The 69395-nt window shown below is 40.9% G+C and overlaps 2 protein-coding genes across 2 annotated transcripts; one reads left to right on the top strand and one right to left on the bottom strand.

Annotated features, from left to right (window-relative positions):
• Positions 1-20809: 20809 nt before the first annotated feature.
• Positions 20810-41158, bottom strand: sgcb (sarcoglycan, beta (dystrophin-associated glycoprotein)). Its single transcript, XM_060916037.1, has 6 exons — positions 41107-41158; positions 27310-27519; positions 26639-26824; positions 24294-24485; positions 22320-22451; positions 20810-22104 (listed from the first exon to the last, which is right to left on the bottom strand). The coding sequence occupies exons 1-6, from the start codon at positions 41119-41121 to the stop codon at positions 21898-21900; spliced, it is 942 nt and encodes a 313-aa protein (XP_060772020.1). The 5' UTR covers positions 41122-41158; the 3' UTR covers positions 20810-21897.
• Positions 41159-46207: 5049 nt separating this feature from the next.
• On the top strand, positions 46208-65666 carry spata18 (spermatogenesis associated 18). Its single transcript, XM_060916036.1, has 12 exons — positions 46208-46294; positions 49937-50042; positions 50265-50380; positions 50546-50664; positions 50835-50930; positions 58703-58837; positions 58993-59224; positions 59505-59663; positions 61511-61686; positions 64747-64870; positions 65308-65373; positions 65610-65666. Exons 1-12 carry the CDS (start codon positions 46208-46210, stop codon positions 65664-65666), a joined length of 1473 nt encoding a protein of 490 aa, XP_060772019.1.
• The last annotated feature ends 3729 nt before the right edge of the window (positions 65667-69395 follow it).

Genomic DNA, 69395 nt, shown 5'->3' with positions numbered 1-69395 from the left:
AAGGTTTTATCAGTTTCTAAAATCAAGATTATGTTGTGATTTACTCAAACACATGTACATTGATGTATAAAATTAGTCTTTTTTTTTTAAATATAGTTAAATAGTTTAGGAAATATTAAAGACCCCTCAAACATTGACTTGAAACCCATCAATCCCAAAATGTACAGATAGCTTGGATCTGAGGGATGAGATGCTCCTGTCAGATTCTTCTACTTCCTGTAGATACCCTGTGTTCAGCAGGAAATGGATCTTCCTCCATAATTAACTCAGAAGCTTCTCTATTGATCACTTTCCTGCGAAGTGAAAGACCCAGAGGACTAACTGAACCCATCCATTGCTCTCGTCTTCTGCTGAAACAACAATCTTCTCCGTTCCAGCCTTTGACGGGCCAGAGAGCTGTCTCTGAGATATTCTCTAGTATCGTCTTTTCCTAAAGAAGCTGAAGATGTAGGAGGGCTGCATTGGGATACATCCTGAAGTGCAGGGTCCATAACTAGACGCTTTCTTGTTTGCAAAGCAACACTTTCATTGGACGAGGCACCCAAACTGGATAACTTTGATTCTAGTGTGGTCTCAGACTCTGATGCTGTACTAGTGCTTGATCCTTGTGTATTTGCATATTTCCTCTCACCAGATGACGAACTTGTCTGTCTGAATGCCTCTTCTACTTGAATAAATACTTGATCTGGCTGCCCATAAGCATCTAGGTTTGATGAGAACGGAGACCTCTTTGGCTCGGGAAGTTGGTTTAACCTACTAATTTCTGTGGTCACTTTCACTGCAGATAGGGTATCTTGTGTCCATGAAAGGGACTGTGCTGTATTTTGATCATATTGGTCTAAATTTGTAAAAGTGAGAGACTTTTTTGTCCTTGTGCTTATCTGTTGCAGTACCTGATCTCCAGTAGTTGCTGGTGTTACGTTTGTCCTTAATTCTGTTCCTACATCCATATTTTCCCACTTTTGGGATGAGATAGATGGAGACAGAGTCTGGGTATGAGGTTCAGTCTGTCTGAATTGAATATATCTGTTAAGCCTTGGTACTCTATCTAATTGGCCAAAGGAATCAGTTTCCTTTGTAGTAAGTTTGAACTCCTCCTCAGATGGAAAACTTTGTTGGCTTTCCAAATTTGAGCGACTTAAAAACTGTGATGGAACTGGAGATGACCCATGAGGTTCTGATTGCATGGTCTGAATATGCCTTTTCACTTTTGGTAGTTGATCAAAAGAAAAATCTAATGATCCAAATAAGTTATCTGCAGCATTTCTGGATTTATCATTTGCTGCCGTTTTGTACTGATACTCGGATTGTGTAAACAGAAGAGCTTTCTTTAGCTTTGGTATATTATCAAGAGATACTCCATCAAACAAAGTTTCTTTTCTGCTTGAATTAGCATCATGATTGATTGAGGAGCTTGATGTTTTCCATTCTTTTTTGGTCATTAGCTCAGTTGGAGATTGTGACTGACTCGAGGGACAAGATTCAGATTGTGCAAACTGAATGTATCTATTCACTCTTGGTAGTGAATTATAATTTATTCCTTGTTGACCAACGAAATTGTCTTCAGTTACAGGAGATTTGACATCAACCATGGATAAATTTGTTCTCCGTAATTCTCTTTTTTTGGCTATGTCAACTGTGACTCCATGGGTGCTTGAAGACTTTGTTGGAATTGAATAATGTGTGAAGTGAATATATCTCCTCACCTTGGGCAGTTCAATAACAGATGCATCAATTTTCTTAAAGAATGTGTCTTCATTATTTGACTTGCTATCAACAGCCGAAGAACTAGATCTCCCTAATTCTGGTTTTGTCAGAACTGGTGTAACCATTTGTCTGGGTAAAGGCAGAGATGAAGGCTGAGTAGAATGCTGTGAGAACTGAATGTACCTTCTCACTTTTGGTATCTCGGAGGATGCACCATTTGGTCCAAAGGAATGGTGTTCACCAGCAGCTGGTTGGATATAATCTTTGGGTGCCAAATCCTTAATCTTTAATTCGGTAATAGCATGTCCTGTTTTTTCTGTCCTGTTGGTTAAAGAGTGCAACAATGGAGGCTGTAAGTGACATTCAGCTGGTGTGAACTGAATGTATCTTTTCATCTTTGGCAGTCCGTTAAGTGATGAACCTGTTTGTCCAAAGAAATCATCTCTTTTAATAGTGTGAATTATTTTATCCTCAGTTCTTGTAGATTGCGTTTTTGTCAGTTGCTCTGGTGTGACACGTTCTGTAATTACAGGCAGTGAGGATGACCGAGCTGAAGATTGAAGCTCAAATTGTGTGAACTGAAGGTATCGCTTCAATTTTGGTAGTCCATGGAGAGATGTGCCTGTTTGCGCAAATAAATTGTTTCCCTTAACAGATGGACTTACTTCAGCCTCAGATCTTTTAGACTGCGTTTTTGTTGAGAACTCTGGTGTGACATATGCTGTAATTACAGATGTTGAGGGAGATTGAGCTGAAAGTTGAGGTTCAGACTTTATGAACTGAAGGTATCTTTTTACTTTTGGGACTTCATCAAAAGATATACCCATTTGTCCAAAGAATGAAGGGATTGACTGATGTGAAGCTTCAGCTTCAAACCGTGTAAAGTGAAGAGCTCTGTTCACCTTTGGTATATTATCAAGAGATACATGGATTACTTCAAAGAAATTAGTTTTGCTCTGGCTTGATTTTGTATAAATTATGGAGCTTGATGTTCCTTTTGTCGTGGCCACAAGTGTCACTGGTTGTTTGAGTGAGGACTGAGGTTGTGGTGAAAGTTCTGTGAATTGAATTCTTCTCCTTACTTTTGGTATTCCATCAAAGAACACCCCAATTTGTCCAAAGAAATTGTGTTCATCAGCAACTGGATTGCAATCTTTAGATGGTGAATTATTTCTCTTCACTTCTGTGTCTGTTTGCATGGTTGGTATGGTCTCATTTAAGGGAAAGTACGGCGAAAGAATTTCAGAAAGGTCCTCCGATTGTGTGAATTGAATGTACTTCTTTATTTTTGGCACGCCACCTAGAGAGGTAGCTATTTGTCCAAAGAAATAATCTCCAACATTGTGATATTTGGCATGATCTTTACCAGTTACCAGAGATGTTTTCATTTCATGTGGTGTTTGTTCATCACTGGGTGGATATTTTTTCTTTGAGGGATGGTATGGTGATAAAGTTTGGTAATGAGATTCTGATTGTGAGAATAGAATGTGTCTCTTTACTTTTGGCACACCATCAAATGATCTAGGTATTTGGCCAAAGACACTGTCTTCCTTAATGGTTGGAGTGAGCTCCTGCACAGTTTGAGCCTTAGATTGCATGAACTGGACATATCTCTGTACCTTTGGTATTGCAGGTAGTGATGCACTTTGTCCTTCAAAGAAAATACTGATTGTGTCAGATGGGGGTTCTGTTTTTGGCACTGCCCGAGGCCTAGCCACTGGTTTAATTGACGTTGAACGACTTGAGCGTTGTGGTTCAGATGGCGAAAACTGAACATACTGTTTTACTTTTGGTACATCATCAAAGGACATGTGCATTTGCCCAAAGAGACCGTCTTCCTTCATGGCTGGACTGAGTTTATGAATAGATGGTGGCTCAGGTTGCATGAACTGGACATATCTCTGTACCTTTGGTGTTGCAAGTAGTGATGCGCTTTGTCCTTCAAAGAAAATACTGATCGTGTCAGATGGGGGTTCCGTTTTTGGCACTGCCCGAGGCCTAGCCACTGGTTTAATTGACGTTGAACGACTTGAGCGTTGTGGTTCAGATGGTGAAAACTGAATATACTGTTTTACTTTTGGTACATCATCAAAGGACATGCGCATTTGCCCAAAGAAACCCTCTTCCTTCATGGCTGGACTGAGTTTATGAATAGATGGCGGCTCAGATTGCATGAGCTGGACATATCTCTGTACCTTTGGTATTGCAGGTAGTGATGCGCTTTGTCCTTCAAAGAAAATACTGATCGTGTCAGATGGGGGTTCCGTTTTTGGCAGTGCCTGAGGCCTAGCCACTGGTTTAATTGACGTTGAACGACTTGAGCGTTGTGGTTCAGATGGTGAAAACTGAACATACTGTTTTACTTTTGGTACATCATCAAAGGACATGCGCATTTGCCCAAAGAAACCCTCTTCCTTCATGGCTGGACTGAGTTTATGAATAGATGGCGGCTCAGATTGCATGAACTGGACATATCTCTGTACCTTTGGTATTGCAGGTAGTGATGCGCTTTGTCCTTCAAAGAAAATACTGATCGTGTCAGATGGGGGTTCCGTTTTTGGCAGTGCCTGAGGCCTAGCCACTGGTTTAATTGACGTTGAACGACTTGAGCGTTGTGGTTCAGATGGTGAAAACTGAACATACTGTTTTACTTTTGGTACATCATCAAAGGACATGCGCATTTGCCCAAAGAAACCCTCTTCCTTCATGGCTGGACTGAGTTTATGAATAGATGGCGGCTCAGATTGCATGAACTGGACATATCTCTGTACCTTTGGTATTGCAGGTAGTGATGCGCTTTGTCCTTCAAAGAAAATACTGATCGTGTCAGATGGGGGTTCCGTTTTTGGCACTGCCTGAGGCCTAGCCACTGGTTTAATTGACGTTGAACGACTTGAGCGTTGTGGTTCAGATGGTGAAAACTGAACATACTGTTTTACTTTTGGTACATCATCAAAGGACATGCGCATTTGCCCAAAGAAACCCTCTTCCTTCATGGCTGGACTGAGTTTATGAATAGATGGCGGCTCAGATTGCATGAACTGGACATATCTCTGTACCTTTGGTATTGCAGGTAGTGATGCGCTTTGTCCTTCAAAGAAAATACTGATCGTGTCAGATGGGGGTTCCGTTTTTGGCAGTGCCTGAGGCCTAGTCACTGGTTTAATTGACGTTGAACGACTTGAGCGTTGTGGTTCAGATGGTGAAAACTGGACATACTGTTTTACTTTTGGCATTTCGTCAAAGGACATGTGCATTTGCCCAAAGAAACCCTCTTCCTTAATGGTGAGACTGGGCTCATGAATAGATGGAGGTTCAGATTGCATGAACTGGACATATCTCTGTACCTTTGGTATTGCAGGTAGTGATGCGCTTTGTCCTTCAAAGAAAATACTGATCGTGTCAGATGGGGGTTCTGTTTTTGGCAGTGCCTGAGGCCTAGTCACTGGTTTAACTGACGTTGAACGACTTGAGCGTTGTGGTTCAGATGGTGAAAACTGGACATACTGTTTTACTTTTGGCATTTCGTCAAAGGACATGTGCATTTGCCCAAAGAAACCCTCTTCCTTAATGGTGAGACTGGGCTCATGAATAGATGGAGGTTCAGATTGCATGAACTGGACATATCTCTGTACCTTTGGTATTGCAGGTAGTGATGTGCTTTGTCCTTCAAAGAAAATACTGATTGTGTCAGATGGGGGTTCTGTTTTTGGCACTGCCCGAGGCCTAGCCACTGGTTTAATTGACGTTGAACGACTTGAGCGTTGTGGTTCAGATGGTGAAAACTGGACATACTGTTTTAATTTTGGCATTTCGTCAAAGGACATGTGCATTTGCCCAAAGAAACCCTCTTCCTTAATGGTGAGACTGGGCTCATGAATAGATGGAGGTTCAGATTGCATGAACTGGACATATCTCTGTACCTTTGGTATTGCAGGTAGTGATGCGCTTTGTCCTTCAAAGAAAATACTGATTGTGTCAGATGGGGGTTCCCTTTTTGGCACTGCCCGAGGCCTAGCCACTGGTTTAATTGATGTTGAACGACTTGAGCGTTGTGGTTCAGATGGTGAAAACTGAACATACTGTTTTACTTTTGGTACATCATCAAAGGACATGCGCATTTGCCCAAAGAAACCGTCTTCCTTCATGGCTGGACTGAATTCATGAATAGATGGCAGCTCAAGTTGCATGAACTGGACATATCTCTGTACCTTTGGTATTGCAGGTAGTGATACACTTTGTCCTTCAAAGAAAATACTGATTGTGTCAGATGGGGGTTCCATTTTTGGCACTGCCTGAGGCCTAGCCACTGATTTAATTGATGTTGAATGACTTGAGCGTTGTGATTCAGATGGTGAAAACTGAACATATCGTTTTACTTTTGGTAGGTTATCTAAAGATGCCTCTATCTCACCAAAGAAACTATCTTCTTTGGTGATGACACTGGCATCATCCTCAGAAGAGAGAGTGCATTCCTTTGATTCAAATTTTACAAGTTCATGAGGGATAGTTTCTTCTTTAGTGGAACTAGATGGCGCTTGTATTGATGGATATGATGAACTTTGTGAAAAACAAAGATATCTCTTTACACGTGGTATTGGATCCAATGTTTGATCAATTGTTCCAAAGATTCCATCATCAAAAGATGAATTCGCATGGGGCCTCTCTGATTGAGAGATTCTGTTCATTACAGGTGTAGACTCCTGTTGATGTGGAAGTTTAGGTGCAGAGATGGAGAACAGAAGAGAATTTTTGAGCTTTGGCAGTCTATCAAAGGCATGTCCTATTGTTGCAAAGAAATTCTCATCATTTGTGCTGGGGTTGACTTTTTCTGAAGGTGTCATTGACTCTTTTTTGAAAGATAAGCCGAAGAAACCCCCAGTATCTTTACTGTTTGTGGTTGCTGCTTTGGGTTCTGGCTTGAGTGCTTTATTTGTTTCAGACCCACCTCTGTTAAACAGCAGTGCACTTAGCCCACTAAGACCTTTAAACTTCCCCCTCTTGTTCTCTTTAATGTGTTTGTCCTCTATATCAGTACTGCTTGAGGAGTTGTCGTAGTCAATATTGAAAAGCTTGTCTGAGCTTATGACTGGTGTAGCATCAGTGCTAGGAATCTGATGTTCTAATCTTATCTCAAGTCTCCTGGGGTATTCTTCGTGTTTGTCTGCAACTTCTTCACTATAGCTACTGGTACGTGCTTTGTCTTCCCCGATCTGGTAGGTGGTCTTTTGACTGGTCCTGTAAACAGGATGCACATGGTATTGTGTAGGTTCATTTTCATAATCACTGCTAGTATTTGAGGAATGAAAGCATTCTTTGTACTCTGTAAATGGCTCATCATCAAAACTGTCCCCTCGAATATAAGTTATGTGCATGTCTGTTGGGTCCAGGGTAATAGTGTCTTGTCTGAATTGAGCACCTGTGCCTGTTTGCTGGTGTTCGGTTAGGATATCTTTTTCAAGAGGGGAAAGTCTGTTTTCATCATAGGTGATGTCATTTTCTGAATTGGAAGTTTGTGTTTCTGAGTCTTCTTCAGCCTCTGGGTTGACTGTGTATTCTGTGGGTCCTCCTTCACTCTCTCCACTTTCACTTGAGTTACAGGAGCTTGATCTATCAGATGGCTCATCTACAGACATTTCTTTTTGAATTCGTGGATAACCAAGAGCAGCAACATGTGAAACACGACTACTTGATCTCGGTGAACCTTCAGTGAATGAAAAACTCTCTCCACTGTCATTCCATAAATCTGGGTCCAGTTCATCCACACACTCTTCCTTCAATTCAGACATCTTCAAAAGAAATGGATCAGTAATAAATCCTGGTATTGTTGCCTGATAGTCTGTACTAGATTGTTCATCATCTTCATATATGCTGACTGTAGGGGAATCTACACTTTGCTCATTTGACTCTCTTATCTCATAAGACATCTGTGCTTCTTGTTCACTTGAGAGAGAAGATGCAGATGAAATACTTCTCTCCTTGAATTCTGTGGTATCTTCTGGGTCTGGGATATATTCAAACTGCATTCTTTTGCTACTTTCAGCATTTGGGCTGTCTGTGAAACTTGGGCTACTCATTTCTTTGTTTTCCTCTTGTAGTGGCACTTCTTTGTGCACCTCAATATTCTTTGTCAAGGATTCCTTTTTCTCTCCATTCTGATGTAATACTGCAACATCTGTATAGCTCCCAGATGGACTTTCTTCTACAGTGACATAATATGGAACACTCCCTTGTTGATGTATTTCTGTAACCCCCCCAAATGTCACTCTTGGACCTTCATGCACTTCTTGTTCCTGGTCATCTGTATCTGAATAGCCTTCATTCACATATGGCCCCTGTTGAGGTGAGGACGTCCGTGAGTCTGAAGGTGATGGAGTAGAATTCCTCTTATTTCGTATTTGTTTGTAACATTTTTCCAGAAATGGTCTTAATACAACGCCAAGGACAAAGGCCACAATGAATGTGATGAGGACAGACAGGCAGACAGCTAATACAAACCGAGATTGTTGCACTGCTCGTACAGCTGGCACATTCCTCTCTATATTGTGATTATCCTTTCTGTCAAGCTCAACCGATCCAATTTGTGCTTCTCGTCGCAGTCTTCGGTCATGAGCTCTTTTACGAACACGTAGATTGAAAACTGACACATGCTCTTCCTGGTATCCTGAGACGCATACATAAAGTCCTGCATCATGCTCCGTGGTGTTGCTGATGTGGAGGAATTGTTGGCTGTCAGAGATTTGGCCGTGGGGTGTCCACCAACGAGTGTGCATGAAATCTGAAGAAAATAAACAAATTTCATAATTATGACCTATATACATACTATGATGACTGTTAGTATGTAGTACTTATGCACATTAGATGATTGCATGGAATATGGCCATATGCAAAACAACTGAATTAGTACCTTGGTTGGCAGTGTTACAGGAAAGAATTAATTCCATCCCCTCATCCACAGTCACCTCTTTTTCGACACTAGGTGTGTTGTATACAGGTTGTGGACAGGCAAGATCTGATTCCTCCAGATCCAACAGGTCCTTTCCAGAATGATGAGAGGGAGAGAAACACACCACTGTCCATGTGGGATTACCCAGTTCACTGTCAAAGCTGAGCCACCGTCTTATTGTCTTTAAGTTACAGTCACACCTCCACCTATTTCCAGAAATATCCACCAACGCATTCAAGTTCCGTAGAGACAGGTAGGCTGGCACAGGTATGGTGGCCAGCAGGTTAGAGCTCACATCAAGGACCTAGGTGATATCACAGACGCTTTAACTTTTAATGTCATCCACAAAATATTTAAAATGTATTAAGATGTGGAATGTTACCTTTAGTTTCTGTAGGTCTTTAAAAGCTTTTGGGTGGATGGTGTTGATGAGGTTATGCTGAAGTTGAAGCTCAGTCAAATGAGTACAACCAGTCAAGTCAGTAGGGCCAATCTCCGTGATTCTGTTGTGGGACAGCTGGAGTACTTTTAGGAATTTAATATTGCCCAGTCCTGAGATGGAGAAGCAAGATTGAGTGTTACATAGACATCTGACTTTTTTTTTTTCTTCCCCCTCCATGGTTACCATACCTTGGTGACTCCATGGCCAGAGTGCATGTCTATGACATACAGTTAGGTCCATATATATATTTGGACACTGACACAAATTTTGTTTTTTGTTTTTTACCTGTTTACTGAAACATATTCAAGTTATAGTTATATAATGGACATAAAGTCCAGACTTTCAGCTTTCATTTGAGGGTCTCCACATTAAAATTGGATGAAGGGTTTAGGAGTTTCAGCTCCTTAACATGTGCCACCCTGTTTTTAAAGGGACCAAAAGTAATTGGACAGTTGACTCAAAGGCTATTTCATGGGCAGGTGTGGGCAATTCCTTCGTTATGTCATTCTCAATTAAGCAGATAAAAGGCCTGGAGTTGATTTGAGGTGTGGTGCTTGCATTTGGAAGATTTTGCTGTGAAGAAAACATACGGTCAAAGGAGCTCTCCATGCAGGTGAAACAAGCCATCCTTAAGCTGCGAAAACAGAAAAAACCCATCCGAGAAATTGCTACAATATTAAGAGTGGCAAAATCTACAGTTTGGTACATCCTGAGAAAGAAAGAAAGAAAGCACTGGTGAACTTATCAATGCAAAAAGACCTGGACGCCCACAGAAGACAACAGTGGTGGATGATCGCAGAATAATTTCCATGGTGAAGAGAAACCCCTTCACAATAGCCAACCAAGTGAACAACACTCTCCAGGAGGTAGGCGTATCAATATCCAAATCTACCATAAAGAGAAGACTGTATGAAAGTAAATACAGAGGGTTCACTGCATGGTGCAAGCCACTCATAAGCCTCAAGAATAAAAAGGCTAGATTGGACTTTGCTAAAAAACATCTAAACAAGCCAGCACAGTTCTGGAAGAACATTCTTTGGACAGATGAAACCAAGATCAACTTCGACCAGAATGATGTAAAGAAAAAAGTATGGCGAAGGTGTGGTACAGCTCATGATCCAAAGCATACCACATCATCTGTAAAACACGGCGGAGGCAGTGTGATGGCTTGGGCATGCATGGCTGCCAGTGGCACTGGGTCACTAGTGTTTATTGATGATGTGGCACAGGACAGAAGCAACCGGATGAATTCTGAGGTATTCAGAGACATACTGTGTGCTCAAATCCAGGCAAATGCAGCCAAACTGATTGGTTGGCGTTTCATAATACAGATGGACAATGACCCAAAACATAAAGCCAAAGCAACCCAGGAGTTTATTAAAGCAAAGAAGTAGAATATTCTTGAATGGCCAAGTCAGTCACCTGATCTCAACCCAATTGAGCATGCATTTCACTTGTTAAAGACTAAACTTCAGACAGAAAGGCCCACAAACAGACAGCAACTGAAAACCGCTGCAGTAAAGGCCTGGCAGAGCATTAAAAAGGAGGAAACACAGCGTCTGGTGATGTCCATGAGTTCAAGACTTCAGGCAGTCATTGCCAACAAAGGGTTTTCAAAATGAACATTTTATTTACAATTATTTAATTTGTCCAATTACTTTTGAGGCCCTGAAATGAAGGGATTGTGTTTAAAAAAATGCTTTAGTTCCTCACATTTTTATGCAATCATTTTGTTCAACTCACTGAATTAAAGCTGAAAGTCTGAACTTCAACTGCATCTGAATTTTGTTCAAAATTCATTGTGGTAATGTACAGAACCAAAATTAGAAAAATGTTGTCTCTGTCCAAATATTTATGGACCTAACTGGATGTCCAAGTTATGCATTTAAAGTCTTTGTCTTGGGCAAGGTTCATGATGCTTTATTTATTTTAGATAAAAGCATAAAAATCAAAATACCTAACATATATCTATGAGTGAAAAGATCATCAGGGTGCCATGCAGAGTTAAGATCCTCAGATTCTCCTCTTGTTATAGCTTTACTCTGGTCATGTCACCACTTATGGTTTTAACCAGTGTTTAGGTTGTTTTTTGGCAAGGCTACTTGTGTAGTGATGGATCAAAAACTACATGTCCATTATAAAACAAACTTGCCATGTTTTACCACTGTCTGTCCATTACCATGGGTACAGATTTTGCTAATACACATTTAGGTATCAATACATCCTGCCTCCTGCCTTTTACAGTCAGAAAGATTTCTATAATTATCCATTGCAGGATTTGATGGTCAGATAAAAGCTTATTTAAGCGTGTACCACCACTATTTATTTCTTCAAGTTTTTAATTAAACCTGAAATTAAATTTAAATTATACAGTGAGAGGAAATAAAAAAGAAAATTAGGTGGCACTATATTGGAAGAATATTTGCTTTGGGACTTTTATATCACAGTCTTGTGCGCTGGCTCTAGCTGATGGAATCCACAATTGGTGGATATACACTACATCCAGGGGTATCATTGCTACAGATGACCTTGCATTTAAAAACTCCTCCTTTGTTTCTGAGATTGAAGGCATGTTGTGACACCTAGGACTTGTAAGGGTAATAAAGCCTTATTAAAACTTTTCTTGATTACCACTTGCTTTCCCCACCCATTTTTATGAGTTGGAAGCTAGTAATGTTAAGGTAATTTTAATGGATCGAAATAGTACATTAAGGAAACATAAACATCAGGTCAGAGGATTGTGTAGTGAAATGCACTGCACAACCCCAATTCCAAAAAAGTTGGGACACTATAAACTGTAAATAAAAACAGAATGTGAAGATTTGCAAGTCATGGAAACCCTATATTTCATTGAAAATAGTACAGAGACAACATATCAAATGTTGAAACTGAGATTTTATTTTTTAAAATATATTATGCTCATTTTGAATTTGAGGTCGGCAACACTTTTCAAAAAAGTTGGGACAGGGGAATGTTGACCCCTGTGTTACATCACCTCTACTTTTAACAACACTGTATACGTTTAGGAACTGAGGAGACCAATTGCTGTAGTTTTGAAAGAGAAATGTCCCATTCTTGCCTGATGTACAATTTCAGTTGCTCAACAGTTCGGCGTCTCCTTTGTCATTTTTTGCGCTTCATAATGTGCCAAATGTTTTAAATGGGAGACAGGTCTGGGCTGCATGCAGGCCGGTTTAGCACCCGGACTCTTTACTACGGAGCCATGCAGTTTTAATATGCGCAGAAAGCAGTTTGGCATCGACTTGCTGAAAGAAGGAAGGCCTTCCCTGAAAAAGAATTTTTGTCTGGATGGCAGCATATTGCTCTGAAACGTGTTTATATCATTCAGCATTAATGATGCCTTCCCAGATGTACAAGCTCCCCATGTCATGTGCACTAATGCACCTTCATACCATCACAGATGCTGGCTTTTGAACTGTGCACTTATAAGCCGGATGGTCCCTTTCCTCTTTACCCTGGAGGACATGGTGTCCATGATTTCTAAAAATAATTTCTACTTTTGATTCGTCAGACCTCGGGGCAATTTTCCACTTCGCCTCAGTCCATCGTAAAAGAGCTCGGGCCCAGAGAAGATGGTGGTGTTTCTGGATATTGTTTATATCTGATTTTAACTTGCATTTGTGGAGGCAGTAATGAACTGTTTTCACAGACTATGATTTTTTGAAGTGTCCCTGAGCCCATACAGTGATTTCCACTACAGACACGTCTGCTTGTAATGCAGTGTCGCCTGAGGGCCTGAAGATCACGGGCATCCAACGTCAGTTTTCAGCCTTGTCTCTTGCGTACAGAGATTTCTCCAGATTCTCTGAATCTTTTAATGATATTATGTACCATAGATGATGTGATCCCCAAATTATGTGCAGTTTTACATTGAGGAACGTTATTCTTAAATTGTTACACTCTTTGCTCACACAGTCTTTCACAGAGCAGTGAACCCCTCCCCGTCTTTACTTCTGAGAGACTCCGCCTCTCTGGGATGCTCTTTTTATACCCAATCAAGTTACTGACCTGTTGCCAATTAAACAAATTGGTTTTTTAACATTACACAACTTTTTCAGTTTTTTTTTTTTGTTACCCCGTCCCAACTTTTTTGAAACGTGTTGCTGACATCACATTCAAAATGAGCATATATTTTTCAAAAAACAGTAAAATTTCTCAGTTTCAACATTTGATATGTTGTCTTTTTGTACTATTTTCAATGAAATATAGGGTTTCCGTGATTTTTTTCAAATCTTTGTTCTCTTTTTATTTGTTTTACACAGTCTCCCAACTTTTTGGAATTGGGGTTGTACTTACAGTATATGGTAACAATTTATAATTATACTGTACAAGAGTAATGTAAGTGTTTTTGCATTGTCATTATTCCAAATAGTCACCTATTCTTTTGTTAATGCAGATAGTTGCTACTGTGTCCTCATTTATACATTTACATAATGAGGTAGTTTCTGATACATTGGTCTTCATGTAGGGAATGTAATGTTTTGGCCGTCAGTGCATTAAAAAAAAAAAAAGAGTGAACAAAGTATTGTGCTGCTTTTGAGAGCTGTGTTGACTGCTGAGAAGAATTGACAACTGGTCAGGGGTTTACTGGAGAAAAGTAGAATGTCTTGTACACAGACTCAAAAACTGCTAAAAGATACTCTTACGCTTGTCTTCTCACAGCTCAAACACGCGGTCTCTGGGCACAGACACTGTAGTGGTGGTAGGATCGTTTTGGCAACTTCCTGTCATTGAGACAGTTGTTGAGGGGGGAAAATACCTGCTTTTATGGGCAATTCTTCAGCAGCGGTGCCAAAATTATTAAGATTGATAAGTTAAGGCAGCTCAGTGATCTTGCTAAAGTATGGAATCCAAGGCAAAATGTACTGAAGACCATCGTTTAAAAATCATCACCCCAATTATACCAATGTCACTTCAGAAAAATCTTGGTTTGAATTTTAAGAAATGAAAGTTCAGTTTTTCCTGACTTTTCTTTCCTCATAAAGGATTTTGTGTTCAGAGTTAAACATAGAAAAACTAGCTATGTGCTTTTTTTTTTAAGGGTCAAACGATACTCTGTACAGTGTGAAATTTTTATTTATTAATACCATTATTCTGAGTACTGCAACTAAAAATATTACCACATTTTTCTGTGAATTGTAATTCTGTTGCCGAAGAACTACCCGGAAGTCTTTTTAACGTGTCCGAGTTGTGAAAGCTGACCTTGGTTTTGCCAATAGCGACAGAAAGGAACCGAAGTCCCTTGGCATTAATTAAGAGGACTGTGGAAAGACGGAGCTGTCTCACCAGACGCACTAAGTCAAACCTTTGCTGAAAATAGAAAATGAGCCCTGTTACTATTTGTTGTGGGGGGAAAAAAGGGTAATGCCTCTCTGCCATTTAAAACAAAAATAGTAAAATAGTGGTTATATTTAATAATCCTTGTTATTGATGTAGTAATGAATGATTGATTGATTGATTGATTGATTGATTGATTGATTGATACAATGGTGAATGGTGCCAAATTGTATGCTTCTTTAGCAAGCACAGTCTACTACTTTATTGCTCCATTTAACCCCTTAAACTTCCCCAGCCCATTGGATGCTCTAGATTATATTTCTCACATTTATACTATAACTACAGTGGGGCAAAAAAGTATTTAGTCAGCCACCAATTGTGCAAGTTCTCCCACTTAAAAAGATGAGAGAGGCCTGTAATTTTCATCATAGGTACACTTCAACTATGAGAGACAGAATGGGGGGAAAGAATCCAGGAAATCACATTGTAGGATTTTTAATGAATTAATTGGTAAATTCCTTGGTAAAATAAGTATTTGGTCACCTACAAACAAGCAAGATTTCTGGCTCTCACAGACTTGTAACTTCTTCTTTAAGAGGCTCCTCTGTCCTCCACTCGTTACCTGTATTAATGGCACCTGTTTGAACTCGTTATCAGTATAAAAGACACCTGTCCACAACCTCAAACAGTCACACTCCAAACTCCACTATGGCCAAGACCAAAGAGCTGTCAAAGGACACCAGAAACAAAATTGTAGACCTGCACCAGGCTGGGAAGACTGAATCTGCAATAGGTAAGCAGCTTGGTGTGAAGAAATCAACTGTGGGAGCAATTATTAGAAAATGGAAGACATACAAGACCACTGATAATCTCCCTCGATCTGGGGCTCCACGCAAGATCTCACCCCGTGGGGTCAAAATGATCACAAGAACGGTGAGCAAAAATCCCAGAACCACACGGTGGGACCTAGTGAATGACCTGCAGAGAGCTGGGACCAAAGTAACAAAGGCTACCATCAGTAACACACTACGCCGCCAGGGACTCAAATCCTGCAGTGCCAGACGTGTCCCCCTGCTTAAGCCAGTACATGTCCAGGCCCATCTGAAGTTTGTTAGAGAGCATTTGGATGATCCAGAAGAGGATTGGGAGAATGTCATATGGTCAGATGAAACCAAAATAGAACTTTTTGATAAAAACTCAACTTGTCATGTTTGGAGGAGAAAGAATACCATACCTACTGTGAAGCATGGGGATGGAAACATAATGCTTTGGGGCTGTTTTTTCTGCAAAGGGACCAGGACAACTGATCCGTGTAAAGGAAAGAATGAATGGGGCCATGTATCGTGAGATTTTGAGTGAAAACCTCCTTCCATCAGCAAGGGCATTGAAGATGAAACGTGGCTGGGTCTTTCAGCATGACAATGATCCCAAACACACCGCCCGGGCAACGAAGGAGTGGCTTCGTAAGAAGCATTTCAAGGTCCTGGAGTGGCCTAGCCAGTCTCCAGATCTCAACCCCATAGAAAATCTTTGGAGGGAGTTGAAAGTCCGTGTTGCCCAGCGACAGCCCCAAAACATCACTGCTCTAGAGGAGATCTGCATGGAGGAATGGGCCAAAATACCAGCAACAGTGTGTGAAAACCTTGTGAAGACTTACAGAAAATGTTTGACCTCTGTCATTACCAACAAAGGGTATATAACAAAGTATTGAGATGAACTTTTGTTATTGACCAAATGCTTATTTTCCACCATAATTTGCAAATAAATTATTTAAAAATCAGACAATGTGATTTTCTGGATTTTTTTTTTCTTATTTTGTCTCTCATAGTTGAGGTATACCTATGATGAAAATTACAGGCCTCTCTCATCTTTTTAAGTGGGAGAACTTGCACGATTGGTGACTGACTAAATACTTTTTTGCCCCACTGTATATATGTAACTTGTCTAATAGTTTCATGGTTGTTACTGAATAATTCATAGTAGCTTCCAGAAGTTAATTTGGAGTTGGAACACCACCACATAAAGGAAACATTTATGACCCTTAATACCAAGTTAAAACCTGGTTGTTACTGAAAATATGCCTATTATGATGAATAATGAAATAATAACCTGAGGCTTTAAGTACAGTTGTACCAGCCATTCAGTGGTTGTGATAATTTGGTTCATGTGTGGTAAAATCTAGCATTAGATAGATGGCGTTTTCCTAGTATATAATGACTTCAATCAACTCCTAAACTGATTATTCTCATATGGTAATGTTGGTAGTCTTTAGTCTACTATTTAAATGACAATTAGAGATGCTCTCCAGCAATGCTAATAAACATTCAGTAGTTATTTTCAATACAAGCCCATCTTTGCCTATACCTGAAAAGGAAAAGTTGTTCCTTATTCCACTGTGCCTGGGACACACCTATGTGAATGCACATATGCCAGGTAGATTGTGACCAATACAATGGCAAAGATAACCATGGAATGTGATGAGACATTTTTTCTTTACAACCCCTAATAAAATACTGAAATGATTGGCCGTGCCCAGCCCTTTAACACTACTAGGGGTGTTTTTCATTGGTTAAATGTTGCCAGGGATTCATAAATGTCCATAGTGTTATAGAAGATTGCCATGTTAAACAGTGATTTATAGTAGAATGGAATTTGTGCTTGTTTGCGTGAATGACAGAAGCACTAGAGTATTATGCCTCAGTCTGAAATAACCCTGGGGAACCTGGGGGAAGCCATGGCCTAATGGTTTGAGAAGCAGCTTTGGGACCAAAAGGTTGCTGGTTCGATTCCCTGGACCAGTAGGATTGGCTGAAGTGCCCTTGAGCAAGGCACCTAACCCTTAAGTGCTCTGGCAAGAGTGGTGTCTGATTAGCCCAAAAAAAGCTGATGAAGTGATCAGTTTGAAACCACAACCACCCCAGCTAAGCTATGAAGTACATGTACAACATATGCATGATTTTTTTAAAGGTCATACTAATATATAAACACCTTGTCTTTAACTTATCAAAACTGCCTTGCAACAGCTGTTTCTCTGTCTGAATCAAATATTTAAAAAGGTCATAATACACATTCAGTGCTGTTGAATTTTGACTGCGCAGATGATTCATTTCCAGGAACAGCAGCTCTGACTGACTGTGGCTCTGTCTGCAAGGCAAATCACATGTTTACATCCATGTACTTGTTCTAATACGTTATAGTTTCTATAGAAACAGCTAACTCATAGGGACATACTGTTTATAGAGTGATGAACAATCTAAGTAGTAATAATAAATGGATTAAAACACTTTTTTTTAACAAGGCAAAATTGTTGATAGGGTGACTCTTTCTGTAAGATGTCGTTAACTGAACATTTCTGAAGGGAGTCTCCAGTGTTATGTTTTTATGGCACACGAAAATCTTCAGGACTTTGCATTTTCTGGTTTCCTGGTAACATGACAATAAAACAAAAATGCAGCTTAAGTTTAAGAGAAAGGAAAAAAAGGGAAGTTGGTGAAGAGACTGTTTATAGCGGCTATAGTGGAAGTGATAAAGTATGGCGTTTATTAAATAGTAAAATGTAATTGTTGGTAAATTGCTTTGGTAGAAGAGGAATAAACCATTTTGAGCCATGCGCTTATCAGAAAATAATCAACTTTTAGTTTTAACGACCCTCTGCATCACATTGAGTCATATCTCCCCACCTGTCCTTGATTATTTTACTATGAGTACACCTCGTCATTATATTCCTTACTTCATGACTGTGTATTATGATGACATCACTGTTGCCACAGTGGCACTGATTTTTGGAGGTCATAAGTGAGCTTTCTGAAATAGTCTGGGTGTGCTCCTGTGTGTGAATGGGTGATGTTCTCACCTCTTGGCAGACATTTTAGCTGGTTTCTGTCAACAGATAGCGACTGGAGATCAGGTGCCCAGGACACACATCTCTGTTTTCTTCTAGTCAGGGTCCTAGTGTCTACAACACCTTGGATCCCCGAACACAAGGATAGACTCTCCAGTGAATTATTTCCCACCCACAAATGCTGAAGCCCTCGCAAATGCATGTGGCCTGACCCAAGAGGAGCCAGTGAATGCAAGGCATTATGTGATAGATCCAGGGCAGCGGCAGTTGCTGGGATATGTGAAGGGGCCTTGGATAGGCCCAGTGAGGCACAGTTGACAAGTAAAGTCTTTTCACAGACGCAGGAGGCTGGACAGGCAGGGATGGGGGAGAGGGTGTGCACCCCCCACAGCTGGAAGACCAGGACTGCAATACAGTGCACAACGCTGGGCACGAACATCACGGCAAGCCCTATACAATACAGAGATGAATGTTTTGTACCAACAGCTACGGCATACAGGTGGTATAAACGCTGTGATTTCAGCGTGTGTTCAATATTGAAAAAAATATATAATGTAGACATAGACATCTTTGTAATCCCTATGATGTGAAGCTTTGCTGCGAAATATTTTGTCAGTGTAAATTTGCCCTAAACGTTTGAGAAAACTAAGAATCTGTGGATGACAACAAAATGCAAAAAAAGATAAATGACAAATCAAAGTTCTTTTTAAATAACCCTTTGTAGAATTACAATATAAATGAAATTTGATGACACTGACAGGTCCTGTGCATATTTAGGCTTTTGAGATTTTTTTTTTAAAAGTGTGAAGTTGAAAATATTTTACCTACCTCATATAGCTTTCAAAGCCACTTCAGAGGGAACGCTATAATACCTTCTCAGAATGTATCATCCAAACACTTACTTGTGACTGTGAAATTCTTTGACTTTGACTCGAACCCACCTAAGATCAAAGTCTGCACTGTATTGCTGAAGCACATGAACATGGACACGCACGCGCACACACAGATGCTGTTGTAAATAACTTGCACTCAATCACATGTGCAAGTTAATTTCTTACTATGGTTTTGCACCACCAAAGCTGCTTATTATTATTATTATTATTAAAGACTCCATAAAGAAACCTAACCCAAAGTCATAGTACACATTTCACCATGTTTATTAAAATACTCATTTATTTACTCAATGCAAACATTTTAATGAATTTTTTTTTATCCATTTTAAACTGCACCTGCTTGTAACACGAGTTAATGACCATTAGTGAAAATGCAGCATGGTCATCACTTGTACACTTCTTAAAAAGAAAACAATTATTCAAATAAATACTGCACATGAAAACTACGATCCAAGCAAAAGTGTTATATTGCACAAAATATCAAGTCAAATAGCCATACATTTTTCTAATTTTTAAAAGCACAAGTTAATATCTTATCTCATCATCTGTAGCCGCTTTATCCTGTTCTACAGGGTCGCAGGCAAGCTGGAGCCTATCCCAGCTGACTACGGGCGAAAGGCGGGGTACACCCTGGACAAGTCGCCAGGTCATCACAGGGCTGACACATAGACACAGACAACCATTCACACTCACATTCACACCTACGGTCAATTTAGAGTCACCAGTTAACCTAACCTGCATGTCTTTGGACTGTGGGGGAAACCGGAGCACCCGGAGGAAACCCACGTGGACACGGGGAGAACATGCAAACTCCACACAGAAAGGCCCTCGCCGGCCCCGGGGCTCGAACCCAGGACCTTCTTGCTGTGAGGCGACAGCGCTAACCACTACACCACCGTGCCGCCCACAAGTTAATATATGACTGACAAAATTATTTTTAGCTTCAGGCTGAAGTGCATCCATACCCATTTTTTTGTAGCAGACGTTGTTTTTAAAATCAAATGACACTGTTAAATAAAGCAAACCTAAGTGGGCACTTACACACCAGCCACCTGCTGTTTGATGCAGTTCTCTAATCAGCCGATCCCTTGACAGCAGCACAATGTATGAAATCATGCAGATACAAATCAAGAGCTTCAGTTAATGTTCACTTCAAACATCCGAATGAAAAAAAATTGTGAGCTCAAAGCATGACTTTCTTTCACTGTGGCATGGGTGTTGGTGCCAGATGGACTGGTTTGAGTATTTCAGAAACTGCTGATATCCTAGAATTTTCCACACACAACAGTCTCTAGAGTTTACACAGAATGGTGCGAAAAACAGAAAAACATTGAGTGACAGTTCTGTGGGTGGAAACAAACACCTTGTTGATAAGAGAGCTCAGAGGAAAATGGCCAGATTGGTTCAAGCTGGGCGGCACGGTGGTGTAGTGGTTAGCGCTGTCGCCTCACAGCAAGAAGGTCCGGGTTCGAGCCCCGTGGCCGGCGAGGGCCTTTCTGTGCGGAGTTTGCATGTTCTCCCCGTGTCCGCGTGGGTTTCCTCCGGTTTCCCCCACAGTCCAAAGACATGCAGGTTAGGTTAACTGGTGACTCTAAATTGACCGTAGGTGTGAATGTGAGTGTGAATGGTTGTCTGTGTCTATGTGTCAGCCCTGTGATGACCTGGCGACTTGTCCAGGGTCTACCCCGCCTTTCGCTTTTCGCAGGCAAGCTGGGATAGGCTCCAGCTTGCCTGCGACCCTGTAGAAGGATAAAGCGGCTAGAAATAATGAGATGAGATGAGATGGTTCAAGCTGCCAGGAAGGATATAGCAACTCATATAATCACTCTTTACAACCGTGGTGAGCAGAAAAGCATCTCAGCACGCAACAGCAGAACACCACACCGGGTTCCGCTCCTGCAGCCAAGAACAAGAATCTTAGAATCAAGAATTTGTTCCTATTAAAGTGGCCGGTGAATGTAGAAGGTAAATAGTAATGCTGCTGTACTATAATATCAACCGTATGACTGGTGGTAAGTAACTTATGAGTACATGGTTAAGTGATGTGGCAAATAGATCATCCCTTTCACACACAGTATAGACTGTGCTTCTACATGGCTAATACATTTCAGCTTCCTGAACTAGCGAACTGAGATTTGTTTTAAAGTGAATCTTGGCCATATACAGCTGCCAACATACGAGTACATTTATATAGAAATATATAAAACATGAGAAATAGCATAAATATCTCAGAACCCCAGCCCTGACACGAATGTCTGGATTTTCCATAACAGATTCTCTCAGTTTAGTTTGATGATGCACCATATTCCAGAGAAATAATGGGTTTCGTAAACTATTGTTACCAAAAACAAACAAAGACCTATAATACTGCTGCAACAAACCTTCATAAACAACATAATGCAGTACAGAAAGCTAAAAAACAATCAGCTTTAAAAACAATAAAAATGCCAACGTGATTCAATGATAAATGAAAGGCAGCTCTTTGGCCAAGTCATTACATAATAAAAACAAGTGTGGTTGTGTAGGGTGGAGCTGAAGGGGTTTAAGGTTATGAGCAATTATAAAAGTGAATGTGTATAATGATCAAGACTTAAACACAGCAGAAGCAGAACGAGTGTTTTTAGGTTTTATATGTAACTATGTCTGTAGACAAATCTCTCTATAAAAATGATATGATTTAGTGTTGAAATAGCAGAGCTGTTATCAATTCTCAAAAACACACACACACAGGTGTGTTAGTGTGTGCAAGTCTTGTGGATTTCCCCTCCTCTCAGTGTGCCGCTCTACAGGGGTTGTCCGTAGTCTGGCAGCCCATGTTGGGATATTTGACCTGCACTCTGAACAGGGTCCCATCTGCACACATACAGAGCTTGTACCTCTCCAGGCCTTCGTTGAAGTACAGCTCACCCCCCAGGGAGGTGTTCGGGATGCGCGATGGACTAAACATCACAGAGCCATTCAGAACAATGCTGTTCTCCTGTGTATGACATGGTGAACATGGATTACTTCCTGAGGTTGAGGAGTCACAGAATTCAATCGTGAATTAATTGATCACTGAAAATCATGGTCACCAAAACCACTCAGAGTCTAGGTTTCATTCAGAAACATGCGTCACTGTCAAGTTATTTTAATCTCTACTGTTACACAAAAGTATGACAGATAAGCAGCTCTGAAGCAGAAGACGCTACTTACAGCTTTGAGCTCAATATCACCACCCATCCTCAACTCAACTGTCTTGCCCATGATGAAGACGCCCTCGTTTCCACGAATGATGGCCTTGTGGTCACCTTTGATCATGAGATCAGACGATGCGTTGCTAGTGATCTGTAAAAATCACATTTTCATCTTTAATATTCCCTTGATATCAATGAACTATGCTGTGTTTGTTCACCAGATGCTCAGATTATGGATTTTGAGTTATACCTGCTGCATTACACGACCAAGCCTCCGTATGCAGGAAATACAAACCAAATTGATATTGGACCAAGGGAAGTTACTGTAAATTAGACATGAACTCATGTGTGCGCAACCCAAAATGGTCCATTTTCCAGGCAGAAAGCCTTCAAAATGTCCATGGTGTTTCAGCTAGGTCTAAAGTGTATTTTTGGACCGGAATGACACTATTTTTACTATGGATTTGAAAAACAGCTATAGGTAATTTAATTTGATTCTTCACTGCCAAGTGTGCCAATTATGTCAGAATATTAGTCACTGATACTTTTTTTAACATGGGAACAACTTTAATCTGTACAAAATGTTACCAACAAAGCTAGAACTGTTGTTGATGCACGATAGTCAGTCATAAAATGTGTTTTTATTCTTTCTAACCTCTGAACATGCAGTGTTGAAAACAGAGACCAGGACTCAGAATCAGTCAGTGCATGTACAATGAATGGCCGCTGTCGAGTGTTGACTCATTTCCGGTTCTGGACAGTAACTACACGGTAGTCATTTAAAACGAGTCCCTGTTTCAAGTCCTCTAGAACCAGCCTCAGTCCAACACAGGCTACATCCACACGACAACGGCAACGAGATTTTTTTTTTTTTTAAATATCGCGTCCACATGGGCAACGGATCAGTAAAATATCAGGTTCATATGGCAACGCAACGCTTGCTGAAAACGATGCAATACACATGCCACACCTTTACGTGCGCTGTAAGACGGGGAGACACCAGAACAATAGAAGTAGATGCATGCGCACAATGACTATCCCTGTCACTGTCACACGCACACACTTTCTCACTCCCTATCCTATGGATATAGTCCCTTTAAATCACGTGCTCGTTTTTTGAATGGAGACGCGGAAAGAGGAATGAATGGGGGTAGATGGAGAGAGAGAGGAATGAACGGGGGTAGATGGAAGCCGGTACGCCAACATTCTGGAATTCTTTAATGGTCCGGAATAAATTGAATGCTACACGTTGATGGATTACTTTGTTCTTCTACACCCTTTTTGAGGAATGTATTGTCGGACTTAAACCAACATCTGAAGAGGTGAGATCGCTCCTTTTTTTTCCCTATTTTTGCTGGCGGGATTGACTCTGCCCTAAGGGCTATTCTCTCTCTCTCTCTCTCTTACTTTGCACCATTACACAATAAATATTCACAGTGAAAATATTTTGTAAGCGCGTTTCATGAACCAAGTTATAGGATTTGTTGACAACTCGCATCGAGTTCGTTACACTTCTACCCGGCGTGAAGCACATGTGGTTGTGACGTCATCGTAAACAAATCCGTTCTACTCATCCAGACGACTTCGCAACGGCTCTGTTGCCAGATTTTTTCACTCTGGAACCCGTTCTCAAAAGATTTCGTTTTGGGGCACCCAAAACGCCGGTGCCGTGTGGACGCCAGGCCGAAACGATAAACAATTTTATCAGATTCACCTGAATCCGTTGCCGTGTGGACAGGGCCACAGTCGTGGATGATGTTAAAAGTGGTAACTGTATCCCCATAGGGCGCTTATTGAGGTGATTGTTCATTGATAGTTACTGGATCAGCCAGTGAAAAGGGTGTAAAAAAATATTGTGTACTTTTCAACGCTGTTTCTACGCATTCTGTAAACAGAGCATCTGATACAAAAAATTCCATATCATCACTCACACACACACGTTGTTTGTTTATATTGTGGAGATGAAATGAAAATGTGATAGAACACCACTCACCCTTTCAGTGGAGGCTTTCTTCACATTGAGCACATTGACTTGTTTGGGCAAGTGGAACTCGTGGTTATCAAAGTCTGTGCTAAAGAAGGTGGTTTGCGTCCGTGGGTCAGTGAAGGAAACGCCCAGGTCACTGGTGATAGACGTCTTGTCTCTCTCAACACTTAGCCTGGTGTTCCCTTGTTGAAATACCACCTAAATCCACAAATTCATACAAAGAAGCACAAACGAACATACACAGATGGCTTAAGTTAAAAACAAAACTGGGGGGGGTCTAGTAGCACTTAACTAGTGCTAACTTCCAAAAGCTTTAGGAGTTACAGTAGTGCTTGAAAGTTTGTGAACCCTTTAGAATTTTCTATATTTCTACATGAATATAAGCTAAAACATCATCAGAGTTTCACACAAGTCCTAAAAGTAGATAAAGAGAACCCGGTTAAACAAATGAGACTAAAATATTATACTTGGGCATTTATTTATTGAGGAAAATGATCCAATATTACATATCTGTGAGTGGCAAAAAGTATGTGAGCCTTTGCTTTCAGTATCTGGTGTGACCCCCTTTTGCAGCAATAACTGCAACTAAACGTTTCCGGTAACTGTTGATCAGTCCTGCACACCGGCTTGGAGGAATTTTAGCCCATTCTTCCATACAGAACAGCTTCAACTCTGAGATGTTGGTGGGTTTCCTCACATGAACTGCTCACTTCAGGTCCTTCCACAACATTTCAATTGGATTAAGGTCAAGACTTTGACTTGGCCATTCCAAAACATTAACTTTATTCTTCTTTAACCATTCTTTGGTAGAACGACTGTGTGCTTAGGGTTGTTGTCTTGCTGCATGACCCACCTTCTTTTGAGATTCAGTTCATGGACAGATGTCCTGACATTTTCCTTTAGAATTCGCTGGTCTCATTATCTCTAGCCGCTTTATCCTGTTCTACAGGTTCGCAGGCAAGCTGGAGCCCATCTCAGCTGACTACAGGCGAAAGGCGGGGTACACCCTGGACAAGTCGCCAGGTCATCACAGGGCTGACACACAGACACAGACAACCATTCACACTCACATTCACACCTACAGTCAATTTAGAGTCACCAGTTAACGTAACCTGCATGTCTTTGGACTGTGGGGGAAACCGGAGCACCCGGAGGAAACCCATGTGGACACGGGGATAACATGCAAACTCCGCACAGAAAGGCCCTCGCCAGCCATGGGGCTCGAACCCGGACCTTCTTGCTGTGAGGCGACAGCGCTAACCACTACACCACTGTGCCACCGAATTCGCTGGTATAATTCAGAATTCATTGTTCCATCAATGATGGCAAGCTGTCCTGGCCCAGATGCAGCAAAATGGGCCCAAACCATGACACTACCACCGTGTTTCACAGATGGGATAAGGTTCTTATGCTGGAATGCAGTGTTTTCCTTTCTCCAAACATAACGCTTCTCATTTAAACCAAAAAGTTCTATTTTGGTCTCATCCATCCAAAAAACATTTTTCCAATAGCCTTCTGGCTTGTCCACATGATCTTTAGCAAACTGCAGACGAGCAGCAATGTTCTTTCTGGAGACCAGTGGCTTTCTCCTTGCAACCCTGCCATTGTTGTTCAGTGTTCTCCTGATGGTGGACTCATGAACATTAGCCAATATGAGAGAGGTCTTCAGTTGCTTAGAAGTTACCCTGGCGTTCTTTGTGACCTCACCGACTATTACACGCCTTGCTCTTGGAGTGATCTTTGTTGATCGACCACTCCTGGGGAGGGTAACAATGGTCTTGAATTTCCTCCATTTGTACACAATCTGTCTGACTGTGGATTGGTGGAGTCCAAACTCTTTAGAGATGGTTTTGTAACCTTTTCCAGCCTGATGAGCATCAACAACGCTTTTTCTGAGGTCCTCAGAAATCTCCTTTGTTCGTGCCATGATACACTTCCACAAACATGTGTTGTGAAGATCAGACTTTGATAGATCCCTGTTCTTTAAATAAAACAGGGTGCCCACTCACACCTGATTGTCATCCCATTGATTGAAAACACCTGACTCTAATCTCACCTTCAAATTAACTGCTAATCCTAGAGGTTCACATACTTTTGCCACTCACAGATATGTAATATTGGCTCATTTTCCTCAATAAATAAATGACCAAGTATAATATTTTTGTCTCATTTGTTTAACTGGGTTCTCTTTATCTACTTTTAGGACTTGTGTGAAAATCTGATGATGTTTTAGGTCATATTTATGCAGAAATATAGAAAATTCTAAAGGGTTCACAAACTTTCAAGCACCACTGTATATGTGACTTGCTCAGGTTCAAAGACTAATCACTGGTAGTCTTATCCACACTCACTGGGTTGTTGTTGCCAGTGATGACAAGGTCCTGGTCCTTCCTGCCTCCTACAGTGCTCTTGTGCAGTGGGTGAACCACCCCCATGTCAGCTTTCTGCTTAAAGCGCAGCAGTCCGCTCTCATGGAACTCCATACTGTCGCAGCCATTAGGGCCGATCCGAATAACTGTCCAAATCACCAGCGTTATCTGGCACACAGTGAGAAAGCACAAGAGCAACCATTAATATTTCAATAAGGACACTTGTTCATTCATGCCATTACCCAGTCAGTCATTCATGTGCAGGCAGCACAATGCACAAAATGATGCAGATACAGATAAAGAGCTTGAGATACTGTTCACAGGAAACTTCGAAATGGAGGAAAAATGTGATCTCAGTGATGGGGCATGGTTGCTGGTTTCAGACAGGCTGGTGTGTGTATTTCAGAAACTGCTCCTCTCATTTAGAGTTTATACAGAATAGTGTAAAAAAGCCAAAACCAGCACCATTTAGCTCCCAGACATACATTCCTCATGATGATGCTTGAAGCGGAAATTAACTAAAGCGCTGCATGATGATGCTCACTGCACTGCTGCCATATGATTGGGAAGTGTCAGAATGTGAAAAGTGTAAGTACAGGAACACATTTCAAAAATGACAAGTGAACACAAATGTTCTCTTCAGATTCACTCACAATAAGGTTGATGAGCGCAAGCAGGAAGAGCAGGACTATGATGCACACAGCAACGTTGCCTTTTCGACCCCTCAGCCCTGTCTTGTGCAGTCTCTCCTCTTCTATGGGCACATATCCAGCCTTGAAGTTACTGTTGTGTTCCTTACTAACAGTCCTTCGCTCAATGGCTTTCTCCCGCATTGACTTCTTCACCGGACCATTTGAGCTCTCCTATAGAGGGGGAAAGGGAGGACGGTTACTTTAGACACACTTACAATACTCATACATTTATATTACATCCTTATGCAATTACTCTACCAGCCAAAGGTTTGGACACACCTGCTTATACAACCCCCGATTCCAAAAAAGTTGGGACAAAGTACAAATTGTAAATAAAAACGGAATGCAATAATTTACAAATCTGAAAAACTGATATTGTATTCACAATAGAACATAGACAACATATCAAATGTCGAAAGTGAGACATTTTGAAATTTCATGCCAAATATTGGCTCATTTGAAAGTTCATGACAGCAACACATCTCAAAAAAGTTGGGACAGGGGCAATAAGAGGCTGGAAAAGTTAAAAGGTACAAAAAAGGAACAGCTGGAGGACCAAATTGCAACTCATTAGGTCAATTGGCAATAGGTCATTAACATGACTGGGTATAAAAAGAGCATCTTGGAGTGGCAACGGCTCTCAGAAGTAAAGATGGGAAGAGGATCACCAATCCCCCTAATTCTGCACGGACAAATAGTGGAGCAATATCAGAAAGGAGTTCAACAGTGTAAAATTGCAAAGAGCTTGAACATATCATCATCTACAGTGCATAATATCATCAAAAGATTCAGAGAACCTGGAAGAATCTCTGTGTGTAAGGGTCAAGGCCGGAAAACCATACTGGGTGCCCGTGATCTTCGGGCCCTTAGACGGCACTGCATCACATACAGGCATGCTTCTGTATTGGAAATCACAAAATGGGCTCAGGAATATTTCCAGAGAACATTGTTTGTGAACACAATTCACCGTGCCATCCGCCGGTGCCAGCTAAAACTCTATAGTTCAAAGAAGAAGCCGTATCTAAACATGATCCAGAAGCACAGACGTCTTCTCTGGGCCAAGGCTCATTTAAAATGGACTGTGGCAAAGTGGAAAACTGTTCTGTGGTCAGACGAATCAAAATGTGAAGTTCTTTATGGAAATCAGGGACGCCGTGTCATTCGGACTAAAGAGGAGAAGGACGACCCAAGTTGTTATCAGCGCTCAGTTCAGAAGCCTGCATCTCTGATGGTATGGGGTTGCATTAGTGCGTGTGGCATGGGCAGCTTACACATCTGGAAAGACACCATCAATGCTGAAAGGTATATCCAGGTTCTAGAGCAACATATGCTCCCGTCCAGACGACGTCTCTTTCAGGGAAGACCTTGCATTTTCCAACATGACAATGCCAAACCACATACTGCATCAATTACAGCATCATGGCTGCGTAGAAGAAGGGTCCGGGTACTGAACTGGCCAGCCTGCAGTCCAGATCTTTCACCCATAGAAAACATTTGGCGCATCATAAAATGGAAGATACGACAAAAAATACCTAAGACAGTTGAGCAACTAGAATCCTACATTAGACAAGAATTCCTATCCCTAAACTTGAGCAACTTGTCTCCTCAGTCCCCAGACGTTTACAGACTGTTGTAAAGAGAAAAGGGGATGTCTCACAGTGGTAAACATGGCCTTGTCCCAACTTTGAGATGTGTTGTCATGAAATTTAAAATCACCTAATTTTTCTCTTTAAAAGATACATTTTCTCAGTTGAAACATTTGATATGTCATCTATGTTCTATTCTGAATAAAATATGGAATTTTGAAACTTCCACATCATTGCATTCCGTTTTTATTTACAATTTGTTCTTTGTCCCAACTTTTTTGGAATCGAGGTTGTAGAAGGGTTTGAATATTGTCTACTCATTAACAAGATGAAATACACACTGTGGTCAAAAGTATGTGAATACCCATAAATTCACATTCGATAAAAGTGGAAATTAATACAGAGGCGCTCCCGCCTTTCCTGTTATAATAACCTCCACTCTTCTGGGAAGGCTTTCCACTAGATTTTGCAGCGTGGCTGTGGAGATTTGTGAGGAGGTCTTGGATGCAACTGGTGTTCCAGTTCATCCCAAAGGTGTTCAGTGGGGTTGAGGTCAGGGCTCTGTGTAGGTCACTGGAGTTCTTCCACTCCAACCTTGATAAATCATGTCTTCATGAAGATTGCTTTGTGCACAGGGGCACTGTCATGCTGGAACAGGTTTGGGCCTCTTAGTTCCAGTGAAGGAAGACAATAAAGCTGTAGCATAAAAAGACATTCTATACAATCGTGTGCTTCCAACTTTGTAACAACGGTTTTAGTCTAGGACCAGGCTTAGAAATGCATGCACATCATTTAGGAGAGGATAACTCCACTGTTCTAGGCTAATTTGACCCCAAGGAATAACTTGGGATGTGTGCCAAAATCAGAGGCTCCAACCAAGCTCAATGAAAAAGAGGGAGATCTCCTTACACTCACCCCAGAAAATAGGCAGAATTTTTTAAACCTTGAATGACATACACAAAGCTACAGGAAGATGCTAAATGATACACATACCGGTACAATTGATTTAAAATGTACAAACACACAAGATTTCTGTATCAAAATCGTCTTCTTCTTCTTTTGGCTGCTCCCAATTAGGGGTCGCCACAGCGGATCTTTCGTCTCCATTGCTCCCTGTCTTCGGCATCCTTCTCTACCACACCTGCCACTTTCATGTCCTCTCTCACCACATCCATGTATCTCCTCTTTGGCCTGCCTCGTTTTTGTTTGCCTGGCAGCTCCATCCTCAACATTCTCCTTCCAACATGCTCTGCATCTCTTCTCAGGATGTGCCCATTCCATCTCAGTCTCATCTCTCTTAGCTTAATTCCCAAGGTCTCCACATGTGCTGTCCCTCTGATGTGCTCGTTCCTTATCCTGTCCAACCTCCCATCGCAAACCTTAACATCCTCAACTCCGCCACCTCCAACTTTGCCTCCTGTCTCTTCGTTAAGGGTACGGTCTCCAATCCATACATCACAGCTGGTCTCACTACTGTCTTATACATCTTACCTTTCACTTTTGCTGGGACTTTCCGATCACAAATGACTCCCGAAATCCTTCTCCAACTGCTCCACCCTGCCTGCACTCTCTTTCTCACCTCACTATCGCAGCCCTCATTTTTCTGCACAGTTGACCCCAGGTCAAGATTTCTGTATCAAAATAACATCTATTTATTCAAATTTTGTTATCTGTCAGTTGGGTGAAGTACAAAATCATATCAAGGAGGAAGTAATAAAATCTTGAAAAAAATAAATTGTAAATAAATTCCAAAACAAAACCATTTATCTTTTTGAAATTTAGAACGATGATGAAATAATATCAAGAATCAAATTTATAACAACATTAGGAGACAGATAAAACAATGTAGATGGATCACTGTAATAGGATAATTAAGTTTACTTATTGCAGTTACTGTCCTTTTTTCAATCACAGAGTTTCAGTATCACAGTCTATTTATTCAGGAACTCTCTTCTCCATAAATTTAGTATTATACTGGACTGTTGCCTTCTTAGCCAAAGAGATCAAGGAGGTACTTGGTTTGGTCTCATAGCATGTGTTATCTGTGTTTATTACAAATTTTTTTAATAAGAAGTGGTATGGCCTATCATTAGATTGACACAGAATTTAAGGACGAATAAAAAGCTATTCTCTTATCTGTTAATAATTATTATATTATGGGAAAAACACTTACTGTAGTGTGTCTTGTAGAGTTGTGATCGAGTTTTGAGCATTCGGTATATTGCACACTGGAATGCCTAGAAATCTGTTTTCAACTCTGAAGGTCCTTTTGTCAAGCAATCTGACCATGATGGCACAAACTTTGTCATCTGACCTTTTATTGGACTCCTCCATCATGATGGTGATCGGGCCCTCTTGAGCAGTTTCCACAATGTTTTCCATATAGTGAGGAGCAAGAGCCTTATTGATTATAGCTGCGTTTTTTGTGTGTCTACACTGATATTTTTCTGCTATCTGGAAAAGCTGCCTTCACAAGCCGAGTTATATGGTTGGCAACAGAAAATGGTAAGTTATGCTCAGCTATAAACTGGCAAAAAACAGTACCTCAGCTTTTGTCACTTTATCGTCCACAGTTTCGGTTACTAATATTGACTGACGTAGATCAGTCAGTCAATCTTGCTTGAGTACCACTTTGTTTGGTAGAATGTTCACTGTCTGTGTTTTTGTTGATCGGAATGTTTTCAAAGATCGTTTTTACCGCCATAGGCTACCGAGAAAGTCTCAAAACAGTAAACACACTCGGCGAACGTCAGTCCTTTCTTGCTCTCTCTGACTGATGGATATGCCGTTTTCCAACTCGACTGATACTTCGACAAGTACTTTGTTGACTTCTTAGGCAGTTGAGAGCCATCAGGTTCTGCATTTTGTCATCCTTAATGTACTCCTTTTCGTTGGTCAATGCAAAAAATGCTGCCGACCGCAGAAAACTGAAAGTACACAGATTTACTTCTGGCGGAAGGCGGGAACTAGACTAGGTGAGGTTACCTCTTACAGCGAAAACAGTAACTGACGATCGAGTGGCGCTGCAATCGCCTTCCGCAGAAAAAAACTGCATAAAAAAAGTTTTCGACTTCAGTCAACGAAATGTCGGGAGGATTTTTTTCACGTCAGGAGATTTTTTAGAAAAATGCCAAATGACAGGAGACTTGGAGCCTCAGCAAAATTGCTACCTGGGGTGAACAGCCTGACAATTACCAATCCAAGATGGCCACCGGTATTACGATATTATTATTAGTGTGTTACTCTTCGTGTTCCTGACCCTGCTTTATGTGACACAAACAGTAATAATGTGATGTTAAAAGTTGTACTGTTGGCTGTTAAATATTTAGGCTCTCAAGATATTGCTGCCTACTAAAGTAATAAGTTTTGTGTTGTATTTTTCACTACAAGTTAACATTCCATTGATCATCATAGTATGATTGAAAATACAATTTCTTTTTATTAATCAAATGCTTGCTTTCTTATACTTTCCTAAATTATGTGCATAGGTCTCCCAATTCCATGATTTCATGTTTGAGGTCGGGTTATTCTATTTTTCTCATGTTTTCTGTGAAACTGCAATTTTGGCCAATTTGTGTGTTTTTTTTTTTTTACCTTGCTCTTGATCATAGCTTGTTCCCTTTTCCTTCAATCATGAAAATGAATGATGTCACTAATGGAGTCCTCATACCCCAAAACCCATAAAATGAGGTATTGCACATACTTCTGTGGTGAGTGGTTCAAAAATTGATATTTTCAATATGGCTACCGGCAGCCATCTTGGATTGGTAATTTTCGGCCCGTTCGCCCAGGATAGTGATTTTGGCACACATCCCAAGTTGTTCCTTGGGTTCAAATTAGCCTATAACAATTGAGTTATCCTCTCCTAAATTATGTGCATACATACAGTTGAAACCGTATATTTACATACACTTTAGGAAAAGACACAATCTTTTTTTTTCTCATAGTCAGACATGAAATCAGACATTCACTTTAACTTTTTCATGTCTGTCTGAATATTTAAAATTATTTCAATGTACTTAATGCCAAATTAATCAGAGGAGGAGTTTTTTATTCAATATTTTAATTGCTTTTATCAAATCAGAAGTTTACATACACTTCATCAGTACTTGGTACAATTGCCCTTAAACTGTCTGACTTGGGTCAAACATTTTGGATAACCTTCAACAAGCTTTGCACAATACTTGACAGGAATTTTGGCCCATTCCTCTTGACAGAACTGGTATAACTGGGCCATATTTTTTGGCTGCTTTGCATGCACATGTCGTTTCAGCTCTGCCCACAAATGCTCAATAGGGTTGAGGTCGGGGCTTTGTGATGGCCACTCCAAAACATTGACTTTGTTGTCATCAAGCCATTTTTTGACCAGTTTGGCGGTGTGCTTCGGGTCATTGTCCATTTGGAAGACCCATTTGCGGCCAAGCTTTAACTTCCTGGCAGATGCTTTCAGGTGTTGGTTCAGTATCTCCACATACTGTTCCTTCTTCATTACTCCATTGATTTTGTGAAGTGCACCAGTACCTCCTGCAGCAAAACAACCCTACAACATGATGCTGCCTCCGCCATGTTTCACTGTTGGTATGGTGTTGTTAGGATTGTAAGCGTCTCCTTTTTTTCTCCAAACATATCATTGTTGATTATGGCCAAACAGCTCAATTTTAGTTTCATCCGACCACAAGACATGTCTCCAAAAATTGAGATCCTTTCCCCTGTGTTCATTTGCAAACTGTAATCTGGCCTGTTTATGTTTGTGTTGGAGTAATGGCTTTCTCCTGGCAGAGTGGCCTTTCAGCCCATGTTGGTGCAGAACTCGTTTCACCGTGGACAGTGACACACTCTTACCAGCTTCAGCCATCATCTTCACGAGGTCCTTTGCATTCATTCTTGGGTTCTTATGCACAGCACTGACCAGAACCCGCTCATCTCTGGGACTCAGAATCCGTCTCCTTCCTGTGCTGTATGATGGCTCGACATTCCCACATTGTTTATACTTTCGTATAATGGTTTGAACTGAAGACCGTGGCACCTTCAGGCTTCTTGAAATTTCCCCCAAAGATGAGCCAGACTTGTGCAAGTTAACCATTCTTAGTCTGAGATCTTGATCAATTTCTTTAGGTTTACCCATGTTGTGTACAAGGAAGCACCGTGTTTGAGGTGTTCCTTAAAATACAATCACAGGTGTGTGTCTCAGGTGTGTCTCCAATTAATTCAAATGTTGCCAATTAACCTATCAGAAGCTTCCAAAGACATGACATCATCATCTGGGCATTCCTACATTGTTTAAAGGCACACAAACTGCAGTGTATGTAAACTTCTGATTTGATAAAAGCAATTAAAATATTAAATAAAAAACTCCTTCTCTGATTAATTTGGCATTAAGTACATTGAAATAATTTTAAATATTCAGACAGACATGAAAAAGTTAAAGTGAATGTCTGATTTCATGTCTGACTATGAGAAAAAAAAAAAGATTGTGTCTTTTCCTAAAGTGTATGTAAATATACGGTTTCAACTGTATCTAACCCAGGCCCTCTACTATTTGGAGAAGAACCACATATGGGTGTGATGGTCAGGTGTCCACATACTTTTGGCCATACAGTGCAACATGTATGGAATTATGCAGTAACCAAGAAAAGTGTTAAACATAAAACTATTGTATATTTTAATTTCCCAGCTGTATTCCTGATGAAGCTTTGTACACTCTTGGTATATATATATATATATTTTTTTTTTTCAACCACCTTCATAAGGATGCTGCACCCAGAAGGTGATTATTAATGTTACATACTGTATAATGGCATATACAGTACCAGTCAAAAGTTTGGACACACTTATTCATAGGTTTTTCTGTGTTTTGTATTTTCTACATTGTAGAACAATACTGAAGACATCTAAACTATGAAGCAGCATATGGAACATATATAGAATTATGTGGTAAACAAACAAACAAAAAAAAAAAGTGTTAAAAAATGTTCATATTTTAGATTCTTCAATGTATCCACTGTTTACCTTGATGACGCTTTGCACACTATTGGCATTACCTTCACCAGCTTCATGAGGTCGTCACCCGTAATGCTTTTCAATTAACAGGTGCCTCGTCAAAAGTTAATTAGTGCAATTTCTTGCCTTCTTAATGTGTTTGAGATCAAACAGTAAATAGTAAATAATAAAAAAACAGTAAATATCCCTATTCCTAACTGTAGTAATCTATATTATGTTAAGAACTGATCAACTAAGCAAAGAGAAACGACATCCATCATTACTTTAAGACATGAAGTAACCTAATTAATAAAAATAAAGGAAAAAAAAACAGTGAATTAGAAGGTATGTCCAAACAAATCAGACCTCAAATCCACTGAGGTGCTGTGGCAGGATATTAAGAGAGCCATGCAAAGAAAAAAAACCCCTCAAACATCAATAAACTGAAGCAAATGTTATAAAGGAGAGTGGGCCAAAACTTTCTCTAAAAAAATTATCTAAAATAACGTGAGCTTTTTAAACTCCTACAGAAAACATTTACTTCAAGATATTGTTTCTAAAGATGGTTCTATACATGTTACTGAATGATGGGGCGTACTTATTTTTTCCCACCTGGTTTCTGAATGTTGGTTTACATTTTGTGGAAAAAAAAAAAAAGACAACATGCTCATATCTGTTGTTTTTTTTTCCCCCCCTGTTGTGTCACCGGAGCTTTTTTGGTTGTTTGTCAGGACCACACAACTGTTATTACCTCCGCCAAGGAGGTTATTTTTTCGGTAGCGTTGGTTTGTTTGTTTGTCTGTTAGCAACATTATGGAAAAAGTAATGAACGGATTGCTCTGAAATTTTTTCCAGAGGCGTGACTGGGCACAAGTAACAATCCATTAAATTTTGGCGGTGATCCGGATCACCTTCTGGATCCCGGATTTTTTTAAAGGATTCTTGGTGGAGGTCTGCGCTCTCCGAGTGCTTTTCTAGTTTAGACCCTGTTTTTTTTTTCTTTACGGTGTTGTAGATTTCATTTAAAAGGAATTAAATGTACTTTTTTGCAAACACTCTCAACACAACAATCCATAATGACAAGTGAAACATGTTTTTAGAAATTTTTGCAAACTTATTACAAAATCAAAGCTCTTTCATGAAATAAGTAAGTATGGTCAACCCTTGGCAAAAGGCACCCTGAACTGAGCTCGGGTGCATCCTTATTGCTTTGATTATCTTCTTGAGATGTCTCCAGAACAGGACTGGTGTCCACATGTGATGGACCAAATGTGTCCCCACATTTCCAACTGACTGGAAATAATTTCGAGCCGCACACCTGTGTACGAGGTCCAACATTTCACAGTGCACATCATACCAAAACAAAAAACCAACCAACCAACCAAACAAAAAACAACCCCAAGCCATGAAGTCCAAGAAGCTCTCAGTAGACCGATCAAACAAACTGTGCCGAAACACAGACCTGGGCAAGGGCATAAAACCACTTCCCTATGTTTTATTGTGCCACCACTGTTAAATGGAAGACGTTTGGAACCAGCAGCGCTCTTCCTACAGCCAGCTGCCCAGCAAACTCAGTAACCAGGCTAGAAGGACCTTGGCCATGGAGGTGACCAACAACCCAATGGTCTCTCTAACAAAGCTTCAGAAGACCTCCACAGACACTTAACTGACTCTGAGGGCATGAGGAAAGAACTTCTCTGGCCTGATGATACAGAAAATGAGCTATTTGGGTTGAAGTGCAAGCATTACATTTGGAAAAACCAGGGACCGCTCATCAACAGGTTAATACCATTCTTACAGCGAAGCATGGTGGTGACAGCATCATACTATAGGGCACGTCTCAGCAGCAGGGACATGGAGACTGATCTCACAGCCTATAGAAAGTTATCTGAAGAAAACCTGCTCTAGAATGTACTCAGACTCAGGTGAAGGTTCACCTTTCAGCACAGCAACATTCCAAAGACAAGAGTTTAATTCCATCAACTCAACCTTTATTTGTAAAGCACTTTAAAAACAACCGAAGCTGACCAAAGTGTTGCACAGGTAGACGTAAGGTAAAAGTAATAAAATACAGAACTTAAAAAGGCCATAAAATACATACATAAAACAAAGTGTAGTCCAATAAAATACAAATATGAAATAAATATACAAATAAAATACAAAAAGTGCCAGCTCAATTAAAGGAACAGTCCACCGTACTTCCATAATGAAATATGCTCTTATCTGAATTGAGACGAGCTGCTCCGTACCTCTCCAAGCTTTGCGCGACCTCCCAGTCAGTCAGACGCAGTCAGACGCGCCGTCACTCCTGTTAGCAATGTAGCTAGGCTCAGTATGGCCAATGGTATTTTTTGGGGCTGTAGTTAGATGCGACCAAACTCTTCCGTGTTTTTCCTGTTTACATAGGTTTATATGACCAGTGATATGAAACAAGTTCAGTTACACAAATTGAAACGTAGCGATTTTCTATGCTATGGAAAGTCCGCACTATAATGACAGGCGTACTAACACATTCTGCGCGCTTCGGCAGCACATTGATACGGAGCTCAGATATCAATGCGCTGCCGAAGCGCGCAGAAGGTGTTAGTACGCCTGTCATTATAGTGCGGACTTTCCATAGCATAGAAAATCGCTACGTTTCAATTTGTGTAACTGAACTTGTTTCATATCACTGGTCATATAAACCTATGTAAACAGGAAAAACGCGGAAGAGTTTGGTCGCATCTAACTACAGCCCCAAAAAATACCATTGGCCATACTGAGCCTAGCTACATTGCTAACAGGAGTGACAGCGCGTCTGACCGACTGGGAGGTCGCGCAAAGCTCGGAGAGGTACGGAGCAGCTCGTCTCAATTCAGATAAGAGCATATTTCATTATGGAAGTACGGTGGACTGTTCCTTCAAAAGCCATAGAGAAGAGGTGCGTTTTTAAAGAGGATTTAAAAACCTCTATGGAGTCAGCCGATCTGATGTGCCATGGCAGACTGTTCCAAAGCCTAGGAGCAGCCACCCCAAAGGCTCGGTCACCTTTGGTCTTTAGCCGAGATTTGGGTAATGTCAGTAGCAGCTGATTTGCTGATCTTAATGTTCTTTCAGGGGCATGAATGTGTAGCAGCTTGGTCAGGTACTGGGAGGCCAGCCCATTAAGAGCTTTAAAAACAAACAGTAAAATCTTAAACTCAAATCTTAAATGAGACCGGGAGCCAGTGGGGTGAGGCTAAGACTGGGAGAATGTGATCATGCTTGCGTGTCCCAGTGAGGAGGCGGGCCGCTGCATTCTGCACAAGCTGCAGATGATGTAACAAAGTGTGATCCAGGCCAACATAAAGTGAGTTGCAGTAATCCAGCCGTGTGTTAATAAAAGCATGAATTACAGTCTCCAGGTCTCTCCAGGAAAGACAGCCCTCAACACCGTAGGCAGCATGGTGGTGCAAGTGGTTAGCATGGTCGCCTCACAGCAAGAAGGTTCTGGGTTCGAGCCCAGCGGCCGGTGGGGGCCTTTCTGTGTGGAGTTTGCATGTTCTCCCTGTGTCTGGGTGGGTTTCCACCGGGTGCTCCGGTTTCCCCCACAGTTCAAAGACATGCGGTTAGGTTAATATGGGACGGCCTTGGGCTGAGGTGGCCTTGGGCTGAGGTGGCCTTGAGCAAGGCACCTAACTCCCGACTGCTACCCGGGCGCTGTTAGCATGGCTGCCCACTGCTCTGGGTATGTCAAGTCAAGTTTGTTTGTATAGCGCTTTTAACAATAGACATTGTCCCAAAGCAGCTTTACAGAATCTGAATGACCCAAGACATGAGCCAATTTTATCCCTAATCTATCCCCAATGAGCAAGCCCGTGGCAAGGAAAAACTCCCCCAGACCACACAAGGAAGAAACCTCGAGAGGAACCAGACCCAAAAGGGAACGCATCCTCATCTGGACAACAACAGACAACATGACTATAACATTAACAGTTTTAACATGAAGTCAGTTTCGTTGATGTTATAAACTCTTCATTAATGGAAACTGGAGTGCAAAACTGTTCATGACAACTGCAGTCCCAAAGTTAGCAAGCCAGCTGTAGTCCTCAGCCACAAAAGCATTACTGTAAGTGTCCAGAGTGTCTTCCAAGTGTGACTTTCAACTGTCCGTACGGGGCCATCCTCCGCAGGAGTGATGTGATGAGACTCCAACCAGACACAGGGGACCAGGATGGATCAGGCAGGTCTGAGGAGCAGAAGAGGTCAGCACCTCAATCCCAGGATTGACATGTAACTCAGAGGGACAGATTTTGGGGGGGGGCAGGGGCATATGTGTGTGCTCATTGCTCACATGGGTGTTCACTGCTTCAGATGGGTTAAATGCAGAGAGGAATTTCACAAGTGTCTTCTTCTTTTTGCAGCTCCCGATTAGGGGTTGCCACAGCAGATCTTTCATCTCCATTGCTCCCTGTCTTCTGCATCCTTCTCTACCACACCTGCCACTTTCATGTCCTCTCTCATCACATCCATGTATCTCCTCTTTGGCCTTCCTCGTTTTCATTTGCCTGGCAACTCCATCCTCAACATTCTCCTTCCAACATGCTCTGCATCTCTTCTCAGGATGTGCCCATACCATCTCAGTCTCATCTCTCTTAGCTTCATTCCCAAGCTCTCCACATGTGCTGTCCCTCTGATGTGCTCGTTCCTTATCCCGTCCAACCTCCCATCGCAAACCTTAACATCCTCAACTCCGCCACCTCCAACTTTGCCTCCTGTCTCTTCGTTAAGGAATTTCACAAGTGTCTTCTTCTTCTTTTGGCTGCTCCCAATTAGGGGTTGCCACAGCGGATCTTTCGTCTCCATCGCTCCCCATCTTCCGCATCCTTCTCTACCACTTTCATGTCCTCCACATCCATGTATCTCCTCTTTGGCCTTCCTCGTTTTCGTTTGCCTGGCAGCTCCATCCTCAACATTCTCCTTCCAACATGCTCTGCATCTCTTCTCAGGATGTGTCCATACCATCTCCGTCTCATCTCTCTTAGCTTCATTCCCAAGCTCTCCACATGTGCTGTCCCTCTGATGTGCTCGTTCCTTATCCTGTCCAACCTCCCATCGCAAACCTTAACATCCTCAACTCCGCCACCTCCAACTTTGCCTCCTGTCTCTTCGTTAAGGAATTTCACAAGTGTCTTCTTCTTCTTTTGGCTGCTTCCAATTAGGGGTTGCCACAGCGGATCTTTTGTCTCCATCGCTCCCCATCTTCCGCATCCTTCTCTACCACTTTCATGTCCTCTCTCACCACATCCATGTATCTCCTCTTTGGCCTTCCTCGTTTTCGTTTGCCTGGCAGCTCCATCCTCAACATTCTCCTTCCAACATGCTCTGCATCTCTTCTCAGGATGTGTCCATACCATCTCCGTCTCATCTCTCTTAGCTTCATTCCCAAGCTCTCCACATGTGCTGTCCCTCTGATGTGCTTGTTCTTTATCCTGTCCAACCTCCCATCGCAAACCTTAACATTGCCTCCTGTCTCTTCGTTAAGGAATTTCATAAGTGTGTGATGAATAAAGTTGCACTTTCTTTCTTTCTTTCTTTCGATAAAACCCTTAGATGGAAGAACAGAGCTAATCTGCTGGTCAATGATGCTCCCAGTCCAATCTGAATGAGTTTGAAAGCATCTGCCAGGAAGAATGGGAGAAACAGCCCAGAGACTTACCCAAGAGGACTTGAAGAGATTCATCCACTGCTAAAGGTGCTTGGTGTGAATACTTATTTATTGCTATATTTCAAGTTTTGATAAATAAATAAATGTAAGTGACTTCTATAGAGAAAAACGTTGCTTTGGTTCACATTGACAGGAATGCAGCAAGCGCCAGTTTGTCTATCTGCAGCCTACTGAGTAACAGTCTGACTAAAAATAAATCACCCTCCCGTTTCTGCCTTATACACAGTCACAGAGAAAACTGTTCACTTTGTTTTCAGGAAGAAACAGAAGCAGGAAACAAACGAAAATGGAGAGAGACACCGTGTAAAAAACAAAAAACAACCACAAGAAATGTCCCCCATAACAGTATGAACCCCAACCATGAAGAAAACCGCAAAAACATTCACTCCACTGCACTTTTACACATCCTGATAATCAACTAACAAAGCTACATTTCGCATCCAAGCAATGAATCAAAAACCACAGAATGAATGTAATAAAGCAGGTTATTTCACTTTATAAACAGACCTGCTCGGACGCCATGTTGACTCTCCCTCCTCCCTGTCCTGCGTTTGACAGCACGAGCGCGCACAGGAATGTTCCATTACAGAACGGAGGGGAAACCGACCACTAAATTACACACATTATCGAAATTGTAGAGTAATGACCATAAAATATACAACTGTAAATATAGAAATACACTCAATGGAGACATATAATATAACACCATCGTCAAAAATCTGATTATTAGATAGATTTTTCGGCTCAGTCTCTGAATGGTTTGGTCTGTGTCAGAGGAGGCCAGTCGTCATGGTCCTGTACTGAGCTCTCCAGAAATGGGAAACCCCAATATAGCACTGCTAATATATTTATCCACAAGCTTTCAAAAGGTTTCAGACTGTATGGTAACAGTGACCAAAGAGACGTGACGCTACCAAATTATATACACTACATAGCCAAAAGTATGTGGACACCTGACCTTAACACTCATATATAGTTATGTGATTAAAACTAAAACAATGAACTTCATTTATCATAATAAATGGTACCACTGGTGACAAATATGACTAAAGTTTGACTCTTAATCTCTTGAGATTCAGTTCCTGGACAGACGTCCTGACATTTTCCTTTAGAATTCGCTGGTATAAATCAGAATTCATTGTTCCATCAATGATGGCAAGCCGTCCTGGCCCAGATGCAGCAAAACAGGCCCAAACCATGATACTACCACCACCATGTTTCACAGATGGAATGCAGTGTTTTCCTTTCTCCAAACATAACCCTTCTCATTTAAACCAAAAAGTTCTATTTTGGTCTCATCTGTCCACAAAACATTTTTTCCAATAGCCTTCTGGCTTGTCCATGTGATCTTTAGCAAACTGCAGATGAGCAGCAATGTTCTTTTTGGAGAGCAGTGGCTTTCTCCTTGCAACCCTGCCGTGCACACCATTGTTGCTCAGTGTTCTCCTGATGGTGGACTCATGAGCATTAATATTAGCCAATGTGAGAGAGGCCTTCAGTTGGTTAGAAGTTACCCTGGGGTCCTTTGTGACCTCGCCGACTATTACACACCTTGCTCTTGGAGTGATCTTTGTTGTTCAACCACTCCTGGGGAGGGTAACGATGGTCTTGAATTTCCTCCATTTGTAAACAATCTGTCTGACTGTGGATTGGTGGAGTCCAAACTCTTTAGAGATGCTTTTGTAACCTTTTCCAGCCTGATGAGCATCAACAACGCTTTTTCTGAGGTCCTCAGAAATCTCCTTTGTTCATGCCATGATACACTTCCACAAACATGTGTTGTGAAGATCAGACTTTGATAGATCCCTGTTCTTTAAATAAAACAGGGTGCCCACTCACACCTGATTGTCATCCCATTGATTGAAAACACCTGACTCTAATTTCACCTTCAAATTAATTGCTAATCCTAGAGGTTCACATACTTTTGCCACTCACAGATCTGTAATATTGGATCATTTTCCTCAATAAATAAATGACCAAGTATAATATTTTGTCTCATTTTTTTAACTGGGTTCTCTTTATCTACTTTTAGGACTTGTGTGAAAATTTGATGATGTTTTAGATCATATTTATGCAGAAATATAGAAAATCTAAAGGGTTCACAAACTTTCAAGCACCACTGTACAATTGTGTGCTTCCAGCTCTGTAGCAAGAGTTTGAGGAAGACCCACGTATGGGTGTGATGGCCAGGTGTCTATCCATCCATCCATTATCTGTAGCTGCTTATCCTCTTTTACAGGGTCGCAGGCAAGCTGGAGCCTATCCTAGCTGACTATGGGTGAGAGGCGGGGTACACCCTGGACAAGTTGCTAGGTCATCGCAGGGCTGATACATAGAGACAAACAACCATTCACACTCACCTTCAGTCAATTTAGAGCCACCAATTAGCCTAACCTGCATGCCTTTGGACTGTGGGGGAAACCGGAGCACCCAGAAGAAACCCATGCGGACACGGGGAGAACATGCAAACTCCACACAGAAAGGCACTTGCCAGCTGCTGGGCTTGAACCCAGGACCTTCTTACTGTGAGGCAACAGTGCTAACCACTACACCACTGTGCTGCCCACAGTCAGGTGTCTAAAAAAGGCAAAAAGACAGTAATGTTTCAAAGGCTCTGTCGTAATTTGTATCAATATGGGCTAAATATGATTCATTAAACCATCATTATTTACATATTCTAAATACTAGAGTTCACAGATATGTTTGAGGTCCGAACATGGATTGCACTTTGGGTATGTTTAGTACCAGTCAAAAGTTTGGACACACCTTCTAATTCAATGTCTTTTCTTTATTTTTATTAACTAAAAGGCACTTCATGTCTTAAAGTAATGATGGATGTCGTTTCTCTTTACTTAGCTGAATGGTTTCTTAACCTAATATAGATTACTACAGTTGTGGAATAGGGCTATTTACTGTATTTTTATAATTTACTATTTACTGTTTGATCTCAAATGCATTAAGAAGGCAATAAATTGCACTAATTAACAATTAACAAGGCACACCTGTTAATTCAAAAGCATTCCAGGTGACTACCTCATGAAGCTGTTTAAGATAATGGCGGTAGCGTGCAAAGCGTCATCAAGGAAAACGGTGGCTACTTTGAAGAATCTAAAATATCAAACATATTTTGTTTTGTGTTTTAACACTTTTTTTGTTTACCATATAATTCTATATATGTTCCATATGTTAATTAATAGTTTTGATGTGTTCTGTATTGTTCTACAACATAGAAAATACAGAAAAACCTATGAAAGAGTAGGGGTGTCCAAACTTTTGACTGGTAATGTTTGTAAAGTCATGGCAGTTGTGTCTTACAGTACAGTCCAAACCTTCTGTGTTTAATTGTATGAAGATTAAAGATATGCTCTATATCGCCAAAAATATCTAACCATTACACCTGTATGTGGTTCTATGACACAAAGATGGAAGCGCACAATTATAAAGAATCTCTTTGCAAGCTGTAACATTACAATTTCCCTTCACTGGAACTCAGCCAAACCTGTTCCAGCATGACAATGCCCCTGTGCACAAAGCAAACTCCATGAAGACATGGTTTGTCAAGGTTGGAGTGGCAGAACTCGAGTGTCTTGCAGAGACCCCTGACCTCAACCCCACTGAACACCTTTGGGATGAACTGGAACTCTAAGTGCCAGGCCTCCTCACCCAACAAGAATGGTCAATTCCCCACAGCTATGCTCCAAAATCTACTGGAAAGCCTTCCCAGAAGAGTGGAGGATATTATATCAGCAAAGGAGGACCAAATTTAGAATGGGATGTTCAACAAGCACATATGGGTGTGATAGTTAGGTGTCCAAATATGTCTGTGAAGATTCTCAGTCATCCAGGTACATAGTAATCTGTGGTTGACAGAAGAGAGCAACTGGACTTGCTTGAAAGTTCTTGAAACGTTTCACCTTTCATCCGAAAGGCTTCCTCAGTTCTGTCTGACTAATAGGGAGTATCAGGTATTTATCCTCTCATGGATCATCATAGAATCAGAATCAGAATTCTGATGGCTGCATTGTAGGTGGCTGATGGCCATTCCAGGTTGACAAAAATGAACGATCCTCTCTGGCTAAGATGTCTGCCAGTTTTCTGGAAGTCCTCTCATACTCCCACACCAGTCGAAGGGATCTCATCCCAAAGTGCGTAGAAACATGTCTGTGAAGATTCTCAGTCATCCAGGTACATAGATAACTGAGAATCTTCACAGATGATTTTACAACCACAGATTACTATGTACCTGGATGACTGAGAATCTTCACAGACATTTTTCTACGCACTTTGGGATGAGATCCCTTCGACTGGTGCGGGAGTATGAGAGGACTTCCAGAAAACTGGCAGACATCTTAGCCAGAGAGGATCGTTCATTTTTGTCAACCTGGAATGGCCATCAGCCACCTACAATGCAGCCATCAGAATTCTGATTCTGATTCTATGATGAGGATAAATACCTGATACTCCAGAACTGAGGACGCCTTTCGGATGAGAGGTGAAACGTTTTCAAGAATCTTCAAGCAAGTCCAGTTGCTCTCTTCTATCAACCACAGGTGTCCAAATACTTTTGCCCACATAGTGTGAATACAGGTGCTATTACTTTTTGTATTATATATATATCATATAAGGAAATAATTTTTTTTTTTACCAGATGTCAGTTTGTTCTATTCATTTAAATGCAAGTATATGAGAAATTCATCATATTTGCAGCATTTAGATTTATTTCTGGTGTGTTTGTAAAATTATTGTATATACACTCACTGGTCACTTACACCCAGCTTACATATACAGCTAAGCTCTTGAAAAAAAAATTATCATCAACATATTTTAATACCGTGCAAGCACAGTAGAATTTGAACTGTTATTGAGATTTAATGTATTAATGCCCTGAATAAGTACAGCACAAATAAATAATGTTTTACACGTGCATTTAAGGATGAAAACATGTCGCAAATTAGCAAATTACCCTCATTAAATTTTGGCTTTCAGTCAGTCTTGACAAAAAATTGTGAGACATGCTTCTTGAATATGAACATGGCTTCTTTTCTTTCAACTTGAGGATTTCAGAAATGTATCATGTGTTGGGGATTTTGTTTTATTAATGGCAAGAAAGCACAAAAGTGTAAATTCCAAAAGTGTCCCCAAATACCTACTCTACTACAATAACACAGTACATTACAAACCTTATAGGTTTAATTGTAACATTTATGTAGTTGAGGGGTTATTTTTACAGTTTAGTAGGGGAACTAGACTAAACCACACACCACCACACACATGTAAATAAACTCCGAAATCTAACACCTGCTCTACAGTAACAGTGTCTTCTTTACAACACGACAGGCTTGAAGTCCTTCTCAGGAATTGGACAACTTTGAGCACTCAGAGCCTGAGGGTGGGACAACTAATGTTGTTGCTACAACTAAAGAGCGTCCGTAGCATCCTATCCAACGACAAGTGCAGGATTGTGTGTGTGTGTGTGTGTGTGTGTGTGTGTACAAAAGCAGGAGGGTTGTTGTCGTGCAGGCTCTCACCGGATTAAGAAGTACAGTGTTTGTTCTGGGACGTCCTGAAGTCTTTAACAAGATTAAAGACAAGTTAGACACTGTGTAATATGGCAGACACGTTGCAGAGGCTGGTGAACACTTCATCCTACAGCGTCCTGCAGCAAAAACTAGAAACCTGGTACAAAGACTATCATGTAAGTTCATGCACTAATGACATTCATGCCATATTAAGGTTAATTCACCATGTAGGCTAAGTAGTCAAGTCTTAAATGCATATGACTGCAATTTGATCTGATATGGTACAAACATTGTGTTGGAGTTACAGAGTGTTTAGCCTACTTTGTTATAGTTCATACATTTAGTGACTAGAACAACAAGTTATTAAGATATAGTTACACCAAAGGTTCCAAGTAGGCAAAAACCAACAAACTTTTCAATCCAATGTTTGGATTTATTCACTGGCAAAGTTAGGTTGCTATGGACGCTGGTTGTCAGGGCAACCACACAACCTTCCATTCAATAAATCCAAGCTCCATGCCTCAGACTTGGTGGTGAATGAGTCTGGAGTTGTAAAGTTCTCACACAGTCTGCTGTGTCTACACACCTCACATTTTTACCAAAAAAGAGAAGATATACAACTTAGGATATTGAAGCATGTTAAGGGGAAAATTAAATGAAAATGTAAGCTGTAGGTTTATTTAGTTAGAGGTAATGAGGACTTGTCAGGAACCGTTATAACACCATGTGGAAAATGTCCATGCAGATCAGAAAATGCATTTTCATAAAACATATAGCTGTTTTACTTATACTCTCTCTCTCTCTCTCTCTCTCTCTTACTGTATATACGCTCCTGTAGCAACCTATGGGAAGTGCTGGTAGAAATGAATCACACTTCCAATGCTATTGTAAACAAGATGTTCTAAAGAAAATAACAATAATAATAATCAAATAGGGCGGCACGGTGGTGTAGTGGTTAGCGCTGTCGCCTCACAGCAAGAACGTCCTGGGTTCGAGCCCCGGGGCTGGCGAGGGCCTTTCTGTGTGGAGTTTGCATATTCTCCCCGTGGGTTTCCTCCGGGTGCTCTGGTTTCCCCCACAGTCCAAAGACATGCAGGTTAGGTTAACTGGTGACTCTAAATTGACCGTAGGTGTGAATGGTTGTCTGTGTCTATGTGTCAGCCCTGTGATGACCTGGCGACTTGTCCAGGGTGTACCCTGCCTTTCGCCCGTAGTCAGCTGGGATAGGCTCCAGCTTGCCTGCGACCCTGTAGAAGGATAAAGCGGCTAGAGATAATGAGATGAGAATAATCAAATAATAAGGAAGCTAGAAAATAACTTATCAGCTGGCCAATATACACTATATAGCCATAAGTATGTGGACTCCTGACCGTCACACCCATATGTGGACTTTCCCCAAACTTCTTAGAGGCACATGATTGTGTAGCATGCTTTTGTTTTGGAGTAGAAGAACATGATTGGTCTGGAAAGAGCCCTGATCTCAATCCCACTGAACACCTTTGAGATGAACTGGAATGCCGACTTTACCCCCAGGCTCTTGTGCTCTTAATAGTCATCCCAAAGATTTTCAGTGGGGTTGAAAAACTAAAACAAAAACATGCTACAAAATCATGTACTTCCAAAAAGTTTGGGGAAAGCCCAAATATGCATGTCATGGTCGGGTGTCTATGTACTTTGGCCATATAGTGTAGTCTACCAACTTGATAACCTCAGCCTATAGCTGGTTTAAAAAAAAAAACTTTATCGTGACTGTTTGCTGGTCTCAGAGAAGGCTGTGGCTTATGACCGATGGCTGGCTGACATTTATTAATGCTGGGATCAGACTAGATGATAATTTTATCTTTCACGATGATCACCATGTCAGATTAGGTAATCCTACACTGTAAAAAAAAATCTGTCATTTTAACAGGAAAACCCTGGCAGCTGGGGTGACCAGAAAATCCCTGTAAAAAATACAGCACCCCAGTGTAAACTTTACTGGTTTACAAAATTTAACAGTGATTTGAACAACAAATATATGTTTCGGGGTTTACAGTGCTGTTCTGTATGCATTTCACATAGTTCTACTGTAAATTTCACAGTCATTTTTTACAGTGTAGTGCCATAAATTCTTGCCATGTCTTGGTTGGGAGACTGGCAACACTGCAAGTTTGACCCTGACCAATCATTGCTTACATCCTTGCGAGTCATCAGGGAGAAGTGTCAAGAAATTGCCAATTATGGCTAGAGAAGGAATGTCAAGGAATATAAAAAATTCTGACATACTGGACTTTTTGTCTGGGTGTTGTGGGGTGTCTCAGACCCCACATTGCTGGTCTTCGATTATGTCACCCTTTTGTGATTCCCAACATTCATATTTGGGACAGATGCTAGGAATTTGTCAGTCACGACAAAATCGTGTCAAAATCAAGCTGAATTCCTGGAGTCTAATCCTGGTATTACATGCAATAGCAGATACACTGTAAAAAAAGAATAGTCGAGAATACTTGAAATTTCAAGGCAACAGTCTGCATTAAGAATTTTATGTTTTGCCAACGATGTATGCCCATGATAATCCAAACTATGATAACACTGTTATCTTTATTAAGAATTCTTAATTAAGTCAATTTTCAATTCCTCATTCTGCCAACATAGATTTCTCTTTTTGCTGAACAGTGGCATTCACAGTAGTACAAAAAGGCAATTGAGGTTCTCACAATTTTTTTGGATAGGACAGTGTAGAGACAGGAAATGAGCGGGAGAGAGAGATGGAGAGGGATCGGGAAATGACCTCAGGTCGGAATCGAACCCGGGTCCCCGGATTTATGGTATGGCGCCTTATCCACCTGAGCCACGACAACATGAGCTTTAACCGGAGAGAGAACCACATTGCCCAGCCCTTGCATTTGGGAGAGGAAACCCCATGTCTTGGTCATTAAGAGCATGTGCTGAATAAACACCTGTGGCAATTATGTATTTTCAATTCAGATTATTCACTATTGCATATTTACACATCATTGAGGTGCACCCTATCAGTTTGATGTGGATTTTTCTGTTTGTTAATAATTATTCATATTTTCTTGTCCATTCAATTGTGAATATGGAATTACTTGAACAAAGCATAATTCTATTTTTTAGAATTATCCACATCAAGAAAAATCCACATCAAACTGATAGGGTGCACCTCAATGATGTGTAAATATACAATAGTGAATAATCTGAATTGAAAATACATAATTGTCACAGGTGTTTATTCAGCGCATGCTCTGAATGACCAAGACACGTGGTTTCCTCTCCCAAATGCAAGGGCTGGGCAATGTGGTTCTCTCTCCGGTTGAAGCTCATGTTGTTGTGGCTCAGGTGGATAAGGTGCCATACCATAAATCTGGGGGCCTGGGTTTGATTCTGACCTGAGGTCATTTCCTGATCTGTCTCTCTCCTGCTCATTTCCTGTCTCTACACTGTCCTATCCAAATAAAGGTGAAAAAAGCCCCCCAAAAAATTGTGATAACCTCTATTGCCTTTTTGTACTACTGTGAATGCCACTGTTCAGCAAAAAGAGAAATCTATGTTGGCAGAATGAGGAATTGAAAATTGACTTAATTAAGAATTCTTAATAAAGATAAGTGTTATCATAGTTTGGATTATCATGGGCACATCGTTGGCAAAACATAAAATTATTAATGCAGACTGTTGCCTTGAAATTTCAAGTATTCTCAACTATTCTTTTTTTACAGTGTAATAGCTGCTTCTTAGCCCCCTATTAACTAACTGATTTAATTGACTAGTGTCAGACATTTCTCCAATCACTACTGGATCATACTGAGCTGTTCCCACAGGTGATCTCATGTGACCAGAACCTGAACCGGTGCTGTGAGCTAGTGGAGCTCACCTCAAATATCCAGGGGCACCTGTTCACTATACTCAACCTTACTGCACAAGAAGGTAGAAATCCTGATGGAAACCCAAACTTTGCCTTGCTAAGTTTGTGAGATGTTATAGACTCTTATAGGCTCTTTTTTATTACTCTGAATATGTTTAACCTTCTTCTTTAAACATGGGTTTCGCTGACAATACAAGCAATCTGCATATCTGTATTACCCGCCATTTGTTTGACCATTGTAATAAACTGCAGGAATGTTTCTGTTTTTTTGCTGTCTGCACCAGGCGGTCACTATGCAGGAGTGGACACACTTAAATCTCGCCTGCTGCCATGGCTTGGGACATGCTTCACCATGGCAAGCGCCTCTGTCTCTTCAGACACCAGTCTCAATCTTATTCAGGTAACTTCTAAATTTGTACTTTAACATTACAAGTCTTTCTTAGGTGCTGCAGAACCTGGTTTGAATCATTTTATTGTATTCGTAGTTTTTGAGCCATCCTTTTGTGTCTGGGATACTGCCTGGGTGAAATATTCTGTACTGTATGTATATGTGTGTGTTGATCAGGACAATGTGGAGAAAGAGCGAAGGATCCATGAGCTGTCGTTGTCCCATGAGAGTGACATGCAGAAGATTGAGGACCAGCTCTGTTCTACGCGCATAGAGCTGGACTCTGTCAAACAGGAGTCAGTATCAGTTCCACTTACTGAGCAGACCAAGCTACACTTCAGCACTCACTGCTACTTTATGTGACATACCCAAAAACATGGTTCCAGTTATGCTAAATGCATAGATTAATGGTCAGTATTAGGCCTAGGTCATAGCATATATAAGCTTGGATTTTATGTGTCTTCAGACTTGCTGATGCTAAGATTGAACTGGACTCCACCAAAAACAGATCAGCGACCACGCTTCTTGCCACAGAAGATGAAATACTACACCTGAAAGCAGAGTGAGTTACATACCTTCCATTAATCAGAGGACACAAAAGTAGACATATTAGACAAGCTAATATATTTTTGCACCAAATATCCATTTGTGGCGGCACGGTGATGTAGTGGTTAGCGCTGTCGCCTCACAGCAAGAAGGTCCGGGTTCGAGCCCTGTGGCCGGCGAGGGCCTTTCTGTGCGGAGTTTGCATGTTCTCCCCGTGTCTGCGTGGGTTTCCTCCGGGTGCTCCGGTTTCCCCCACAGTCCAAAGACATGCAGGTTAGGTTAACTGGTGACTCTAAATTGACCGTAGGTGTGAATGTGAGTGTGAATGGTTGTCTGTGTCTATGTGTCAGCCCTGTGATGACCTGGCGACTTGTCCAGGGTGTACCCTGCCTTTTGCCCGTAGTCAGCTGGGATAGGCTCCAGCTTGCCTGCGACCCTGTAGAACAGGATAAAGCGGCTAGAGATAATGAGATGGGATGAGATATCCATTTGTTGTACCAAATATCCATTTGTTGTAAAGCAAGTTCATCATCTTTGCAGCATCTTAATATTTTTAGGGTTGTGCTTGGATATTCTTGTATGTTCACCATAGTATATACACTCAGTGTCCACTTACACCCAACTTATACTGTACCTACATTCATTAGGACTCTTTTTCAGATACATCTTCCATATATGTAGACTTTGTAGGTGAGTAATTAGTAACTGTAGCTCATCTGTGGGCAATTTGTCAGCTTTCCACTACCCCGGCCATCAAGGAACAAGGATGACTGTAGGGCCACCATGAAATAGATATTATTTTGGTGGTGAACTAGTCTCAGAACAACAGTAACACTGACATGGTAGTGTGTGTGTGGGTGTGTGTGGGTGTGGTGCTGGTATGAGTGTAACAGGCAACGTTTGAAAATACTTGAGTAATTGAATGTACATTGTTATTATACTTAAGTATTATTTTGATGTACTTCGATTTTACTTGAGTATTAGTGAAGTTGAATACTTACATTCTTATTTTTATTTAGACCTTCAAAGTACTCATTACAAATCATGAATGTGATGAGTTCAGTTCAGTATCCAAAACATCATGACAATTCATTATCTGTGGTGATGTTCTCATCCTACACAATGTATTTAATGCTAGAGTTATCTGTGTGCGTCTGAATGATGTCAGGTTAGACCAGTATCGATTCCCAAAGATACAACCCCAATTCCAAAAAAGTGGGATGCTGTCTAAACTGTAAAGAAAAACAGAATGCAACAATTTGCAAATCTTGGAAACCCTATATTTCATTGAAAATAGTACAAAGACAACATATCAAATGTTGAAACTTAGAAATTGTATTGTTGTTTGAAAAATATATGCTCATTTGAATTTGATGTCAGCAACACGTTTCAGAAAAATTGGGACGGGGCAACAAAAGACTGAAAAAGTTGTGTAATGCTAAAAAACCAAAACCCTAATTTGTTTAATTGGCAACAGGTCAGTAACATGATTGGGTATAAAAAGAGCATCCCAGAGAGGCGGAGTCTCTCAGAAGTAAAGACGGGGAGGGGTTCACTACTCTGTGAAAGACTGAGTGGGCAAACAGTGCAGCAATTTAAGAATAACGTTCCTCAATGTAAAACTGCACAGAATTTGGGGATCACATTATCTGTGGTACATAATATCATTAAAAGAGTCAGAGAATCTGGAGAAATCTCTGTATGCAAGAGACAAGGCTGAAAACTGACATTGGATGTCCAGTTCAGTTCAGTTCAGTTCAGTTTATTACTTTATCCCAAATGGGCAATTTGATTGCAGACAGGACCACATACAATACCACACCACCATGGACACAGCACAAATTAGCAATCCAATTGCTAGACAGGACACATACCACACCACAATATACACAGCACATTACAAACAAGATAAAAATGCTCAATAAATAAATAAGATGCATATAAAAAGAAGAAATAGGTACTTAATGGACAAAGATATCTTTTTCTGATATGTGCATTCAGTAGTTGGATAGAAAAGGGGATGAAAGAGTTTTTGTACCTTTGTTTGAGAGCAATGGGAGTTTTGAGACGTAGACCAGACGGCAGAAACACATATTCAGAATACATGGGATGAGCTGGATCTTGATAGATTTGAATGGCTTTGTTAAACACCTGCTTATTAAAATATTCAGTTAAACTATCAAACTTCACCCCCACAATCTTACTGGCCACATTTACAATTTTTGAAAGTGCATTTTTCTCTTTAATGGTAACATTTCCATACCAGCAGATGATGGAGAAAGTGAGTATTGATTCAATAAAAGCTTTGTAGAACAGTGTCATCAATGTTTTGTCTACCTGAAACTTGGCCAGTTTCCTGAGTGCATAGAGTCTTTGTTGCCCTCTCTTGCACAGGGAGGTGGTGTTCAGGTCAAATTTAAGACAGTTGTCTATCAAGGTGCCTAAGTACTTATAGGATGATACAGCTTCAACATCCTGGCCATTTATGACACTGGGCCTAAAAGCAGGGGGCAGTCGTCTAAAATCTATAGACATGTCCTTAGTTTTGCTGATGTTCAGATGCAAAAAAGCATCATTACACCAGGACACAAAATCATTAATAACAGGGCCATGCTCATACTCATGGGAATCTAAAAGACTGACAATGACAGAGTCATCTGCAAATTTTAGAATATGCCTGTTAACATGCTGGCTACGGCAGTCATTGGTGTACAAAATGTACAACAAGGGGGACAGGACACACCCCTGGGGTGATCCTGTAGAGGATGTAAGGCTACTGGACAGTATTTTATTTACCTTCACCCTCTGAGATCTCTGTATAAGAAAATCAAGCAGCCAACCAATCAGGTTTTGGTCAAGGCTAAAATTGTTCAGTAGTTTCTCGATCAGTAGATGGGGTTGGATGGTGTTAAATGCTGAGGAGAAGTCTACAAAGAGCAGCCTTGCATGGTTTCCGCTTGTCTCCAGATGTTTGTACACAAAGTTAAGTAGAGTGATGGTAGCATCCTGCACCCCTCTCTTGGCCCTATAAGCAAACTGGTAAGGGTCCAGGAGAGGTTCCACTTTAAGTAGTAGCTCAGTTTTAATCAGCTTCTCAAGAGATTTTGCAATGAGAGATGTGAGGGCAACCGGCCTAAAATCATTTAAGGTTTGGGGACGGCTGACCTTGGCTATAGGCACCACTACAGATTGTTTCCATAGGGATGGGACCCTCTGCAGGGAGAGTGATAAATTAAATAAATAGTAAAAAATGGGACCCAACTGTTCAGCACACACTTTCAGTGTGCGCCCACTAATGTTATCTGGGCCAGGGCTTTTCTTTGGATTGCAGTATTTGAAACACCTAACCACACTCTGCTCATTAAATCTGGGGGTGAATGGAGGGGATACCAGAAGACTTTCCTTGAGTTCAGAATGTCTGTTGCTGAAGTCATGTGTGTCAAATCTGACATAGAACCTGTTTAGATCCTCTGCCAGAACCTGATCAGGTATGCTGTTAAACTCTAGCCTCCTTTCTCCCCTTTCCTTAAGCCCTACAATGGTCTTCATGCTATCCCAGGCTGAACCCAGGTTGTTCAATTTGAGTTGTGTTTCTAATTTATCTTTATACTTTAATTTGCCCATCCTGATTTCTCGTTTTATGTCCTTCTGGAGTTTATGCAGTGCCAGCAGATTTCCCTCCTTAAAAGCTCTACTTTTTTCACGTAAAAGACCTTTAAGAGATTTAGTAACCCATGGTTTACTGTTGGGGTAAACTTTTATAGCCTTATTTGGAATGACAGTATCCTTACAATAGGACACCCAACTGCTAATGACATCTGTTAGTTCATCAATATCAGAGCATGAGTTCTTAAACATGTCAAAGTCTGTGCACTCCAGGCATCCCTGGAGAGCAAGACAGTGATCCTCTGACCAGTCCTCAATATAAACAGTCTGTGGCTTGAGTCTCTGAAGGGCAGTTTGATATGAGGGGATAAGGTGAACACAGTTGTGGTCAGATGAACCTAAAGGTGGCAGGGGGATGGATTTAAATGCATTTTTTACTGAACAATAACATAAGTCCAATGTTTTGTTATGTCTAGTAGGGCATGTAACATACTGATGGAAGTCTCTAAGTATTTTGGACAAAGAGCAATTGTTCATGTCCCCAAGAATAATGATAGGTGCATCAGGGGATCGCATTTGGAGTGAGTGGGTAACTTGGGAGATAATTTCACAGGCATTGTTACTGTTCGCTTTAGGGTGAATATACACCAGGGTAACGAACAGCTGAGAGAACTCACGTGGGAGATAGACGGGGCGCAATGCCACCGCAAGCAGTTCGACATCAGCTGTGCAAATTCTCTCTCTGACAATGATCGATCTGCACCAGCGTTTGTTTACGTAAAGACACCCCCCCCACCAGTGTGCTTGCCAGTAGACGTTTCATCTCTGTTCAGCCGAACCGGTGTACCGAAGCCGCATAGTTTCAGATCACCATCCATATCCCGATCAGACAGCCATGTCTCCGTAAGCGCCAGGATGCAAGAGTCTCTGAACTCGTGGGAATACCGAACCTGTGCCTGTAGTTCTTCAGATTTGTTCCGAAGTGACTGCACATTTGAGAGGATGATTGTTGGCAGAGGGATGCGTGAGAGTGACTGTTTTTTCACCCTAAGACGAACACCTCCTCTGCACCCTCGCTTCCTGGTCCTGGTACTCCCAGCGGAACCCGATCCATGGTGTTGTTTTCCAGCTGGTTGTATGCTTGATAAATCCCAGATAGATGGTGAATTTGGTGGCAAGTTTGTAACATGACTCCAGCTTAGGAGAAACTCCCTGGAGTACTGGATCCTCGTTGCTGAGATTGGAGATGAGTCGCCAAGGCTCCAAACCAACCAAAACGCCATCCACAACAATAGCAGTGACCAAAGTTCCATTTTAGTTTACCGAACGACTTGATGTCAACAAAGTCAAAACTCACAGACGCGTGCTTGTCCGGAGTAATTATTACTGGTTTAAAACGCCAAAAACAAACAATAAAAACAAACATCAACAACGCACAGACATGACCTGCTGCCGGTCGCTGCATGAGCATGCGCCCTCGACATTCAGGCGAAATGTGATCTTCAGGCCTTCAGGCAACACTGCATTAAAAGCAGACATGTGTCTGTAGTGGAAATCACTGTATGGGCTCAGGAACACTTCAGGAAACCATCGTCTATGAAAACAGTTTATTACTGCATCCACAAATGCAAGTTAAAACCAGATATGAACAATATCCAGAAACATTGCCACCTTCTCTGGGCCCGAGCTCTTTTATGATGGACTGAGGCAAAGTGGAAAATTGTCCCGAGGTCTGACAAATCAAAAGTAGAAATTCTTTTTAGAAATCATGGACACCACATCCTCCAGGCTAGAGAGGAGAGGGACCATCCGGCTTGTTATCAGTGCACAGTTCAAAAGCCAGCATCTGTGATGGTATGAGGGTGCATTAATGCACATGACATGGGGAGCTTGTACATCTGGGAAGACATCATTAATGCTCAGTGATATATACACATTTCAGAGCAATATGCTGCCATCCAGACAAAATCTTTTATTTATATTGGCTAATCATTGTTTCTTGTAGCTGAATAGCAAAGGACGCAGTTCAACATGACCAAGTCAAAGGCATACAAAGGTGCCACAGGCAGCCACCATAGTACTCATATCTGACCAGGGAGCACAGTCCAGTTATTAACACCTATGGGCACTTTAGAGTATCCAATTAACCTAACCACATGTCTTTTGACAGTCAGGGAAACCCACACAGACAGAATATGCAAACTCCACACAGAAAGGCCCTTGTCAGCCACTGGGATCGAACCCAGGACCTTCTTGTTGTGAGACACCAGCGCTAACCACTACACCACCATGCTGCACATAATTTTGTGGGGAAGGTTTTTTTTTTTTTTTAAATCATTACTTTATTATTACTTATTGCTTGTTACACTGTTATTGGTCCTGTCTTGCACTTTAATGTTTGTCTTGTTAATGTCAGTCCTATGTTTGTCTATGTCTTTACATGGGATAGAGAGAAACGTAATTTCAATTTCCTTGTATGACCTGTGCATATGAAGAAACTGACAATAAACCTGACTTGAACTTGAAGGTCTTCCTTCTTTCAGCAAATCAATGCCAAACCACTTTCTGCATATATTACAATCGCATTGCTCCATAGTAAAAGAGTCCAGGTGCTAAACTAACACGCCTGCAGTCCAGACTTGTTTCTCATTTAAAACATTTGGCCCAATATGAAGTGCAAAATATGGCAAAGGAGACCATTAACTGTTGAGCAACTGAAATTGTATATCAGGAAAGAATGGGACAACATTTCTCTTTCAAAACTACAGCAGTTGGTCTCCTCAGTTCCCAAATGTTTACAGAGTGTTGTTAAAAGTAGAGGTGATGCAACACAGCGGTAAACATGCCCCTGTCCCAACATTTTTGAAACGTGTTGCTGACATCAAATTCAAAATGAGCATATATTTTTCAAAAACAATAAAATTTCTGGGCAGCACGGTGGCGTAGTGGTTAGCGCTGTCGCCTCACAGCAAGAAGGTCTGGGTTCGAGCCCCGTGGCCGGCGAGGGCCTTTCTGTGTGGAGTTTGCATGTTCTCCCCGTGTCCGCGTGGGTTTCCTCCAGGTGCTCCGGTTTCCCCCACAGTCCAAAGACATGCAGGTTAGGTTAACTGGTGACTCTAAATTGAGCGTAGGTGTGAATGTGAGTGTGAATGGTTGTCTGTGTCTATGTGTCAGCCCTGTGATGACTTGGCGACTTGTCCAGGGTGTACCCCGCCTTTCGCCCGTAGTCAGCTGGGATAGGCTCCAGCTTGCCTGCGACCCTGTAGAACAGGATAAAGTGGCTACAGATAATGAGATGAAAATAAAATTTCTCAGTTTCAACATTTGATATGTTGTCTTTGTACTATTTTCAATGAAATATAGGGTTTCCATAATTTGCAAATCTTCACATTCTGTTTTTATTTATGTTTTACACAGTGTCCCAACTTTTTTTGGAATTGGGGTTGTATAATAAATTATCTAGGCAGCAAGTGAAATCCTAGCTAATGGTAAATATTGATTATTAACATGATATCTTAGTTTTGAATAACTCATTCATTATCAAGCTGCATTGTGTTACTGATGACCAGCAAATTTAATACAGGTTAGAGGACGTTTTCAGGCAAAATGTTGTAGCTGCTATTAGAATGAAAATCATGTTTTAGAAAAGTTTTTGGATATTTTAAATTTTCTTTAGTATTGTTTAAATTTTTCATTATCTTTGAAACGTTTATGTTTTGATTTTTTAAAACTTTTTAAAATACTTTAGTACTTTTAAAAGTAGCAACCTTTTTTCTTTCACTCCAGACAATTTTTGGCTGGATATGTTTACTTTTAATTGAGTAACATTTTGACACATTATCTATACTTTCACTTGATACAATATTCATACCAGTGGCATACTACCATATCATGCCGTGCTTCGAATAGCACACCACCCAAATAATATCCAATCAGTTGTGGTGCCATTCCATTGATGGATGGGGTAGAAAGCGGCCTGAAAGTCTAGCAACAGAAGGACTAGAGTCAGTAATTGAACATCTACAAAAAAGAGAAAATTTGTAGCTATCAGGAGAAGAAACCTCCCTTCTCCTGTCTTCATTGTTGAATGTTTTTCCCCTTTCTTTATCACATTCTTTTGAAGGAGTGAACACTTTTTAGCCATGGATTTCCATTATTAAAATGTGTTGTGTGTTGTTGCAGGTTGCGGATGGCCTATGATCAGGTGGACCTCTATAAGAAGAAACTGGATGTGTTGGAGGACTATGAGAGGCAGGTCAGATTACTGAGAGATGAGGTCACTTTTCTCACTGCTGAGAAATCCATGCTACAAGAAAGGTAAAACACACACTCTCTCTCTCTCTCTCTCTCTCTCGGTGATCACTTACACAATGATCTAAATCACAATCTAACATGTTGTACACCAAGTCACAGATTAGAGTAACAACTAAATTCTGTTCAGTACTGGATGATTTACTTCTTCCATGTCTCAGGCTGGTGAGGAGTCGTTCTCCCAGTCCTCTTCCTCGGCGGAGTCGTAACAGCAGTCCTGTGAGGAGTGAGTCTCCTACGCGTGCCCAACTCACCAGCTCATCTCGCCATGCCCGGCTCGTGTCACGCTTCTCTGATCTGTACGCCATTGAACGGCTGGAGGCCCAGAGCCTCCTCCGCCACTACATCAATGACCTGGAAACAGTGCAGAGGATCATCTTCATTGCTGCAGTGGTACGCAGCAACATTTCCGACTGCTTTACGTTGGCATTTTGTCTGGCAATGTCAAACTTTTGTGTTGTTTTTGTCTAATTATGTCAATTTTCATGCATATATTTCTATTGCTCTTCAGATTTAATTATAAAGATCTTACAATTATATTATAATATCTACAGTACATGAGCAGATTAAATCAAAATTCCATCGTGTCAGTATGATAATTTTGCAATAATGTGTCACAGTACAATGATGCACAAAGAATAAATGCTGATTAACCTTACTGTTGAACCAACAGGAATCATTTCAGGCAGCTAAATTGGCCTATCGGCAGTTTAAGCTGCGTGTCAGGAAAACTCTTTCTCCTACACACGTGGGTCCTGAGAGTCTGGAAGATGCTATCGTGGACTACATTGTCAGAAACCTTGACCTTTACGATGTGCAGACAAGTGTCAGTGTATGTCCTTTTAAAGATTTTTTTTACACATAATATATAATGACAGCATTGTGAATACAATGCTCCATTTATTCAGGAGAGTTTTAAGGGTTAGTACCAACAGCTCCATGCTGGGGACCACTAATGTCAGTTATATTGCTTTGATGAGGCTGCAAAAGACAGGGAGCTGCAGTGTTCATTACACACAGCAGTGACTAACACTAAACTCAATAAGTAATATTATCGCCATAAAGAGGGACCACTACCCCCCCCCCCCTTCCCAACCACTGAAAGGTATAACATTCAAGTTTTAAAATGTCTTACTCAGACAAATAACCTGGAAAATATGTTGAACATGATTAAAAAAATACAATGGGTTAAGCCGTGGCCTCAGCACAGATGCATTAAGTTGTCGAGAAAACATTTTTGGAAAACTGGCTTCTGGTCCAGAATGTATGTTTGCGTTTGGATGGACCTGCTGTCAGCCATTTTGTAGACACTCTACAGTAAGGATGTGCGTGTCCATCACTGAGGCCTGATGCGAACATATCTTGATGTCAATGATCTAATATACAGTATGGTGCAAAAGTCTTAGGCACATGTAAAGAAATGCTGTCAAACAAAAATGGCTTAAAATAATGAAATGAAATGTTTCAACATAAAAAAAATACTATAAATAGCAGTAAGCCATAATAAATGAAACAAAATCAATATTGGGTGTGAGACGACCCTTTGCTTTAAAAAAAAAACAGTAGTCTGAGGTACAGTGAGTGCAGTTTGATAAGGAAATGAGCTGTAGGTTTTACTGAGCGTCTTACAGAAGCAGCCCCAGTTCTTCTGGACACTTTGACTGTCACACTCGCTTCTTCATTTTGCACCAAAACCCAGCAGCCTTCATTATGTTTTCTTTTTTAATCTGAAAAGTGCTCTCTTATGGAATATGCTGCTCAGATACAAACTTTTTTTTTCTGTAACGTTTAATTTTGTGCTGGAAAACGAACGTTTGGACTTTACAATGTTTTTGTACTGACTCGATAATGTAGAAGTCATAAAATAGAAATCTATAACAAGGTTTGTATGAAAAAAGGGTGCCTAAGACTTTTGCACAGTACTGTATATGATATAATTCACCCCATTGCGATGCAATGTGATTCGACACGATTTGATTTATCACATTGCGATTCAACGTGATAAGATGTGATGCAAAAGAATATGATGCTATACAGTTTGGTATGGTACAAATAGTTTGATTTTATTTCCTTGCTTTTTCAGACAGTAAATCATAAATTAACTAAAAATCAGATTTTACTGATGCAAAGATGTTACAAACGATGAAGCATAATAAGTTCATCCCAAATTGTATGCGGTGCACACTTTTTTAATCAGTGCAATCGCATGCCTGCACACCAATGCAAACTGGTGAATCTTACAATCCCTACTCCACAGCCATCATAGATCTTGTGGGTGGAGCTTTGTGAACATGGGCAGGAATAGTGGGAAGGAATAAAAAAAATAACTGAAATATTAGAGAAGTCTAATCTTACCTAAGCACCTCATAAATCACAATCATAAAGAGCTAATTAAATGGCGAAGTATTGCTATTGTCAGACACTAAGAATATTCTATTTAGGTGTTTTGAAATACATCAGAAAGCAGTTATTGATTTTCTTTTTCATTGTTCAAGATAGCAGGCAATGCAAATTAAAGGCATCAAGGAAACATGGTCAAACTTTAACATGTATCAATGACCTCTCATGCATTCTAGCCAAGCATTTTAAAGATAAAGTTTTAATAGTAGCAACACTGTGATGTGAATGTCACTCATAATTAAACTGTGAAACTATAGCCTTGTGTTCCCCTTGTTCCAGGATGTGATCAACTCCATGAACGTGAATCCACGCATATCCTTCCCTCCAGAAGTGGACTTTATGCTCATCAGTAGTTTCATCAGAGAGACGTGTCGAATTGCTTTCGACATGCAGACGCTGGATCCTCCCCTGGACCTCGCCTTTAGCTCTGATGGAGAACTCTACAATGATATCAAGTGAGACGATATCCAACCTTTTGTAATTTTCACACACTACCATACCACAAATGGTGCAGAATGAAAACCTCAACTTCAACATACGCAATGGTTTAGATGGACTAATTGCATTTTTCTACTGGACAGTGCATTATGGGGTGGCTCACTAAATTCACTATAATCCATCAGTTTGTTGGTATTGATAAGTTAGTGCGGGTGTCAGAGATAGATGAAAATCATGGAGAGCAGTGATTTTTTAATGTTAACTATATAAATGTTAATTTTTTTCAGTTGGTACCTTATATTAGCTACTTATACTGTAAAAAACAAGGTTGGTGTGGCTCCATTGCCTTCCGTTCAATAGAAATGAAACCAAAATTCCTCCACTCTATTGTCAAACTTGGATCCAGAGTCTGCGCAGTAGAGACGAGAGTTGATGTCAGTTACACCCACTCATTTGATAGGCCCACCCACTGGGAATGTCCCCTTCTCCCCATACCAAGGTTCAGAGCGTTGCAAAATGTCTTCATTGTGGCAGCAACTCAGCAACAGCAAAGGCACTTTATTCCTGAATATCCAATTTGTCCGATAAGTGTAATTTATCAACAGTAAAAGTGCAATTCATGTATGTAACTTAATAACATATTCAGACACCTTATAATTCTGAATATAGCCAGTGACAATAAACTGAATGCCATTAGCTATCAGTAGGCTTATGTTACATATGCTAGCAACTTATAGGTAGCACTACAGGACATGACTGTCAAAATATTTAAGTTGAACAGTTATAAGAAATGATAAAACAATGGTAGACTAGGTTGCCTGACAAACTGAACTAATAATGAACAGACATGGTGCAATTCAGGTGCTGCATCTGTCTTTTCTGATCAAGGCTGTCAACCACTTCATTCCCAAGTGTTGCCACACCTTTTTACGATATACACGTAGTTGAATAACATTTCACAAAAGGGTGGCATGGTGGTGTAGTGGTTAGCACTGTTGCCTCACAGCAAGAAGGTCCTGTGTTTGAGCCCAGCAGCCAATCAGGGCCTTTCTGTGTGGAGTTTGCATGTTCTGTGTGGGATTCCTCTGGGTGCTTCAGTTTCCCCCAAAGACATGCAGGTTAGGGTAATTGGTAGCTCAAAATTGACCGTAGGTGTGAATGGTTGTATTTTTCTCTATGTGTCGGCCCTGTGATGATCTGGCGACTTGTCCAGGGTCTTGCCCATAGTCAGCTGGGATAGGCTCCAGCTTGCCCGTGACCCTGCACAGAATAAGTGGCTATGGATAATGGATGGATGGATGGACATTTCACGAAACTCATTTTTTGGGGGAAAAATAAAAAAATATACAGAAAAACTTAGAGAAAAATAACTGTTCAAATTAAACACTGTAGATGGACAGACAGTTTAGATGAGAAAACTGACATGGAAAAAAGGCTATTTTGTAACTGAAACATACGAGGATAGGCGGAGCTACATGTTATACTGCATCCAGCCAGATGGGGCACTAGACCTGTTGTGGCTTCACTTTTTTGAGCTGTTATTCTTTCCATGTTTTTTTTTTTTAACAGTTGATGACTTGTACATACATTATTTGATTATTAGATTAGCCAGTGCCAGGTAGGTAGCAAATGGTAGTTCAGTCGGTCATGACTCAAAGCTCTACAATTTTTTCCTGAGAATGGGTAAAGTCAATATACCTGTGAAAATGTCTCTCATCTCATCTCATTATCTCTAGCCGCTTTATCCTTATACAGGGTCGCAGGCAAACTGGAGCCTATCCCAGCTGACTACGGGTGAAAGGTGGGGTACACCCTGGACAAGTCGCCAGGTCATCACAGGGCTGACACATAGACACAGACAACCATTCACACTCACATTCACACCTACGGTCAATTTAGAGTCACCAGTTAACCTAACCTGCATGTCTTTGGACTGTGGGGGAAACCGGAGCACCCGGAGGAAACCCACGCGGACACGGGGAGAACATGCAAACTCCGCACAGAAAGGCCCTCGCCAGCCACGGGGCTCGAACCTGGACCTTCTTGCTGTGAGGCGACAGTGCTAACCACTACACCACTGTGCCGCCCCTGTGAAAATGTTATGACTACAATTTGATATTAATTAATTAATAACACTCTTTTTACCACTTTGAGATTATGAGCACTTTGGGTAATGGAAGTGTGACTGGTATGAAGCAAAGGAGTTTCCACGACCAGTAGGGGTGAGTAGGGTTGAGTAGGGGAGTAATAGTATGTAAATTTACAGATATAACCTTGTTCTATGAACACTGGATAACCACGAGGCTCATCTATCACCTTAAGCTGAACTAAATGAAGGATTTCCAAAGGGAAAGTCAGCCATTATTTCCCGGTCTGAAAACACCACATACATCAAAAAACTGATATTTGCCAAACCTACTAGAAAATATTATCGTGACCCATGGATAAAGATCTCTGAAATACTACACTTACCAATCGAACAAGTGAAAAAGTCGACACAGTCAAATTTGGAGTTCGCCAAGTTAGTTCATCGTCAAACTAACTTGCCTGACTCGCTTCAGTGAAGTTTATGGAGGAACCCACAGGACAGGACAGGACTGATGGCTATTAATATTTTGGTCACCGCAGCATTTAGCGTCAAAGATTCTCAGCACGTGTGTAAAAAAGTATCCAGATGTTGAAGCACTGAAGCTGGTGTTGTATTCATAGAACAGGGTCACATCCTTAACCTTATGTTGTTTGCACTGTATTTGTATTGCATTGTCTGACATACGTCACCATCCAAAGCCTCCGTGTCACTTTGGCACACATGCTGCTATTAAAGCAAATCTATCTGTGGGTAGTATTGTATCCAAAACTCGTCATTTCGCAACCTCCAGAGAACTCTTTCTTTAACAGATAGCCTTGTGCAATGGGAGACCGAGACAGGCACTTCAGGATACAGATAACATGGGCTTTGCTTTTCATACTGTGCCACACCATCCAGTGGAGAAACTCTATCTTCCGTTCCAGACACGTGCATACATAGAAACAGAAGTTTTCTAAAAACCTAATTTCGTCTTATTTTTCCCCCTCAGGTACAGGCGTAGTTATGATTCAGAGTTCACTGCACCACTGGTAGTGTATCACGTGTGGCCTGCACTGATGGAGGGAGACACGGTTATAGTGAAAGGAGAGGCTGTCACCAGGAGAGGGGCATTGGTACACACACACACACACACACACACACACACACACACTCAATCAGAATCAGTAGAAAGCTGTCAAAGGAAATTGCTTTGCTCCACGCCACTGTTTCTCTCTGCTCAGCATTCAGGAAGACAAACAGGGTCAAAATAGAGCATCATTAATTACACACAGGTCAATGTTCATTCATTAAATCACCCACTCCTTTCTCCAAGACTCCTCTCTCCATTCACAAAACGCAGTTAAACCACATACCGTACCCACTGCTACATGGTGTGTAGTGGATGTTCATTTTAATAGTACTGTATTTTTCTAAGCAGCGTACATCAGTATTTGGCCTAACAGTAGTTTCATATGTTGGGTGTGTTAGTGTTGTTGTAGCTGTGCTTTTCTGCAGTGTGTGTGTTAGTTCTGTCACAGTAACTTTCTATGTCGTGTGTTCTGTGTGTCAGTGGAGGAGCCGAAGCCGCAGCTGCAGTCCAGTTCGCTCTCACTCAGGAAGCCCCGGCCGCACACTCGTAAGTTCATTTTAATTTTTAATTCTGTCAGTCACACTCAATGATCCTTTGACATTTGTTTACTAAGGAACTTTTTAAGGTATTGGTAAATGTGTGTGGTAGATAGAACGCTAAGTTCTGCATTCCTTTTGCACATACTTTCTTGGTCGGATGGTAGGTGGATATATTCTCCAGCTCATTACTGATGTGTAAATATGTTTGGTTACCCCACCCCCACCCCATACACTTCCTTTCAGATGTTCAGTCGTAGTCGGAGCCCGTCCCCTGGACGTCTCTCAACCAGTCGACTGTAAATTTCACCTGTGAAGCCACGCCGAAGGTGCTGAAAAGACTCGAACCCTCATTTCAATCCATAATTTCCTTTTATCTAATTTTTCTCTTCATACAAAGCCAATGTCAGGGGCGTCAGATGGACACCAGGAATATGCTTTAATAAATAAGGACCACTTCCACAGTCTACATGCTAGTGCATTACACTGTAGCCTTAAAATAATTTTTAAAAAAGCTCTTATGAGCAGAAAAGATCTTCATTCTTTGGACTATAGCCAGGGCCAAGATACATCACAATGCATTTTAAAATAAGATACCTGTGCTCTAATTGTAAGTGTATCAGAATATCTCATCTCATCTCATTATCTCTAGCCGCTTTATCCTGTTCTACAGGGTCGCAGGCGAGCTGGAGCCTATCCCAGCTGACTACGGGCGAAAGGCGGGGTACACCCTGGACAAGTCGCCAGGTCATCACAGGGCTGACACATAGACACAGACAACCATTCACACCTACGGTCAATTTAGAGTCACCAGTTAACCTGCATGTCTTTGGACTGTGGGGGAAACCGGAGCACCCGGAGGAAACCCACACGGACATGGGGAGAACATGCAAACTCCACACAGAAAGGCCCTCGCCGGCCACGGGGCTCGAACCCAGGACCTTCTTGCTGTGAGGCGACAGCGCTAACCACTACACCACCGTGCCGCCTGTATCAGAATATACTACTGTATTTTTAAAATGCTAAAAATACTTTTCCAAGTGAACAGGAAATCACTTCACAAACCTTATATTTATTTGATCTATTTCTTCACCAGTACACTCACTCGGTTGATTAAGTGGACGATGTTTGAGAGCCAAAGCTTTTCTCTGCCTATTGAGGCCTGCCATAAACCTGGCACATGCAACCAGTCAACAGATCAAATATTTTGACCTGCCTGTTCTATCCCACAGCCACAGATCAAGGTTAGTTTGAAAATAACCAACAGGTTATTGTTTAACTAACAGTTTGTTCATGACTCATAATTGTATCATAATCGAGTTACTTGGTGTTTGGTAATGAAGGACCTCCTCTGCATTGGCAAAATGACAAACAAGCCATTCATAAGCAGACAACTGATAGCACCTTTATCCATAGCAAGTAGTTTCTAAGTAATTAATTCATCATTTATTTGTTAATCATAAATATAATAATAAATTATGCGTCAGGCTGTCATTCATGCAATGGTATGCACCAAACAGCTACTTCAATTAGACTGCAGTCATTTAGTAATCATTATCAACCATTGGACACCTATCAGGAAGTTGAAAACAAACATTTTAACACTTAATCAACAATTTTAAAATGATTCATATGTTTTCATAGGGCGGCATGGTGGTGTAGTGGTTAGCGCTGTCGCCTCACAGCAAGAAGGTCCGGGTTCGAGCCCCGTGGCTGGCGAGGGCCTTTCTGTGTGGAGTTTGCATGTTCTCCCCGTGTCCGCGTGGGTTTCCTCCAGGTGCTCCGGTTTCCCCCACGGTCCAAAGACATGCAGGTTAGGTTAACTGGTGACTCTAAATTGAGCGTAGGTGTGAATGGGAGTGTGAATGGTTGTCTGTGTCTACTGTATGTGTCAGTCCTGTGATAACCTGGCGACTTGTCCAGGGTGTACCCCGCCTTTCGCCCATAGTCAGCTGGGATAGGCTCCAGCTTGCCTGCGACCCTGTAGAACAGGATAAAGCGGCTACAGATAATGAGATGTTTTCATTTTAAACGTAACCAGAAACACAGTCACTCTAACCACTGAACATATTGAGAGCTGCAGAAAGTGAGTTTAAAGGATGCATACATATTCACAACTGAGTAAAAACATTTGTTCCATCTCCAAAAAGGCTAAATACTAAATGTAGATCAGATACAACAATAAAAACAAGCCTGGGCAACTAATTTACTTACTGGGCAACTTTATGATGTCATCACATAGACATCTCACAGAAAGTATTTCACAGTATTTTTAAACTCTAAAAAATACAAAACACTAAATTATTTTGATACAAAATATGAAGCCATTTTCATCGACCCTATCAAATACAAATTATAAAATCCTATTTTGTATTTGAAATACTGTAGGTATTTGAAATACATGTATCATAAATACTGCCCATTCCTGCCTATACCTACGGCAAAGGTGCTCTGTCTGATGAAGACCGCAAATTTTTAAAGGTGCTATGGTTTCAGTCTTTCCTATATATAAGATTTTATGTGTGGATAGTGTTGATTATTTAGACTGTATGCTGTTCTTTAGTTTCTCTCTAGTGTAGCCGTCTCCACTCCTGCCCAGTAGCACTTTGAGATCTCGCTCTGATTCTACTACAGAAGTACACTGTGTGTTCTGGATGATAGACAGAATGATTTTTTTTATCATTGTCCCAATATTTGTGCGAGATTTCTCTCAATCAAAAAGCATAGTCATTGAAAATACATACTTCATTACTTAATTAGTTGAACATTTACAAAATGTTGGCATTTTTAAAGTATAATACAGATCAATAGCACTACTTGTTTATTTTTTAAAAAATAATGATCGATAATCATTCACTGCAAGATTGTTTAAACTACCAGTCAAGTATCATGAGCATGGGTTTTCCTATTTACACTCACCGGCCACTTTATTAGGTACACCCATCCACCTGCTATTTGATGCAGTTATCTTATGAGCCAATCCCTTGACAGCAGGACAATGCATCAAATCATGCAGATACAAATCAAGAGCTGCAGTTAATGTTCACTTCAAACATCAGAATGGGAAAAATTGTGATCTCAAAGTGTGACTTTCACTGTGGCATGGGTGTTGGTTTGAGCCAGATGGACTGGTTTGAGTATTTCAGAAACTGCTGATCTCCTGGTATTTTCACACACAACAGTCTCTAGAGTTTACACAGAATGGTGCGAAAAACAAAAAAACATTGACTGAGCAACAATTCTGTGGATGGAAACATCTTATTGATAAGAGAGGTCAGAGGAAAATGGCCAGATTAGTTTGAGCTGCCAGGAAGTATATAGTAACTCATAGCAACTTTTTACAACCGTGGTGAGCAGAAAAGCATCTCAGCATGCAACAGCAGAAGACCACATTGGGTTCCACTCCTGCCAGCCAAGAACAGGAATCTTAGAATCAAGAACAAGTTCCTATTAAAGTGGCCGGTGAGGGTATATTTGCATAAATATATAGCAGAATGCATTTTTTTTTTAATTTTACATTAATGTATTTTCTGCATACTTTGCTGCTTTACACTTGTGTTAAACCACTAGGTTGGCAGTGTTACTTCACTGGTGCTAAAGTGCTAAAGTTTACTCATCAAGACCACTTTACCATCAGACTGATCGAGATTTTAAAATGTTTACTCTTGTCATCATCAGGGTGCTCATTGAGGTGCTTGACATTTTTCCTTCTATTTTAATCATTGTGTTTCGTTGTTTCCTCTGTTATAAAATTATTTCAAGACATTAAAAAATAATACATAAAACTTAAGTGAGATTTTGTTAACAGGAACTTGTTTTCAGGAGCCTTTATAAGGTCAATCTATGCTCAGCTTTTGTTTAATAGAAAACTTGACAACTAAAACATTTCACTGGAGTTGTAATTAATTTAGATCACAAGATTGATGGAATGGAGACATTCTACAGTGCTACAAATAACACAAACAGTGTTTTTTTTTTTTGCTTGTTTTTTAAGCTCAACCCCTTAAAAGTACACTCCTGGGGGAAAAATGG

The sequence above is a fragment of the Neoarius graeffei genome, chromosome 3 (genome assembly GCF_027579695.1).
Source record: "Neoarius graeffei isolate fNeoGra1 chromosome 3, fNeoGra1.pri, whole genome shotgun sequence".
NCBI classification, from domain to species: domain Eukaryota; kingdom Metazoa; phylum Chordata; class Actinopteri; order Siluriformes; family Ariidae; genus Neoarius; species Neoarius graeffei.
The sequence above is the reverse complement of the archived record's forward strand: the minus strand, read 5'-3'. Positions and strand labels throughout refer to the sequence as shown.

Bases quoted from the DNA above. Each gene is read 5' to 3' on its own strand.
- sgcb (XM_060916037.1), bottom strand. The intron at 24,486-26,638 runs GTGAGTGTGGAT...TTGTGGATTTAG, and splicing joins TCACTGGCAACAACAACCCA to GTGGTATTTCAACAAGGGAA. The intron at 22,105-22,319 runs GTAAGTAGCGTC...TGTCATACACAG, and splicing joins GTGATATTGAGCTCAAAGCT to GAGAACAGCATTGTTCTGAA.
- spata18 (XM_060916036.1), top strand. From the start codon at position 46,208: ATGGCAGACACGTTGCAGAGGCTGGTGAACACTTCATCCTACAGCGTC. The intron at 61,687-64,746 runs GTGAGACGATAT...TTTCCCCCTCAG, and splicing joins GAACTCTACAATGATATCAA to GTACAGGCGTAGTTATGATT. The intron at 65,374-65,609 runs GTAAGTTCATTT...ACTTCCTTTCAG, and splicing joins GAAGCCCCGGCCGCACACTC to ATGTTCAGTCGTAGTCGGAG.